Below are 55,527 nucleotides of genomic sequence, written 5' to 3' on the forward strand. Positions count from 1 at the left end.
AAGTCACTGGTTCAAATCCCACCTCTGCTACTGAATGACTTGCTGTGTGTGACCCTGAGCAAGTCACTTAAGCTCCTTGTGCTCCGTCCTGCAGATGAGATGTTCAAATCAACGTCCTATTGGAAGTGACTCTGCATATAATGTACAGTTCACAGCTTACCTCTGTAAAGCGCTTTGTGATGGTGGTCCACTATGAAAGGAGCTATATAAAAATTAGGATTGGAATGGCTGTAGTAGTTGATGTTGGTAATAGTTGTGGATTAGGTAGTAAAATATGAACCAGTGTGCCAAAAATATAACAACTGAGCATCTACATACATTGTAAATATCATGTCGTATTAAGATCTTTCATATAGTCATTGTAAGTCTCGAGTAGAAAGGAGCTCATAAAACTTTTTAGTTTTGAGGCAATCAAATAGAAATTTAATTAAATGATTAGGCTTCCTTTTATAATCATTTTATTAATTTTTCAAACAATGATATACGCCTTAATTAATATTTATTGAAATCTATGACCGGATCATATTTCCATGACTAGTAATAGGAAACAGGTCAGCTCAAGCAATTTTGGAGACCCCCTGTAAAAAAAACAGAAAGCTGTGCATCTGTAGGTGAGTGCCAGTGTAGAAAGCTGTGTGTCTGTAGGTGAGTGCCAGTGTAGAAAGCTGTGTGTCTGTAGGTAAGTGCCAGTGTAGAAAGCTGTGTGTCTGTAGGTAAGTGCCAGTGTAAAAAGCTGTGTGTCTGTAGGTAAGTGCCAGTGTAGAAAGCTGTGTGTCTGTAGGTAAGTGCCAGTGTAGAAAACTGTATGTCTGTAGGTAAGTGCCAGTGTAGAAAACTGTATGTCTGTAGGTAAGTGCCAGTGTAGAAAGCTGTGTGTCTGTAGGTAAGTGCCAGTAAGTGCTAGAACTGTACATAAATGTAAGCCATATTGCCTATCTTATCATAAGGGAACAGATTGTTTTCAATCTATATATAGCCCCACATGCACCACAGTAGTGAGAACATTCTTATGTACATAACAATTGTAATGTGTGTTTGTTGGTTAAGTTGTTATTAGAAATCAAGTGCTGAATCTGCTCTATACCACTGTGCTTATGACTGTAGTCTGCAAGGAAGCAGCCATGTTCACATCATCACTCACTCCCACAGCTCTTATTTACAATGCTGGACGTCAACCCTTTATTTTATGGGAAGACAGACAATGGTAAAATGCTTTAGTGTTAAGTACTTTTATGCAAAATATTTTCCATTACATCTTTTGAATGCACTTAGTGCAAAATAGAGGTAACATGGCTAAAAATACACCAGTCTCATAATTATGCTCATTTGATTTCTCCAAATTATCTGCACATGTATGTAATCTGTACCTAACCATGTGATTGTTATTAGCACAATAAATGTGTATTCCAGTTAAGAATGTGTAAATATATTGTGAGGCTCCTCACTGGCCCTTGCTGCTTTCTGCTTCACACAGGCTTGCTTCAGTGTGCTGCCTTTCTGATTGATTCTGACTTCCTCCTTCTCATTGTCTGTGGTACACACCTCAATATATTAAACTGAAAGAAAACATGTAAAATCAAATGAAATGTCTGAAATCCTCTTTGAACTTTGCTTATGGATTTTAGTGCGCAGGGACAGAGAACCCAGGCCTCTAGAGGAAGGTGAAAGCCAGGAATGAGAGGCTAGTGAATTAATGCTGTGTAGGTCTAGGAGCACTAACAGGAGCCATGATTGAGACAGATATGCAAGTATATTATGCATGAGATTTTCTGTGTGGCAAAAATAAACTCAAGTTTCAGATCAAGAGAGCTGGTAAAATGATGGTTAACTTTACATGTGCAATGCAGGCCCTTCAAGTTAAGTTTAATTATTACTGTGCAGTTTGTTTGGATTTATTTTAAAATCTACCATTTCCCAGAAATGTAAGTTTCATTTTTACTGTGCACTGGGCAGTTTTTCAGGAAGTGGGCGGGTTTTTACTGTGCACTGGGCAGTTTTTCAGGAAGTGGGCGGGTTTTTACTGTGCACTGGGCAGTTTTTCAGGAAGTGGGTGGGTTTTTTTGAAAAGTAGTTGGCAAAGATCAAGCTAACTACAAGAAAGTCACCTTTGCAGCTGTGAAGAATAGTTTTCTATATATCCTCAAAAAGAAAATAAGTTAGCAGTTAAGAATAATAATCTTAAATAACCAAGAGCTTTGCTGAACCTGAATCCTGTATTCAATTATTCAGACATCTGTTGAGTGATATTTTAATATACATGATTTTTATTTATTTTAATTTTTTTGTATATTACTGTATATACTAAAGTAAAAATACACTCAAACCAGCCAGAATTATTTATGGATTCATATTTGTAGTTTTTATGCTGAAAAGTAGAGTTTGAGCTATAAAATGAAGTAACACAGAGAATGTTATTGAAATTAAAACAAATCCTACTAGATACATTTTAAAACTATAGTTTATCATTTTATTATGTATATTTTGGTTAAATTGCCTTCTGCATTGACAGATTCATGCAAAAAAATAAGTTAAGAATTTTAGTAGGAAATATTTTGAAAGAAAGTAAAGTTGAAGACTTTAGCAAACATGACTGAAGACAGTAACATGAATCTGAGTCCAGTGTAATTATAATAGAACATGAAGCTGTTCAGAAATGTATTGTGCTATTGCAGTAACGTGAGTCCCAGTCCAGTATAAATATAACAGCACACGAAGCTGTTCAGAAATGTATTGTGCTATTGCAGTAACATGAATCTGAGTCCAGTATAATTATAAGAGCACATGAAGCTGTTCAGAAATGTATTTTCCTGTTGTTGTTTTATACTGAGGGGTTGTGCATTACTTTCAAATGTACGAGAGGAAGTGACAGTAACTGTGACTCGTCTATGATTACAGGGGGGTTGATTTCCCATGGCATCGTCACTGCTCCCTCGAGGAAGTTCTTCACTGCGGTTGCCCGTGTGTTCTGGTCTGTGTTCTATGATTATGGGGGGGGGGGTTTAGGGGGTTGATTTCCCCATGGCATCATCACTGCTCCCTCGAGGAAGTTCTTCACTGCGGTTGCCCATGTGTTCTGGTCTGTGTTCTATGATTATGGGGTGGGGGGTGGGGGGGTTGATTTCCCCCTGGCGTCGCCACTGCTCCCTCGAGGAAGTTCTTCACTGTGGTTGCCCGTGTGTGTGGTCTGGTCTGTGTTCTATGTGCATTGTCTAATTTGAAGAGCTGTGCTGCCCATAAAAGTGAATTTTAACAACAAGTCTTTGTAGAGAGGTTGCCAACAACTATAACAGCACACACTATTATTAGGCTTGCAAGATAACATATATTCACCTTTCTAACATCTGTTTTATAAAATAGCTTTTTCCACAATTAGAAGGCCCTGCCAACATTCACGAAAAAGGATGTTCAATTCTAATATCCATGATGCATTGTCTAATACCCATAGGGTAAAGATGTAAAGTTTTCTGTAAGCACCCTTTTATCATACACAACCTTGAATGTTTTTTTTTTAAAGGCCTTGTTTAAAGACCACTTCTTTTTAACTCGAACTATCCCTTGCTGCTGCAAGTTAATTTTTTTTCAAATTCCTCTCTGTTTCATCTGTGTTTTTAGCAAAGTCAAAAACCAAATCATTATCGCAGTTTTCAGCATTCAAAGTGATGCCTTTCACTTTTAAACAAGCAGTTCCCCCTGAGAGTTTATAACCGTATGATTTTTGTCGCTGCAAACTCTGTAATGGATTGCTCTGGTGGCAGTTCACTGCTCAATACACCCAGGTGATCACCCAACTTCGATTTCCATTGACCCTCCCTGCTCACAAAAATTACAGAATATGTGTCATGATACAAACACCACTCTTGTAAGCCGTTCAAAAGAGCATACAATTCTAGTCTTGCATAGGCTGTAGTAAAACTGGCAATGAAGATGTTGATGTTAAAATGCCTTGTATAATGGTCTGTAGTGTGTTTCCATGTTACACATGTTGATTCGTCATCTATAAAATCGCATGTTGAAACTTCATAGTATGGCGCAAAAACATATTAAAACAATTTGTCTGGGTTCCCTTTCAATTCGAAGACAACCACCAAAGACATTATGCATGGGATATGCCTGCCCATTGGGTAGGTATCGCTGAGCTCTCTATACCAGAGCTGCCGATAGGCCCCTTCCTGGGATGATGCACTCAGTCCTGCCCACCGAGGAGATAAAACTGCCATCCAAAGGAAGCCATTAATCTTTTTCCTTCTCAAGAAAGTACGGTAAGACCCCTGTGTTGGGCTAAGCATATTGATAGAAAAGAGCTTCTCGAGTTGAATTGAGTCAATTGTATTTCCTTTGCATTCGTGCTGAAAGCTGGCTTGCCACTTTGCTGGAATCTTTTATCTTTTTGTGTTTCAGCGGCCTCCCCGCTTGCGTGGTAGGCTGCTCTTTGTATTTGTCTGTTGTGTGTGAGCGACTGCCTGTGCAGTCATCCCCGAATGGTTATATATTCTTCCGCAGAGTACACAGTTCCTCCACAGGGCTAGGCCTTGCCGTTTGCCCACTGCTGAGTGACTCTTCCAGCCGCACTCTCCTCCACGGGCGGGGCTAGGCTTTGCCGCATCCCCACTGTCGAGTAGACCCTGCCGGCTGTGTAGGCCTGCCCACCTCGGCGAGTCAGGCCTTGTAAACAAATAGTGTGCTCTCCTCTATACTATCTTTCCACGTGTTTGCTGTCTACTTCAACTCGCCCACTGCGGCTTTGGCCTTGTGTCCACCTGGCTCTAGCTACGCACTGACCAGGTTGTTGACCACGCGGGTAGGGTAGGCACATTGCGGTGCACAAGTGCTCAGTGAGATACGGCACACAGTGCCCAGCACCTCAGCGTCAGTGCACACTCACAGCGCTGCATGGTACACGGTGCACATAGTGCTCTTGGTACTCAGTGCACGCAGTGCTTGGTACGCACAGTGCATGGTGCACAAGCTGCTTGGTACCCACTGCCACAACAATAGTGCACGGTACTCTGTGCGCATGGCTCTCGGGCCACATGGTGCACACAGTGCTTGGCCACTGCCTAGACCTAGCGCAACAGCTCACAGTGCTGCATGGTACTCAGTGCACATAGTGCCATGGTAGTCGGTACGCACTGGCTCAGCATGCACGGTGGACGCGGTGCTTGGTACTACACTACTGCACGGGCATAAGGTGCCCACGGTACTCAGTGACCGGTGTTAGGTACCCTCTGCTACAGCGTTAGTGGGTGAGCGCACGGCATTCGCACTTAGCCAGGGCTTGAGCGCAGTGCAAGTGGTGTTTAGTGCACGGCCCATGCAAAACACCAGGCCCATGTCAGGCAAGAGGACAAGGATACCCCCTGTGTGTGATGCTTGGGCATTCAACATGCCACCTTGGCCCTCGAGAAGGACTTGGCCTGTAACGTCTGTGAGGCCTTTCAGCCCCGGGTGAAAGAAGCTCGTTTGGGGAGGGCCACTAGGGTGAGCTCCGCATCCTCTATGGCAGCTCCTGGAGCCCTAGAGTCCCTCCTCCATGACCTGTCCCAGGACCCCCTGCTAGACATCCCCGATGCAGGCCGCCCGCAGTTGCTCCTAATCTCCACGAGGGAAAAGGGTGAAGTGTTCCAAACATGCAAGGGATATTATGGACCTTAAGGCCCAGATGGCCCAGGTCTTAGAGCTCTTGGCTAAACAGGCGCCAGTGGCCCAGGCCCAGGCCTCATTGCAGCCCCAATTGCCATACCCCCCTCCCCTAGGGGAATTTAGCTGGCGCAAAAGGACGCGCTCTCCATAGCGACCTCTGAGGAGGAGGCCTCCTTCTCCTCTGACATGCAGGTGGGCGAGACCCCTGCTGAGGAAGAACCTGGCTTCGAGGTGGCTGTGTCACAAGCCAAAAGTTCCTGATACGGATAAGGCCGCGTTGCTTGACACGTCTATATCCCATATATTGGGCAGGTAGAGCCGCTGGCGAGCTTCTAAGACACAGAATGTCACCAGAGCAGTTCCAGTTCCCACAGCTTCGCAGGTTGACCTAAGGGGTGTCCTAAGGCATCGCCTACAGGGCACATCAGCAACAAGCAGCCGGCGCAACTGGCAGGGAATGCAGGACGTGGCCAGTGCACACACCGACAACAGCCACCCCAAACTGCCCCGCCTCAGCCTTGGCAGTCCGAGCAGGGTCCCTGAAGGCTGGTGGCCTAAGACCCCCTTTTCGGCACAACAGCTGCAGTACTGGCACATTTGCACCTCAGACTCAAACGGTTACGCGCTTCAGTTCTGCTTTTGGAACTTCTTCCCTTTTGAGGCATCACAAATACTTTCATGACAGACCCTCTCCGGGCCTCGGTAATTCCGAAGGAAGTAACCGCCTTGCTGTGCAAGCAAGCCATTCATCTCTTAGACCCCACCTCCCATGGAGAGAGGTACTACTCGAGGTATTTTCTGGTACCCAAAAAGGATGGAGGCTTTCGCCCCATCCTAAACCTGAGGCTCCTCAATGGGCTCTTAAATGAAAAGAGGTTCCAAATGCTGCACCGTCACATTCACCAGTCCATCCGGCCGGGCGACTGGTTCACCATCGTGGACTTACGGGGCGCGTATTTTCATGTTCCCATTCGTCCAGAGCACAGGAAGTACCTCCGCTTTTCCTTTCAAGGAAGAGTTTACAAGTTTGCTGTGCTGCCATTCGGCCTCTCCCTAGCTCCTCGTACGTTTTCAAAGTGTGTGGACGCTATCCTGGCCCCCCTGCAGCTGCAGGGGATCAGAGTAATAAACTATCTCAAAGACTGGTTGATCTGTTCCTAGTCACGAGAGGGAGCAGTGGCCCACGCGGCGGTCGTGACAGAGCATCTGGAGAGGCTGTGCCTCACCATCAATGATGCAAAGAGTCAGCTTACACAAGTGCAGTGCATGACGTACTTGGGCCTCCGGCTAGACTCCAGTACGATGCACACATACTTGTCAGACCTATGAATTGCAGCTGTCCAGGGTTGTCTCTTCCTGCTCCAGATCACCCTCCTATTGTGCCAGAAACTATTGGGTCTGATGGCCGCAGCCATTCAGCTCGGTTTACTTTGCATGCGCCCTTTACAAGCGTGGCTCAATGCGTTTCACCTTCATGCCAAATGAGACAGACACGATCAGCTGACTGTGTCTACTGCCTGCTGAGCAACCCTACAACGGTGGAGGACGACCTCTCACCTGTGTGCAGGTGTGTGAATGGGAGTAGTGTTGAACCGCCAAGTGGTGATGACATACGCCTCCACCTTGGGTAGGGGAGCAGTCTGGCAAGGCAGAGGAGTATGCGGATCCTGGCCGGACCGCTGGACATCCCTGAGCATAAACATGCTGGAGCTGCAAGTGGTATCCCTTGCTCTCCACTACTTTTATCCCAGTGCTGAGAGGTACGCATGTGTTGATCCGGATGGACAGCACGACAGTGGTGGCGTATGTCAACCACCAGGGTGGGCTATGGTCCGCAGGATTGCATCGCATGGCTATTGAAATGGGCGCAGAGGAACTTGCTGTCCCTACGGGCGATGCACATTCCGGGAGTGGTGAACTTGGCAGCGGATCTCCTCTCCAGGAACGGTCCGCATCCGTCAGAGTGGCGACTCCACCCTCAGATAGTGGAGCACATTTGGGAATGGTTCGGAAAGGTGCAGGTCGATCTCTTTGCTTCGGCAAAGATGCACCCTGTGGTACTCCCTCCACTGCTTAGGCGGTCCACTTGAAGATGTATTTAGTGGCTATCTCTGCTTGCCAAGCCCCCGTAGACTCGGTGTCTCTGGGGTGCGCATTTTTTGGCTACCCGTTGTCTTAAAGGCGCTCGGCGATTACGCCCTCCTAGGAGGACTGTTCTCCCCGAACGGAGCCTTAATATTTTACTAGTGGCTCTCACGAAGGCCTCTTTTGAGCTCTTACACTCCATAGAGCTGAAGTTCCCCTGGGTTAGGCAGCGCTTGTGTGTCCCTCATATGCTGCTGTTCCTTCTCCCTCGTGACGGCTCTGGTATACATTATCCCATGTGTAATGTCGTTGGTGGTCATCTTTGAAATGAACAGGAATGTTAGGTTACTTCCGTACCCCTGGTTCCATGAAAGAAAAGACGACAACCAAACGCGAGGTCGCTTCAGTAGCGATGGAAAAAGAGAAATGCTCAGCAATATCTACCCAATGGGCAGGCATATCCCATACATAATGTCATTGGTGGTCGTCTTATCTTTCAGGGAACCAGGGTTATGGTAAGTAACCTAATGTTCCTGATCAGCTATTGTATTTGAAAAAAATGAAAGCATGTAACCATAGATATAGAAACACTTGATAGGACACGCCTATACAAGCTATCTAGGCTGTGTCCCAAGCAATTCTCTTCCACCCCACACCCTTCGACAAGTGTACACTTCGTGTGACGTTTTAGTTATGTCACAGAGTGTGCTCTTGGGTGAGCGAGGGAGTATGGTGTAGGGTGGAGCTAAAAGCTTTAAATGGGACGCACTTCAGCATCATCATTCAGCTCCTGTACCTTTGACTGAGCAAGAAGCTATGCAGTCTTTTGTTGTCAGATTGTAGTTTGAAGAATGGCTGTAGCATTTGCACTATTATTATTCCAAAGAACTGTGGCAAGTAGGAAACATTTTTGCTGTGCTACTGCCCTACTGAGCGAACAAGACGTATTTAGAACATTTTACATGTATGTGGTGATTTTTAAACTTGAGATAATTTGAAAAACTGATATTGGTTAATAAAATATGTACTTCATAATGTAGCCTAATATTTACGTTTTTCTTTTGTTTTAAATTATATTTTAAATAATAATATATCTATTTTATTTATTTTTTATTTATTTATTTCTTAGCAGACGCCCTTATCCAGGGCGACTTACAATCGTAAGCAAATACATTTCAAGTGTTACAATACAAGTAATACAATAAGAGCAAGAATACAATAACTTTTGTTCAAGCAAGGTACAAGTGTGACAAACCACAATTCAATAATACAGCAGATAATAGTGATAGTTACATCAGGATATGATTAAATAGTGATAGTTACAGCAGGATGTGATTAAATACAAAGTACTACAGGTTAAACACTTGGCAGATTACAGTATTCTGAAGTACAGGATTAAATGCAGTAAAATAGGGGGCAGATGAGAGCAAAATAAAGCACATTTACATGAAGGGTGATAGTGTCCCAGGATACAAACAGAGGAGTTCTACAGGTGCTCTTTGAAGAGGTGAGTCTTAAAGAGGCGCCGGAATGTGGTCAGGGACTGGGCAGTCCTGACATCTGTAGGAAGGTCATTCCACCACTAGAATAGGTAATATATTTTGCTTTATATTCAATATCACTACGAAATGACTAAAGGTTCTACACTAATTTATTAATCACTGCAAAAACATATAATGGATATAATGGGTCTCTTCCTCTGTCTGTGTATTTCGTAAATAATAATAATAATAATAATAATAATAATAATAATAATAATAATAATAATAATAATAATTTTGAAATATATTGCTCACTTCTATCATCTGCTAGTTTTGTAGCTACTTATCTAGTTCATTAATTAATAGATAGATAATTAATTCCAGCAATAGATACGTACTGAAAAGATTTTTCGCTGTACTTTCGAATTATATATTTAAATCGTGATCATAGATTTAAAAAGATTAATTTTATTACCTAAGCGACTCAATAAAACATACATTTCACAAATAATTTGTTTGTTAAATAACTTAACAATATTTACAATTTCCTAGCTAACTATAGTTACATTACATTCATGAGCAGCCGCGTCTGACATATTTTCAAATCGTTCCCACTTGTCTCTGCCTTTAACGCAAAGAGTTCTGGGACTTCAGCACAAAAACACTTCTGCAGAAGTCAACTGTTTTGTCCACTCAGTCGAAGGGTGCAGTGAAGGGCACATAAAGCTCCCTTCACTCATTCCCTAAGGAATTGGGACAACCCTTAAGACGGCTGTGGCAGGCTGGCTGAGCAGTGATGTCAGGTCAGAAACAGGAAGGAAACTGACACCAGAGAAGTACTGCAGTTTAAAATAAAGAGACGCAGTGGCACCATTTTATTTAAATAATACAAAAATAAATAAAAGGTTTTAAACACAAAAACACTTGCTCAAAGAGTGAATATAAAACAGGTAAACAAAACAAAATCACAAACACAAAGTATAAACAATACCGGTCAGGCTGGGCAGTAGCCTTCACTGATCCTGTATTTAATTTTTAGTTTTGTTTTTTCTCTCGCTCCTCGCTCGCTCTCTCCGCTCTAACACCCACACCGACTGCAGAGAGCTACAGCCTTTTATATCATGGCCGAGGGATTTAACTGGCTTGTAAGTATTCTATTACCCCTCGGTCACAATCTGCATAAGTTTTTTTTTTTTTTTTTAATTTTAATCCATTTTTAACCCCAGTTTTCTCCCCAATTTAGTATGTCCAATTATTATCTGTATCCTCGGCTCACCGCTCGCAACCCCCCCACCGACTCAGGAAACGGAGGCTGGAACACGCGTCCTCCGAAACGTGCTCCTGCCAAGCCGTCATTTTTCGCACTGCAGATCCACAGTGATGCCACCAGACCTATAGTGCCGGAGGACAACACAGATCTGGCAGCTCCACTGCAGAACCACAATAAATAATACATGTTACAACGGCGAACATAATTCTTCCGCCCCTCAAGGGAAGGTAACAAGTGAGTAAGTGTGCGGTTTGGGACGCAGACCTAGGTGAGGAGTCCGTGTCACGGTGTGACATATATATGCCTAGCAAAAGCAGGCTGCATAGAGTTTACATAGATTTACACCAAATATAAACATTTTTTTGCGGCAGATATGGCATATGATTATGTAGAAAGTCTTGTTGAATTCCCTGCTAACAAAACAGCCTATGTCCTCATCCTCTGTTGTGCTAACAGGAAATGTCCAGCTAACGCCACCTATGACTCAAATGAATCTAAAAGTCTCTCCTACTGGCCTGTGGCCCTCAAGAGGTCATCTGATGCTAGCTGCTTCTCCAGGCAGCTTTATCGAGTGTGAGTGTTGTGGTAGCAGTGTTGTTGAGATTAAATGCCCATACAATCACACTGATTACTTCTCCTCTTCTGCATGCTGCCTTACAAAGGATATTTCACTTAGAGGACCATGATTACATGCACCAGGTGCAGTTACAACTATTTTGCACTAGTACAACATATGGATTCTTTGTTGTGTGGACCCCAACTGACTGTGTGATTACTCATGTTCCTGAAAATGAATCCTTTGTCTCAGCAATGGTTGGCAAGCTTGTCTCTTTTTGGGACAGTGTTATATGCCCTGAATTGTTGACAAACATGCTTGAAATGGGTATGGATACAGAATGCACTAGGCAAAATGATGACACTGGGTTTTATTGTATTTGTCAGGTGTCAAGGGTGGCACAATGATAGGCTATGACAATAAGTGCAGGTTACAGTGGTTTAATCTCTCATGTGTAAAACTAAATAGGAAACCAAGCTCTAAAAAAGACATGGTTCTGTCCCAAATGCAGGAAAGACTTGAAACAGATGAAAGAAGCCTAACTGATGGGCATGCTGTCATGCATTATTGTATTATTTGTGTGGTTATGAGAAGACAATCTAACTAGAATGTAAGTTTTAATTTAATTTAGAATGGAAGCCAAATTTTAAGGTCTGGGTCTCGACACGTCTTTGACAACATCTCCAAAAGCAGTTATATTGTCAAACACCATTTAAATAAAATCCTAATCCTAAAATGTTAATTATAAACACATTAACAGCAGTAAATTGGGTTCAATCATTTTATATATTTTTTTACTACTGTATTGTACTATTTGAATTTATTTATCTGGATCTTGTTCTATTTTGTTTTTGTTTGCAATTGAGAATAATTGTTTATAATAATAATAATAATAATAATAATAATAATAATAATAATAATAATAATAATACTTAAAAAAGTGGTAAATTGGTTTGAAGATTCTTACATTTTTATTAACATGTTATTATCACTTATATAATTGTTTCATAGATAGAAGATCTTTAATGGTGTTTGTATTGTGTACACCATTTTTATTTTACAAACCGGCTCCATTGATATACAGTGAAATTAATAATATATTGCATATGTACAAACATTGAGTATTAAGAGAGCTTTATAGAGAGAAAACATGAAATTAAAATAATAATTAAGATAATTATTTTCAATCGTTAAATCATTTTACTACTAGTTCTTATAGCTTCTGAGACACTGGATCTGGCTATTGGGCCTGTGTCCTTAGTTATCTTGTGTCTTTTGTTGGCTGTCCTGATTCTTACAAAGAAATAAACATATACATTTGTACAAATTGTCAAACATGCATACAGACACAAGTTTTAAATGTAAAAGTTGTATATTAATGTTAATGTTATTTTCTTACCATTTCTTAAATTTATGAGTGCAGCACAAACTAAAACAATCTTGTCTATTGCTGCCACGTCTGCATTTTCAGCCTCATCACCTAAGCGTTTCACAAGTTGTATGGGAAGGAAACTCTTTAGAATCCTATTAGAAATGGAAAAACAAAAGGAAGGTATTACTTGAGATTTTACTACTTCTCATACCATACCAGTTTTTTCCACTCTTTCAAACACACACACACACACATAGTGCAGCACCAACTAAAACAATCTTGTCTGTATATATAGAGAGAGAGAAAGAGAAAGAGAGAGAAAGAGTGAGTGAGTGAGTGAATGTACTGCATTAAATCATAAAATAATCATATGTGTATCTGCTCCTAATCAATCCTGTTCAATCTCATTGCGTACAGATGACAATGATCTGGACATCTCCACCTCCTGGGCTGATAGCTGCTTTCGGCCTTTGGTGTCACACCAAAGAAAAAGGTGTGACATTGAAGAAAAGTCACACCAAGTACCCCAAAACACTCTCTCAGCTGAAAGCCACAATCTCCAAGTATTATGTTCCCTGGCTGATGAAAGTCTTGTGAGACGAAACCAGATGTACCTCAGATGTCCGTCCACCCCATGCCTTGGAAACATATGTGATTGCTCTCAATGGTCTGCATGCAATGAAAACTTTAACAGTTCTATGCTTCTTGTAACTGCTGTACACTCGTACCCGTGCCTTAAGATTATTTGGCTTCTCTATGAAAACTTCAAAACAGTCTACAATTCCTGCGAGTGTCCTGAACTTCTGCTTGAACACAGGAGGAATGTTTTGAAACACATGGTTTCTATCAGGCTATTTGACAAGAAAACCAAGTTCAGCACACATTATGTTCACCCATCTAGAGAAGAGGACTGTGGCTCGTGATATTGGTATTTTGCATAGGTAAGCTAGTGCCTCAATTTCTGTGTTTCTTCGCAGAGAGTCAAAATTAGTTGATCCCCATATGGGATGCTGTGCTTGCTCCTGGGACCCATGAAACTAGGCAAGTAGGTAAGCAGCTGCAACAATCTTATCCAGGTCAGGCTGGTGAAGCACATAGACTTGTTGTCATCACCAGGGATAAACTCTTCTCCAATTGTTGCTTTACAGAGCTGCTCTTCCAGCAACGCTGTCGGTAGTCAATTAGGGTCTTGGTAAACTGCATTCTCTCTGAATTGTCTAGTGGTGTTTGCATTCCTAAAAGAAAGGTGATGGCAATATAGTTGATAATAAATGTATCACTATATTTACATGACAATAATGCAACAAAGAACAACATTTATCATGCTGTGAACAATATCTAAAAAGAGTGATGAGATATTAATGAATTACATATTTATTTTATGCTATAACAATGTCATGCATACCATAGATATAAGTAGATACAATAGCCTTATATCTTATTTATAACACATAACATTTATAACACTAGTGACACTACATACCAGTGCAATGAAGTGGACACTTAAAAAGTATAGCACATGAAGGTGTCATCTCATGCAGCTCAGAATAAGACACTTCCTGAAGGAGCTCAGGCAGCTCAGAATAAGACACTTCCTGAAGGAGCTCAGGCAGCTCAGAATAAGACAGTTCCTGAAGGAGCTCAGGCAGCTCAGAAGCTGGAACAAGCAGGTCATCTTCAGGTTCTGCTTCTGCTTGTACTGCTGGTACACATAAATGAGCGATGTCTGCAAGTTCATCAGCATGATCAGTGATCCTCTTCCTTCTAGCAATAGATGTGCACCTTTATATATAGATGCACAGAAATGTATACAGAAATATATAGTGCTAGGAGTGTAGCTATTAAATGAATAAAATGTCATTCTTTTCCTCATAAATTAATTACTGCGGTAATAGGCCTATAGGATTGGCAAAATGTTAATGATTTAAATACAAGGATAAAGGGTCTAGGTGGTGCCTACATCTTACTGGATTCCTGACTAGGGTTTCCCACAGTGGCATTCCTTGCCAGGGCCCTCTCAAACCTCTTGATCTTGTTCTTATCAACCTTTCTGCTCTTTGCTACTTTGTGTGGGAACAATGATGGAGTATAATCTGTATGCTCTGGAAAACCAAAAGCAATCATAGTCATAATGGTAAGACTCTAGCCTAAATTTAATACAATGTAAGCATGATAAGGGGACCCACCATATTATAATGGTTATATTGTGGTAAATACTTCATATTACCTTGAGATATTAACATTTGGTTAACATCTGTAATTAAATATAATATACAAATTATTTATCTAGCTTGGTGCTGGTTATCAAAGAGTTGAGACACTAGTTCCGTGGTCCCATCCTCACCTCTGCCACCACTGCCGCTGCTATGTTCTACTTGCCTACTGTCAAATGAGCTGCCTACTGGCAAACTGTCAAATGAGCAGTTCTGCTTCACACATACATATCTGCACACACCTGCTTAAGCACAAAGAAATGCTCACTTTATAGTTTAAAAATAACTATACAAATAATCATACAACTACATATCAAAGATCATGTGGGTGCTGCAAATGCATATATATTCTGAGGCCGGCTGCCGTCACTGCACTGCACAATACAGCAAGATTTTGGCATATTTAAGAAACGCTGAAGTAATTTCACATAGGGACTCTATGGGGAATGGTTGATTTTTAACCCCTTTGCCACCGTTGCTAAGCATGTGACTGGGAAATTTCCCAGCTGTTCCTCATCTTCCATACAGGTGTAATATCAAATTCAGTTCCCCAAGAAATTCAGTGCCCCTGTTTGTTGTGTGCATGCGCTAAACAATATTTTGCTTGTCACATCTCTCAGTGTTTATAGGTGCTGTTTATTTAGAGTTTGTCAACAGTAAAGGGTTCATCAGAACCAGACTCGGGCTGGGTATAAACGCTGTGGTTAAACTGGTAACACAATGATTTAATGACCACATTAGAACTCTGTTTTGATGAATTAATTATTTAATTAATGAAACTACTGCAGACTGTTGTTGAAACGCCAGAAGTGAAATTGATCAAATCACTCTGAAACTGTAAACACTCTCACAGGGTATGTAGTGGGAATCTTATTCATGTAAAACCTGGACTGGCTTAAACCGCTCTGCAATAGGATCCATGCTGTCATCCTGTATATATTGAAGGTTCTTAGTAATCAAGGTCTTTCTTTTCTCTCTTTGTAAACCCTGTTCTTTTGAATCACTGATCCAGTGCAATATGTGCCCCGCAGGTAAGAGAGGAGTGTCATCCCATTGCACGCTGGTACCAGGTGAGAGCTGAATCAACACCAGCACCCTCCTCCTCCCTGTATCCCAGGTCAGTTCTGCAAATCACAACCTGCTCCCTGGGACTCCCACCTGCTTTAATGAAGGGGCTGATCACACACTGAACAACAACACAGAGAATAATTCACATTGAAACAGGCGTTTATTATCGAGAGCCCCTGAGATCACTACAAATCCTGCAAATGTACTGTAATAGAATATCCAAATTTAGAACAGACGCCTTCATACTTTACATTACTTGCAATGTTCTGGTAAAAAAAAATTGGCTAAAGCATATAACATAAAAATTGTCTAAGTTAACATTTCTGATTAAAAATAAAAATATTGAATTTCTGTATATTTTTCATACAGAACAACTCAGAGATCAAAATAACTCCCAAGGATACAAAGCACAGCTTGAGATCTGTTCTCTTCTACTTTACTGACGGCTCTCAGGTAAAGCAGTAATCAAGAGAGCAGACTATCATGCAGATTGATTATCACACTGGTGAGCAACACATTCAAATCAGGGTTCAGCTGTTTATATACATTGATCATCACAGTGGTGAGCAACACATTCAAATCAGGGTTCAGCTGTTTATATACATTGATCATCACAGATAATGACATTGGTTGGTACATCAGTGGCTCGGGCACCCTCTTCAGTAAAGAGTGGTGTGGTTTGGCCTTCTTGGGGATTTCGATAATTTAAACTGAGTTTCAAATATTCTGCAAATACACTGACTTAATAAGTCTGAAAAATATGTCAGAGACTGACAATACTGTTTATCCTTTTGTTTTATAAAAGCACCTGTGGCAGCAAACGGACAATGTGTCTTAGTCACTCATTGCTCAAGAGTGCCCCCCACCAAGAAAAAAACACCTGAGTGTTTGTGCTCACTGAAGTGTTCCAAGTGTAGCTCCTACTGGCCATATTCACTGAAGTGAGCACTAACCATCAAGTGTTGTTTCTCAATATGGATGTTAGATCATGCTCGGATATTCTTCAATAACACCACCCCCATTTCCAATAACACCACCCCCTGTCCAATAATACCACCCCGTCTTACTGTTCTTGACTGGTTTCCTGTGGTGCTGCCTCTATTGCTTCTGCTACTGTATGCAATACTGCCCCGATCGCAACCCCTTCTCTCAGTGCTCCTGCTACTTCTCTGATCACTGCCCTTTGAGCTGGTCCTCCTCTTATTGCTTCTCTTACAGCATGCATTACTGCCCCTAGTCCTGTCTCTTCTCTTATTGCTCTGGTTAATGTGTATAATACTGTCCCTACCTCAGCCCCTTCTCTCATTACTCCTGCTACTGCACTCATCACTGCCTCTAGTGCTGCCCTTTCTCCTCTCGCTTCAGCTGGTTTTTCATATGTGCTTATAAACTCATTGGCTCTCTCTGCTTCTGGTCTAATGATTTCCTCATAGCGTTGCCTGACTGCCTCTATCTCTCTCCTCTGTTTCTCCTCGTACTCTTCCCTCTCTCTCTCCCCCTTCTCCATGCAATCCTCCTTCTCTCGCTCTGCCCTTTCTCTCTCCTCTCTCTTTCTCCTCAGCTCTTCCTCCAGTTTGATCCTGTGATTCTCTCCCTGTTTTTTCCTCAGCTCTTCCTCCAGCTCTCCAATCCTCTCCTCCAGCTCTTTGATCTTCTCATCTTGTTTCTGCATTTCCAAGCTCATCTTCCTTTTCGTGTTCTCCAGTTCTTTCAGGTTCTTTGCCCTCAGTTCCTCTTCCTCCCTCAATATTGTCTCTTCCTCCTCCTTCAGTATCTCCTCTTGTCTTTGTCTGATCTTTGCCTCTGCTTGCTGGTACATCTCACTGGTATAGTAGCTGTTGTTGTTTCCCTTCACCATGTTGTCTATCTTGTCCAGGAGCTGTGTGACCTGAGTGCGATCGCTCCTGTCCTCATTGTTGAGAACATGATACCTGTTTCCACATTTCTCAACAAGCTGCTGGAGCTCCTTGCTCCCTGTCTGAATATAATCCTCAATGGTCTTGCCTTTAAGTTTGTCACTGTGTGTGAAAAGGAGCATCATGTACCTCCTCACAGCCTCCTCACTGAATATCTCCTGGACTGTCTCCACTGCTCTCCTCTCTTCCTCTGTGAATCGGCCCACCGGTATCACCAGGAGGAAAGCGTGGGGTCCCGGGGCAGACAGAGAAACACAGCTCCTAATCTGGTGTTTGTCCTGAGAGAGCTCTGGAGTGTCGATCACAGCAACACGCCTCCCAGCCACTTGTCCTTTTCTCTTCTCACACTCCCTCGTTACTGCAGAGGAGCAGGCTTCAGATCTAAACTCCTCCCTGCCCAGGATGGTGTTTCCTGCTGCACTCTTCCCAGCCCCAGTCTTCCCAAGCAGCACCATCCTCATCTCAGGGGGACTGGGAGGCGCTTGGTTATCTGCAAGGGGAGCTTCTCCTTCACCTCCAGACACTGAAAAAAAGAAACATATATATATATCAAAATCAAAGTGATAAACAAAGTTATTTACCACCAGAAAAAGTGTCAGCTGAAACCTTACAAAAGAACAAGACAGGTCCATTTCCACCTCATGCAGCATATAATTAGGGTTCTACCTAAATCGCGATTTCACGGATTTCACGGAAATAGTGAAATTGAGGGGTCACCGTGAAATTCACCTCTAAAGGGCCAATGCATACAAACAAGTACGGAGATGAAAGAAAAATACACCTTGTTTAAATGAACTACTGCACAACGCAAGCGATGCAAACTACGTATCTTCTTTAGATAGCCCTTTTTAATTCCTTCGCCGTCCCGTGTGCATTGCACGTAAGCAAAAATCAAACAAACAAAAAACGTCCACAAGTAACATTTACAAAAGGAATTCTCCAAAGCAGTTACCGTTCTTGTTTACTATTCAAATGACTAAGTTTTAATCAGACTATCAGTGCATCTGTACTGCATTTATGTGATCTGTACTGTGCAGTAGGGGGCGGGACAAAGTTGGTGCTGCATTGTTTTGATTTAGGTTGCTAAAATCTAGTTTTCAGCATTGGAGGTAAAATAGTAGAAATGGACGACAAAAAAGCAAAGTATATTTCGGATTGTTTCAAGATATTTCCCAAAGAAACTGTACATGCAGACTGCGGCAATTGTTTTGCATATCTTAATGTTTCTTTTGGAGAAAATACAATCGATCGCTATTTAGCTTCAGAATCACATATTAAACAAAAGGCTACTACAGAGGCTGCTGAACAGAACATAAAATAAACAGCTTTCAGAAACCAAACTGGAAAGTCAGCCCAAGTTAAATCAGTATTAAAATGATCCAGCACAGCCACCTCGCTTCAACCTGCTACTTACTTTTTTGCAGTTGGAATTTTAGACCCGAATAGCCACGTTTTCTTTGTTTTGACTCGGTACTAATAAAATAAATTATTGGATGGGACAAATAACATGACAACGAACGTGCTGCATACATTGACCTTATTAAAGTATGCCAGATGCCCTTGTGTAACCGAGTCTTTGGGTTGTTTCTAATCGATGTCCACTTCTGTATAACTTGGCAAAGCTTTGCCTTAACTTCCAACCAATTCAAACATACCTGTGGAAAATACGTAAATTTACTGCGATTTAAGTAGACCCCTACATATAAGAATTTTAGGAGAAATCTTTTGTAGCAAAAGTTTTGCTTTTGTGGATGAGGAAAAAAAGTTACAAGAAATAGATGTCTACAATTATTTATTTCAGCATTTTTATTTTTGCAAAAGTCCAAAATTTGCTCAGCCAAGATTTCACGCCCCAAAGTAGAAGCTCAACTCAAATGTTTAGAAGAGGCAGGCATTTTGCTTAAGGTGGACTGATGTGAATGGTGTGGCAATGTGCCCTGACCCTTAGTGCATTTGTGTGTTATATGTTGCATGTAGTGTGTAAATGTTGGTGTATTGTAGTTGGTACATGGGATATAATGTGGGTAATGAGCACGAGTATTTAAAATGTATAATTGTATTTAGGCACGGGGATTGCACTGCACGGGGATTCAAGTGAATAATTAATTAGTAATTGAATCCCAGCACAACAGTATATATAGATGCATGTTTTACTCACTCGGGGTTGTGTGTTCAGGGCGAAGGAACGGGAAAGAGTGAGGAGATAAATTATTAAAAAAAAACAATTGCTACGTGGTACGTGTTTGTTTAGTATTCGTCCCTGTTTGTTAGTGTCTGTTCGTTCTGTTTGTCTGTTTATTTTGGCTAAAGTGCAGTTTTCTGTTTCAACATTTTATTTTTGTTTGTTTATTAAAACACTGAGCACAAAAGCGTCTCAGTTTCAACCCGAGTACTGCCTGTCTGTGTGTGAATCTTTCTGGCCTGACGTCATTCCTGCAGTTAGCCTGTCACAATGGGCAATGCCAATAGTGCCTGTAATTAAGAGAAGTGGAGAGGTGCGTATTTGTGGTGATTTCAAGGTCACAGTGAACCCTGTGCTTTGTGCTGATCAATACCCTCTACGCCGCATTGAGGACATCTTCGCCTCACTGGCAGAAGGCGCACGGTTCTCAAAGATTGATTTGGCTCAAGCCTACTTACAAATGGAAGTGGAAGAAACATCCAGGAAGTTTCTTACAATTAACACTCACAAGGGCCTTTTTCAGTACAACCGTCTAGTGTTCTGCATTTCATCAGCAGCAGCGATCTGGCAAAAGGCCATGAATCGAGTGCTACAAGGAATACCACATACACAGTGTTACCTGGATGATATCATTGTGACAGGAGCTGTCGATATCAAACACTTAGAAAACTTACAGAAAGTACTAACTAGACTGGGTGAGTATGGATGGAGAACTAACAGAGACAAATGTGAATTTTTCAAAGTAACCATTGACTACTGTGGCCATACCATTGATAAACTTTGGCTACACACAAGTCACAAGTCAAGATCAATGCTGTCCTCAGAGCACCACCGCCACAAGATGTTACACAGCGTCGATCCTTTCTTGGACTAATTAACTACTACCAAGTTTTTGCCAAATCTGTCCACAGTGTTGTACCCCTTGAATGTTTTGTTGCAGAGTGGAAGCAAATGACAGTGGTCCAAACAGTGTAAATATGCGTTCAAGGAGGCTAAACCACTAATAACTTCGAAGAAGGTACTCACCCACTACGATCCCTCTTTACCCATTAAGCTAACGTGTGATGCTTCTCCTTATGGCATTGGTGTGGTGCTTTCGCACAAGATGGAAGACGGCTCAGAACTGCCAATAGTATTCGCGTAGAGATCCCTTTTGGTCGTAGAGCACAATTATGCCCAGATTGATAGAGAGCACTTCAGTCTAGTGTTGGGAGTGAAACAGTTTAACCAGTATTTGTGGGGCAAGAAGTTCACGTTGGTTACAGACCACCAACCCCTACTCTCTACTTTTAATCCCAGGAAGGGTGTTCCGGAGATGGCAGCAGCACGGCTACAAAAATGGCCTTGGTTTTTAGGCGCACACACTTATGACATTGAGTTCAAGGGAAGGAAGCACCATGCTAATGCTGATGGTTTAGATTGTATGCCGCTAGAAACAATACACAAAAAGATTGAATCAGATCCTGTTGACATGTTTTACATACACAGATGGACCAGTTACCAGTAACAAATGCCCTTATTCAAAGAGAGACTAAATCTGATCCTATACTGTCTAAAGTGTACGACATAACCATAAAAGGCTGGCCGACCCGTGGATACCCCCAGTTGTCTGCTTTTCACACCTGTTGAGATCAGCTTTCAGTGTACCACGGATGTGTTATGTGTGGCACCAGAGCTGTCATACCTTCCAAACTACGAGACTTTGCACGATGGCCACTTAGGAGTGGTTAAGATTGAATGACTTGCCCGAAACTACGTCTGGTGGCCTGGAATAGACCAGCAAATTGAAGACTTAGCCAAAGAATGTTTTGGGTGACAAATTCTTTTTGCCAGGACTGGGCTGCCAGAACAGATTGTGAGTGATAATGGAACACAGTTCACTTCAGAGGAGTTCCAAGCTTTTGTCAAAGGAAACGGCATTAAACATATAACATTTGCCTGCTACATCTGGAAATCCAGAGACTGGCAGTTCTGCAGAACCTAGACGTTACCCAGAGCAAGTCCAGAATCCACCACAAAGGCTCGATTTATAGTTAAGATTAAAAGCATTTGAATCAGTATTGCTCTACAAGTAATTGACTTCATTTATTTAATTTCAGGCAATTTTAGAACTAAGTGGGGAGGAATTGTAATGTATGTACCCTGTGCCATCAATATTACCCAAATCCATTTTCAGGATACAATTCCTCTTCATACCTTTACTGGTATGCGACAAGCTTGCCACTGGTATGCGCTGACAGTTCTTTATGATGACATGATTCCTCAAAACACAATGCTCTGTCAATCGCACCCTCCTTTATCAATCTGTTTGTACCACTGAAGCACCGAGAAATTATAATGCAGAGCTCCAGACTGCGATTAAATTGGATAGAAATTCAAAAATAACAATAAAAAAAGCATTTTAACAACTTTTTCAGGGGTTAGGCACAAAGATGCTGCATCTCCCTTTAAAAGAGAGTGTCAATGTTTACGAATGCGAGATGATGTCAGTCTAATAATAATAATAATAATAATAATAATAATAATAATAATAATAATAATAATATAGAAATGCGTGTGGTCAGCTGGCTTGCGTTCCCTTCCCTGCTCCAGCCATGACGTACAACGACCTTCAAACTTGATTATTTCGACCTACAGCCACGAACATGCATGCATTAGTTTGTAGTGCTTTAGGGGCAAAAACGGTGTAATTAACCCTTTCCAGGAATATAAAACCAAAAGAAAGTCTTTGGGCTTACACTTACTTCTTAAATCGATCCACCAACCTTGCTCCAGTAAAAAAAAAAAAAAAAAAAAAAACTGTATAAATGGGTAATTGTATGTAAATATAATGTGTAAAAAATAATGTGATATCTTGTAACAATTGTAAGAAATAAATTGATATATATATATATATATATATCAAAGAGCCAGCTGCCCAACGTTTCGATATATTGTACATATGTTTCTCAAGGGAGCATATAACAGTATAATATATAGTATATAACAGTCATTATTAGCTACTGGAGGAGAGGTCCATTTCCACCTCACACAGCTGTAGATCATATAGACTTTGTCATCACAAATCTATTGCAAATGTCATGGATATTATATATTTTACCAGAAATCTAAATCGAATTACATCTAATCTAATATGTCTAGCTTTGCCTGGTGATAATGATCTAGCTACCAATTTGAATACACAGGCACTCATGAAACAAAAGGTTTAATCAAACTCGCCTCTGAGATTTAAATACAGTGGAACCACCACATCTAAGGGGGTCTGAGCACAGCCAAGAAAGAAAGAAAAAAAAGATCAGCTCAAAGAAAATAATAGATTTGAAACAATTTGTCATATTGATGCAAGTGTTTTTATGAAAAAAATTGCTTTACAAGAGCAGAATAACCAGGGAATAAACAACTAAGAAAATAGTAAACTGTTTGCGATATCTAGCTCACAGAGTAAAAACAAGTACTGTGCTGGTCTTCCTTGCATGCGTAGTTATATTTTTTGTTTTACGTTTGTTTTCCCTTCCACTCTCTCTCACATACCTCCTCTCTGTACACCCTCAAACAAAGGAATTTCTCCCCTTATATCCCACCTGGCTGGATTAATCATCAATTATTCATTAAAGTCTCCAGCCACATTCTCACATATTTTTGGCAGGGATAGGAATTAACCCCATTCCTAACAACCACCACCAAAACACAAACCAAACAATACATTTATTTTTTAATCATAATAATACAGCAATAAACCATTATTTAAAATAATAATACACTACATTTATCAGCAGGGCTTTTCCACCTCACACAACATGCATACATGTAACTTAATAACCCAGTTAAGGTTTTCAAACTGTTATTAAACTGTTAGACTCATTCAGTTCAATGGTGACATTGTGAGAGCCTGAGAAAGTATTCTGAATGTTGTATCTGTAGAACAATTTTAAACAAACTTACTGGTAGGGCGGACTGCTACAATGCTGTTCCTTCTCCTGACAGGCATCTTGGATTTCTCTGGGTCTTTCTCCAGCTCATCCTCCTTCGTTTCCTTCTTCAACTTTTCCATCAGCTCCTCTTCTCTCCTCTTCTGTTCCTCCTCATATTTCTGTTTCATCTCCTCTTCTTTCCTACACTGTTCCTCCTCATATTTCTGTTTCATCTCCACTTCTTTCCTGCTCATTTCCTCTTCTTTTGTGCACAGTTCATGTCTGTGTTTCTCATTCAGCTCCTGTTCCTTTAGTCTAATCATTTTTTCTACCTGCTGGTATATCTCATTTGGGATGTAGCAGCCTCCACTTCCCTTCACCATGTTGTCTATCTTGTCCAGGAGCTGTGTGACCTGAGTGTGATAACTCATGTTCCTATTGTTGAGGACATGATACCTGTTCCCACATTTCTCAACAAGTTGCTGCAGCTCCTCACCAACTTCTTCAATGTACTGCTCAATTGTCCTGCTTCTCAGATAATCCCCACAGGTGAAAAGGATCATCATGTTCCTCACAGCTCTCTCACCAAACAGCTCCCGCACTTTATAAAAGGGTTTGCAATCCTGTTTTATTAGGTACTCACGACGAGCATCAATCATTTCTTTTGGATACACCGGTATCACCAGGAGGAAAGTGTGGGGTCCCGGGGCAGAGAGAGAAACACATCTCTCAATCTCGACCTGGACTGTGTCTAAAATTTCTGGAGTGTTGATCACAGTGATCCGTCTCCCAGCCACTTCTCCTGTTTTCTTCTCACACTCCCTCATTTCTGCAGAGCCGCTGAATCGAGCGCTACCCTCCTCTCCGCCCAGGATGGTGTTTCCTGCTTCACTCGTCCCAGTGCACTCTCTCCCAAGCAGCACGATCCTCAGCTCAGAGGGGCTGTGCAGCTCTTGAGAAACAGTTTCTTCAGCCTCTTGTTCTGCAGCCATGATTCCCCGCTCTGTGAAAGAGAAAGAACAGTTTGTTCCTTTTAGAAATGAAAGCTTTACATGTGAAGCCCTGGATTGTGGTGTTCTTAAAGAACACTCCCTGTCATATTCCTTATACAAGTTTACCATGGTATTTTGCACTTTTGTCATGCTTTTCCCATGGTAATACCATGTATTAACCATAATTTACCCTAGTTTACCATGTTTATTAATATGCTTTACCATACCTCACTGTTCTTTACATTGCTTTGCTATGCTTTGCAATGCTTTTATGCTTTGCTATGCTTTTACTATGGTAAACTGTTATAAGGGCACACATAGCACTGGCATGTTCTTGTATGTGTGGAGTTGCTGTACATGGATACAACTAGCAAGCTCTTCAAACAAATAGTACACATTAATCAGGAGAATCAGTGAAGTGTCTGAATGTTTGTCAGCATGTTTGTATCATTAGCAGTTTGATTTCTTGTTTGTTCTTCCATGTGCAGGTGTAACAGTGTCCTAATCATTTGTCCAGAGAAGCTCAGAACACTCAGAACTAGATTTCATCACACCATTTATTTATTCAGTTTTAGACCCCCAAGAAATCTGAGGTTTCAGAACTATTTCCAGTACTTTTCAAATATGCTGAAAAATATCAATGTTTAAAGAAACTCATTAATAGCCACAAATAGACCTCTTAGCTTATCTCTTTAATAAGTGAAAATTAACTTAAAATGAAATTACAGATTTGTTTAAATCAACTTATAAACTTTAAAAACATTTCAAAAATACACTGTCCAAAAATTCATCGTACATCTTGTTTAATACAAAACTATTTCGATGAGACTTAAAACAGGTATTTAGAAACAAAGAGAGGAGGCATACTATGGAGATTTTCATTATGTAATGTTGCAAGGCAATGAAGTGTTTGGGTTATGTGTTTTGGTGGTGGTTGGCAAGGGTGGGGTTAATTCCTATCCCTGCCAAATAAATGTCAGAATGTGGCTGTTGCCAAATTATTTAACTGGTGCTAAGTGGGAACAGCCATGTGATATAAAAAGGGAGCAGAGAGTGTGGTGGAGTTTTATATTCACAGATGAATGCCATTTTGCCCTTGACAGACCTGACGGAAGACAACGTGTTTGGAGACGTCGTGGTGAGCGTTATGCTGACTGTTGCATTGTTCAAGCCAACCGTTTGGGCAGTGGAAGTGCGATGATGTAAGGAGGGATCCCACAGTAGTCTATCCAGAGGCTGATCAGGTCTATGCGTCAGCGCTGCCAGGATTGTGTTAATGCTTAGGGAGGTCATACCCAATACCAACTTTGTAATGTTTTCCTTTTGACAGTGTGTCACATTTCATATTGAAACCTAATCATGATTATTTGATCTGTATTTTTTGTTCACATTTTCTGTGGTTTTGTTTGATATCTGTGTTAAAATATTTGATTAAATCCATTAGACCTCAGTGTTGCGTTTTTTGACCGGTAAACAGCTTAGCTGTCCAGTTTATTTAAAGAAAGCCATTGAAGGCTTTGCCCAGATGGTAAATTAAAGGAGTGGTTTTGTTGAGAAAATGGCTTAGCCATTTTGTGTGAATAATAAGTGTGTGCAGGAAAGCACTAGAGCACAGTTTCTGTGTCTCACCTATTTAAAGGGTACCAACCCAGCTTTGTAAGAAATGATAAACCAATTCTCACTGTTTTCAGTACTGTTAATACAGACATTTATAGCACAAGCGTTGGCAATGCTATACTTAATATTGCACTGCACCCCCTTTAACCATATAGCCTGTATTAGTAACACTGTAGGGGAATTTCATAATGCTGCTAATATATCTATAGTGTACAATGTGATGCTTTTATTACCAACATTATATAACATCTTGTTCAGATATCTTCCAGTCAAGATAGTTCTGACACATAAATTAAAGTGATTTTTTTAAAATAAATATAATAATTTATTCAGCATAATGCAATTGACATATCAAAATTCGATCATGATTTCATATTATTTCATCAACAGTATACCACAAATACATACAATAATAGAAGCTATCAACAATATATATGCACGTTAAGGTTATGTGTGCAAAAGTATGTATGTTCAATGAAAGTGTCATTCACATCAACTACATTTTTTCACATTAAAAATGTGTTTGTCAGACATAAATAGAATAAATTTAAATTTCTTAAAGTTTGCAATATAAACCCTGTGTGGGAATCGAACCCAAGACATGCTTCTAATGCAGGCGGTAGCTTTCACACCACGAAGTTACAGTTTATACTACATGTCTTATTTTACTGAACTAATATGAAGTCACGGAAACATCATTTATAACATATTTAAAAGTACAATAATTGTGATGAGAGAGAGAGAGAGAGATCTGTTTGCCAGAACCTTTCAATTAAAATATAATATGGTATTTTGCTGTACTAATATAACAAACTATGTGTGACTATTACTTTATTTCAATTGTCATGTTATGCATGAATGTAAGAATTGGCTTTCTGTGGTGGTTTACTTTAATTATTTATTTTAATTGCAAATATATATAGATTGATTGATTGATCATCCTTATCCTGAGATTTTGAGCTGGAACTCCAGGTGTGCAATTGGTCCGGTTCTAGGGATGGAACCGCATAACAGTCTCGCGTTTTGATTGGACCATGTCTGTAACATGAATATGTCCTTACACGAGTGGGAAAGCTTGCAGGATTTTAACAGAGAGAGATAGAGAGATCTGCTTTCGTCAGACTTTCAATTAAAATGCAATGTGGTATTTTGCTGTACTAATATAACAAACTATGGGTTATTACTTTATATGAATTATTATGTTATCCACAAATGTATGAATTGGCTTTCTGTGGTGGTGTACATTTTTCTTTCAAATCGCATTTATCTATAATCGTTTGCGTGATATATTTTAATAGCAAATATATCTTCCACACTATTTCAGTTTTGTTACAGGATTCATTAGTTTATCTTTAATGTAATCACAGTTTTACATAGAGACTGTTCATTCTCAGGTTTTGGAGCTGCTTTGCTTTTTGTCCCAAATTCCGGGCCAATTTGGTGTTTAGATAAAGTCCCAAATTCTGGGCAGATTTGGTGTTTAGATAAAGTCCCAAATTCTGGACCTCTTTGCTTTTCTGAATTCAGCCCAGTTTTTGGGATATTCTGCTGAGCTGACAGCCGAGTTTCTAAGTCATGCATGCTCAGTTTACCATAAAAAGTACATGAGAACTGGATCGTGAATTCATTTAAGAGTAACCCTTAGTACACAAATCAAAGTTAATGTCTTTTTTACTCTCCCCAGAAAACATTATTTTTTATTTTTTTTATGAAGAAACAGAAATAAAATGTAAATGTTAAAAAAACGTATTTCTTTATTACAAAGAAGAAACTACATTGCACTGAAATAGATACATGAAAATTCATTAAAGCAGTCGTTTTACTTTATAAAGGCTAACATTAAAACACATTTTTGAGAAGGAACATGGTATTCCAAAGAAAAAGGACATCTCATGTTCTTATGTAATGTCCGTCAATAGATTGTAGCATTTCAGGTTCTTTTTGGGACAGAAATGAGACTGCAGCCGTGAGTAGATGGAGGCCATTTATTTTTTACAATAATTCAATAATCACAAAATAAAATCATAAAGTGAGGGAAAGGGAGCTGGAAGTCGAAAATGAACCATGCAACCCCTGCACGCACACACCACCGTGCAACCCCTGCATGCACACACCACCGTGCAACCCCTGCACGCACACACCAGGTGAAACCCCTGCACGCATACACCACCATGCAACCCCTGCACGCACACACCACCGTGCAACCCCTACACGCACACACCACCGTGCAACCCCTGCACGCACTCACCACGTGAAACCCCTGCACGCACACACCACTGTGCAACCCCTGCACGCACACACCACCGTGCAACCCCTACACGCACACACCACCGTGCAACCCCTGCATGCACTCACCACGTGAAACCCCTGCACGCACACACCACCGTGCAACCCCTGCACGCACACACCACCGTGCAACCCCTGCACGCACACACCACCGTGCAACCCCTGCATGCACACACCACCGTGCAACCCCTGCACGCACACACCAGGTGAAACCCCTGCACGCATACACGACCATGCAACCCCTGCACGCACACACCACCGTGCAACCCCTACACGCACACACCACCGTGCAACCCCTGCACGCACTCACCACGTGAAACCCCTGCACGCACACACCACTGTGCAACCCCTGCACGCACACACCACCGTGCAACCCCTACACGCACACACCACCGTGCAACCCCTGCATGCACTCACCACGTGAAACCCCTGCACGCACACACCACCGTGCAACCCCTGCACGCACACACCACCGTGCAACCCCTGCACGCACACACCACCGTGCAACCCCTGCACGCACACACCACCGTGCAACCCCTGCACGCACTCACCACGTAAAACCCCTGCACGCACACACCACCGTGCAACCCCTGCACGCACACACCACCGTGCAACCCCTGCACGCATACACCACCATGCAACCCCTGCACGCACACACCACGTGAAACCCCTGCACGCACACACCACCGTGTAACCCCTGCAAGCACACACCACGTGCAACCCCTGCACGCACTCACCACGTGAAACCCCTGCACGCACACACCACCGTGCAACCCCTGCACGCACACACCACCGTGCAACCCCTGCACGCACACACCACCGTGCAACCCCTGCACGCACACACCACGTGAAACCCCTGCACGCACACACCACCGTGCAACCCCTGCACGCACACACCACTTGCAAACCCTGCACGCACACACCACGTGAAACCCCTGCACGCATACACCACCATGCAACCCCTGCACGCACACACCACCGTGAAACCCCTGCACGCACACACCACGTGAAACCCCTGCACGCATACACCACCGTGCAACCCCTGCACGCACACACCACCGTGCAACCCCTGCACGCACACACCACCGTGCAACCCCTGCACGCACTCACCACGTAAAACCCCTGCACGCACACACCACCGTGCAACCCCTGCACGCACACACCACCGTGCAACCCCTGCACGCATACACCACCATGCAACCCCTGCACGCACACACCACGTGAAACCCCTGCACGCACACACCACCGTGTAACCCCTGCAAGCACACACCACGTGCAACCCCTGCACGCACTCACCACGTGAAACCCCTGCACGCACACACCACCGTGCAACCCCTGCACGCACACACCACCGTGCAACCCCTGCACGCACACACCACTGTGCAACCCCTACATGCACACACCACCGTGCAACCCCTGCACGCACTCACCACGTGAAACCCCTGCACGCACACACCACCGTGCAACCCCTGCACACACACACCACCGTGAAACCCCTGCACGCACACACCACCATGCAACCCCTGCACGCACACACCACGTGAAACCCCTGCACGCACACACCACGTGAAACCCCTGCACGCACACACCACCGTGCAACCCCTGCATGCACACACCACCGTGCAACCCCTGCACGCACACACCACCGTGCAACCCCTGCATGCACACACCACCGTGAAACCCCTGCACGCACACACCACGTGAAACCCCTGCACGCACACACCACATGAAACCCCTGCACGCACACACCACCGTGCAACCCCTGAACGCATGAACGCATACACCCTCCATGCAACCTGTGCACACACACACACCGCCGTGCAACCCGTAAACGCATACACCCACCATGCAACCCCTGCAGTTTCACACACCCTCTACACTTTCCTGATTCTCTCCCCTCCCCTGCAGGATCGCTACAATATAGTCATGCATAGAGGTTTATCAGACCTCAAAATGAATAGAATGGTGGAATTCAATATATTTTATTCATCTATCACTCGCAAAACCAAAAATACAATAAAGGACTCTATCTGGTCTTCCACTTATGGGTTTTAAGAGACCAGTGCCCTTCAACAACTTAACATAAATAGTATTGTATTGTATTGGTAAAATATTCCTGATAGTTTAAACTGTGGACTATGCAAATATAATGGCTAAATATAATGGCTAAATTCCAATTCAGGCACTTACAATCTGGCCTACCTAAATGTCCTCCTGTAATTCAATTGGCTAAGCAACAGCTGCCACGTGTAAAGAGCTTTGGGCTCCTGTGGGATGAAAGGTGCTATATAAATCCAAAATATGATCTTTAATTTAAATAAAGAGCTTTTTAAAACTAGGGGTACGGTAATTTTGGGAGTTCAAAGTGTTTCAATCACCATCAAAAGGGTGAGAAAGGGCAATATGTCTGGTATGGGTCTTGAAATGTAGTATGCTGGCAGCATAAGAAGTTTCTAATTGCTCCTGGTGTTTATTTCTTTTATTTTTATTTAGCACTTTCTTATCTCATACTCAGCTGTGGGTAATCACAAAATGCAAGACAGATTGTTTATAATTAGGCTTGCTACTTTCTACCTGCCTTTAAAGCTGTAATTAACATTGTTAAACCATCTCCATTTCTTAATTATGTCACGGATATCTGACGATGATGAAACATGTTTCTAGCCATACATTGCTTGAACAAAACTGATCCCTTTACACTCACTGTAAGGATGATGTATAATACACACCGCTTGTTTCATAAAATGCATACATTCAGCCTGAAGAAGCACATAAAACATGCAGTATTAGCAAGAAACAATAGGGGGATTCATTATGTGTTTGAATTCAAAAGGGTGCAATATAAATCTGGTGATATGGAGCAATGAATCTGCTATCAGAGGTCTCCAATCCTGGTCGTGGAGGGCCGCTGTCCTTCCTAGTTTTTGTTCCAACTGTACCCTAAATTACTTAATTGGATCAATTAAGTGCTTACTGGAAGCTTAATTGGTCAAATTAAGTAATTTAGGGTACAGTTGGAACAAAAACCAGGAGGGACAGCAGCCCTCCATGACCAGAACTGGAGACCCCTGATCTAGACAGTTATTAGATGGCACAGGTTGATACATTTAACCTGTGGCATTCTATCAATATCAGGAATGCCTATAGATTGTTAGAAGTATCAACTATAACAATGTATGGACCTAGGCATTAAGAAGGTCACAGGGATTGATACAATTAACTTGTATCATTCTATCACTCTTGCAGTTAACCCTTTTATGACATATTTTAGAATTTTCACATCCTAACCTTGTATTTAATGTATTATTTTGCATTGTTTTTCGCTGTACTTAATCTATTATGCATTGTTTTTTACTGTATCTTGTAAAGTGCTTTGTAATGGTGGTCCACTATGAAAGGCGCTGTATAAAATAAAGATTGATTGATTGATTGATTTTATGGCCAGTGTAAATGTTTCCTAGTGAGTTTACAGTAAATGGTTGAGGTCACATTTTTTAAGAATGTATGTAATCTCTCACTAGATGTAATCATTACTATTGTACAATGTATTTAATTTTCTTTCTATTATATTTGCATAGTCCAACTTTTTTTTCTTTTTTATAAATTTATTTTTTTATAAATTGATTTTTTATAAAATTATTTTTATCATTTTCTCCCAATTTAGAATGGCCAATTATTTTTTAAGCTCAGCTCACCGCTACCACCCCAGCGCTGAATCTGGAGAGCAAAGACGAACACAGATTGTCCTTCGAAGACTGTGCAGTTAGCGGACCGCTTTTTTTCACACTGCAGACTCACCATGCAGCCACCCAAGAGCTACAGAGTCGGAGGACAATGCAGCTCTTGGACAGCTTACAGGCAAGCCCGCAGGCGCCCGGCCAGACTACAGGGGTCGCTGGTGCGCGGTGAGCCAGGACACCCTGGCCGACCTAACACTTCCTCCCGCAGCGCCGCCCCCTGGAAGCTCCCGTCCTCAGTCGGCAAAGGTATAGCTTGGACTCAATGAATGAAACTTAGTATTCAGAATCACTAGTAACAGAGTAATAAAAAATGCAAGTCTTATATATATATATATATATACACTACCGGTCAAAAGTTTTAGAACACCTCCATTTTTCCAGTTTTTATTGAAATTTACGCAGTTTAATGTCTCAATATACTCTGAAATTAAAGCACAGAACAAATAAACAATTGGAGATAAAAAAGAAATCATGGAATTGTTTTGTTTAACAAAATTTAATCTAAATTTTTGACTCATCGAAGTAGCCACCTTTTACAGATATAACAGCCGAACACACTCGTGGCATTCTTTCTACAATGGAAATCAAATATTGTTTGGAAAGTTCTTCCCAACACTATTGCAGAAGTTCCCACAAATGTGTTGCACTTGTAGGTTGCTTTGCTTTCACCCTTCTGTCCAGTTCATCCCAAACCAGCTCGATGGGGTTTAAGTCTGGAGACTGGCCATTCCCTGATTTGAAGCCTACCGTCTTGTTCTTTTCTTCTAAGGTAGTTCTGACATAGCCTGGAGGTATGTTTTGGGTCATTATCTTGCTGTAGGATGAACCCCTGACCAACTAGGCGTATACCAGAGGGTATTGCATGGCGCTGCAAAATGCTGTGGTAGCAGTTTTGGTTCAGGGTGCCACTCACTCTGTGCAAGTCACCGACTCTGGATCCAGCAAAAGAGCCCCAGACCATCACGCTTCCTCCTCCATGTTTGACAGTTGGTGTCACACACCGAGGAACCATCCTTTCGCCTACTCGATGGCATACAAAAACCCTGCGTGATGAACCAAAGATTTCAAATTTTGATTCATCGGTCCATAAGATCTTCTTCCAGTCTTCAGCAGTCCACTGGCGGTGCTTCAAGCCTCTTTTTCTTATTTTGCCATCTTAGGAATGGCTTTCTTACTGCCACTCGACCTGTCAAACCTTCAGCTCGAAGTCTTTTCTTCACAGTTGAAACTGAGACTTGCTTACTTCGACCAGTGTTAAGCTGTGCTTGAAGCTGTTGTCCTGTGAGCCGCCTATCACGCAAGCTGTTGGCTCTCAGAAACTTGTCTTCTGATTCTGTTATGGCTTTGGGTCTGCCAGACCTCTTCCTGTCAGAGTTTCCTCCAGTTTCCAAGTGCCTTTTGATGGTGTAGGAAACTGTACTCACTGACACCTTGGCTTTCTTTGCAATTTCTCTAAAGGAAAGACCTACACTTTTAAGGGTTATAATGGTCTGTCTGTCTTCCTTTGTTAATTGCCTTTTTCTCGCCATTATGAGAGCAATATACTACTTCCTGCAGTACAATACTGTCCAAATAATGCTTAAGAGGGTGTGGTAACACAGTCTGTTCCAACACTGCTTTCATACAGACAGAGGGTTTGTAAGTAATCAACAAAAGTTAGGACACCTGTAGGAATTGTTAGCATCAACTTTCAAGGCTTAATTTACTTCCATTGCTGCAGAACAGCTGTAAGTTGTTAACCCATTACTTGTTCCCTGAAAAAGGCCTTTTTGTATAACACTGAAATGTACATTATTTTTCAGTTTTTGGTAACCTAAACTTTTTTTTTTAACCTCTGGCAGTTTACCGCTTACCTTTGTACCATTTCAGGTTATTCACTGGACTTGAACTGCTTAAATTTCAATAAAAACTGGAAAAATGGGGGTGTTCTAAAACTTTTGACCGGTAGTGTGTGTATATATATATATATATATATATATATATATATATATATATATATATATATATATATATATATATATATATATATAATTGTGTGTGTATCTTACTGTACATCGTTGGGTTCAATAAATGGAAATAAATAATAAAATAATAAACAATAAAGGGAAAGTGTGGAATAGCCTCCCCAAACGGAAGACTCACGCGCCGCCTATCTGAAAAGAAAAAACCAAAGCGGACCAGAATTTGGGACGTAAATGAAAACAGGGGCAGTCTATATGTAAAACTGTGATTACATTAGAGATAAACTAATGTATCCTCTAACAAAACTTTAATAGTGTGGAAGATATATTTGCTATTAAAATATATCACGCAAACGATTATAGATAAATGCGATTTGAAAGAAAAATGTACACCACCACAGAAAGCCAATTCTTACATTTGTGGATAACATAATAATTCATATAAAGTAATAACCCATAGTTTGTTATATTAGTACAGCAAAATACCACATTGCATTTTAATTGAAAGGCTGACGAAAGCAGATCTCTCTATCTCTCTCTGTTAAAATCCTGCAAGCTTTCCCACTCGTGTAAGGACATATTCATGTGACAGACATGGTCCAATCAAAACGCGAGACTGTTATGCGGTTCCATCCCTAGAACCGGACCAATTGCACACCTGGAGTTCCAGCTCAAAATCTCAGGATAAGGATGATCAATCAATCAATCTATATATATATATATATATATATATATATATATATATATATATATATATACATCAAAAAACAAATAAGGACAAAATAATGAATAAAATAAACAAATATTAACAAAATTCTAAAACTGGCCATCCCAATCTACAAAAAGGCCTCTGCGTAAAGATGTGTTTTAAGCTTTCATTTAAATGCATTTATTATTATTATTATTATTATTATTATTATTATTATTATTATTATTATTATTATTTATTTATTTATTTATTTATTTATTTATTTATTTATTTCTTAGCAGACGCCCTTATCCAGGGCGACTTACAATCGTAAGCAAATACATTTCAAGTGTTACAATACAAGTAATACAATAAGAGCAAGATAAATACAATGACTTTTGTTCAAGCAAAGTACAAGTGTGACAAAATACAATTCAATAATACAGCAGATAGCAGTGATAGTTACATCAGTATATGATTAAATACAAAATACTACAGATTAAACACTTGGCAGATTACAGTATAATGCTGACTCATTTATTGAGTCAGCTTTACCGATTTCAATGGGAAGATTGTTCCACAATACAGGTGCATAATGACACCACAAGAGCTACGTTTTATCATTGTAGTCACCGGAAGCCCAGATGATGGCTCAAAAAATCTAATTGTCCAGAAAATTCTCAGCTGGCTGACTTCATCTTTCAGAATAAGACTTTTCTCAACTAATCGTGTAGCATTGACAGTAACACAACATGCTTGCAAACGGAAGGTTGGAGGTTCAAATCCATGTACACTAGACGTTTTTTTTAAATTTATATAAAGCTTTTTTTGCAGGCAGATGTTCCATTTTAAAACAGAAATAAATAATTTAATATAAATGATATAGACATCACAATAAGTGCGTTCCCCAGTATATTTCCATGTTGTCAAAACAAGTTAATTGCCAGATGTACTGTAATATACATATGAGTGGATAAAAGTGCCTGGGGTATGCGTGCCACTAGTCAATTTTAAAATATCAATACATTTTAAACTTGTTTTCTACATTTCACATCAGAGTGTTTGGAACTACAAATTACAAGTGAAATTGTGCTTTTGGCTGATTTACTTTTGCTGCGCCATTAACCTGAAAACACGTAAACTATCCGTGCTGTAAACCGTTCCTCTCGATTACAACTCACAATAATGCGCGCACATTACTTCCTCACCACCACCCCTATCCCCCCTCAGAAACGTGTTCTGCTTTTTAATTGTTTATATTTCGACAAATTATACCGCCCTCGCATTTTATTAAAAACACAATCAAAATACACAACTCACTGGTGTCCGGGTGTAAACCTGCAGTAGCTATCTCTTCAAAATAACGGTCATGTATGTGTCCTTCTCCAGTTAAGATATTGCAACAGGCTTTACAGGAAGACTATAGAAATCATTTAGTGACAGGAAGTTTGTGGGTTCTTTAAAAATATATAGTTTAACTCGAAGGAGGCTTATATAAATATTTCTGACACAAATTGTACCAAACTATCTAAACATGCCAGTGCATATTTAATTTTCTACAGCCTAGAGATAAATAAATAAGCAAGTAAGAACGCAACTGTTAGGTGTGCTCTCAAGAACTCAGAATAATAAGTGAATGTAACATTAATAACATATATAATTAATAAATATTATTATTATTATTATTATTATTATTATTATTATTATTATTATTATTATTATTATTATTATCAACAAACTCACTTCAGATTATATTATACAATTTGAAAGTCTTCATTTTTAGAAATGCTTTTGACACGATCCAACCCATATATAGATAATTTAATTCCTTTACGATGATGTCGAAACGCGTTGTGTTTGTTTCTCGTTTTGTTTCAATAAATAATAACACGTTTTTAAAACAAAATAATAAGAGATTTCTGAGTGTGCGATCAACCTCGTCTCTAGTACACTCGTCGAGCAAAGTATACGGGGTTTAATGTCATTGCTGTGAACCATTTAAAAAAAAAACTCTGCAGAGACATGAATAAAGTGCCTGCATGGAAAAAGCTTTGCTGTGCATGAATGCCTTCAAGATTGCAGTCAACTAATCACAAGAACAAATATCGGTCTTCAGCTATAACTGCTAGCTGACAATATGAGAAGAATTAGACAAGTTTTCTGTATAGATGAGTCTATTGTTATTACCAACACTGGGGGGTCTATGTGAAGCTGCAGAGTCAGCATATCTTTGCTTGGGAGGTAATTAAATAAGTGAATTCAATAAAAAAACACGGAGCACATGAATACATAAACACATAAGTGCTACAAATCCCCAGAATATGGCGTTACATAAAGAATCCCTTTTCATTTAGTTTATGGTTTGTCTCTTCAGCAAGAACATGCTCTCAACCCCAAACCCTCAACCAACCTTTTAATGCCTGTCTCTCCTAATCTATTTGCAAATAGAAGGTTTAGAGTATCGTCCTGAAACATCGTACCGATCACAAATGAAGTGAATTTAAACTCAAGGGGAATGCTACCAAAAATGAGCCATTCAGAAAGCAGAGCGGGGTTTGAGAAGGGAGAGGTTTAGGGTAATGATGACATTCAGAAAGCAGAGCGGGGTTTGAGAAGGGAGAGGTTGAGGGTAATGCAGAAAGCAGAGCGGGGTTTGAGAAGGGAGAGGTTGAGGGTAATGCAGAAAGCAGAGCGGGGTTTGAGAAGGGAGAGGTTGAGGGTAATGCAGAAAGCAGAGCGGGGTTTGAGAAGGGAGAGGTTGAGGGTAATGATGGCCCGTCTACTGAAAACGAAAGCAAACTTTTAACTTCCCCTCAGAATCGTGTTCTGCTTTTTAATTGTTAATATTTTGACATATTCTACAGCCTCGTATTTTATTAAAAACACAATAAAAATACACAACTCACCGGTGTCCGGGTCGAAACCTGCAGTTGCCATTTCTTTACAATAACAGCAATGTGTTGTTCTACAGTTAAGATGAAACACGCTTTACTGGAAGACTAGCAATCATTCAGCGACAGGAAGTTTGTGGGTTTGAAATGGTAAATCAGAGCGTTTCTCTAAAAGCCAATTGAACACGAACGAGGCTTATAACATTTCAAATTCTTCTGACACAACATTGGACCAAACTCTCTGAGCTTTCCGGTATTATATTTCTTAAAGCCTAGAGATAAATAAATAAGCAAGCAAGTACGCTCTCAAGAACTCAGAATAATAAATAAATGTAATAATAATAATGATGATGATGATGATGATGATGATGATGATGATGATGATAAACTTACCTCATAATATATTGTTAGGCCATTTGAGTGTCTTTATTTCTGGAAATGTCTTTGACACGATCCAACCCATATAAGATATGATGTAGACGCATACCTGTGAATCAGTCCACATCAAGTGGACTTAAAAGAGGTCTAGCAAGTCCTGAAGCTCTGTACTAAGTTAGTCATGATTGCAGCGTATCAAACAGCAAGTGGTTTAGCTAGTCTGAACAAGTGGAACAACTTACAGTAGCCAGACAAGGAGGACTAACCCATAAGCCTTTGTAAGTGCGGATGGAAATTCACAATTTAAGTTGTAAAGACAAACTCAGACATCTTGTACATCGTCAATACAAACATTTGCTTAGAAACATTGAGGATATTGAAAGCACCGTCAAAAAAGTCAGAGATATGAAAAAGCAAATACAGTAAGACATATAGGCCTGTTAATGATAAAAGCGTTTTTATAAGGATACATTAGGTGTGATTCGGGCAGACACATTTAAAATACAAAATAATAATCTATATCGATAGGCCTAATTGTACTTGTCTTTTTCCACACTAGCGGATCATGCTTGAATTTTAACTCGCCGGTACCCTAGTGCTGAACGTTAAGCTCTAAATTGTTGTTATGTATTTATTATTTGTTATTTTTTAGCAGACGCTCTTATCCAGGTCGACTTAAATGTGTTGTTTTTATAATACGAATTATACATGTGAAGTTTCAGTCTGTTAAATTGAATACATCAAACGTGCATTTTTTTTTAATTATTGCTATTTATATATAGGAGTATTGTGTGTATTCTATTACAGTTTTTGCAATAGTTTTATGAATAAAACAAAAGCAGTCTCTTCAGAATATATTGTTCCTCAACCATAATAAATGAGAAAAAAAGGAAAAAGGTGCCGCATATTTAAATTACAGGCTACATTGTCAGTCTACCTAGAAAATGTATAATTGCGACGATACAAGGTAATGATATAATGTACACAGTGCAAGTGTCAATTTTATATAATAACTTTAAATATTGTATATAGTTCTGTATTCTGTTACATGTTAGCGATGCCTTTCACTTGAGACACTGGGTTATGAGGTCTACAGTACCTTGCATGAAGCGCTTCATGCGACTCGGCATCTGCGAGCGAACCTTACTGAACAAAATGCTTCAAAAGGCCTCACTTTAATTTTAATAATTCAGACGTCATTTCAGAAAATAACAGAGCTGTCTTTGTTTTAAACTGTGCTGTGTAAACTCAGGACGCCCAAGCGTACTACGTTAGTCTTATACTTCATAGTACTAAGTCAGTCCACCTGAACAGGATCATCTCAGGTCCGATTTGGATCTGGTTTAGTCTGATTTAGCGGATGATCCACCTGTGGTGATTGTCTTCTGGTACGCTGCAATTGGGATTAACAAGTATACTAACTTTAGTCCAAGCAAGTGGACTAAACCTGCTTAATCCACTAGTTAGACGCATCAAGTGGACTAACTTTGCTACGCTGCAATCGACCCTATGCGTCGAAATGCGATGTTTTTGTTTCTTGTTTTGATTCAATAAATAGTAACACGTTTTGCTTTGCTGTGCATTAATGCCTTCAAGATTATAGTGGCTGTTACAGCGCAGCCTCGTCACTGGAATTACCGGGGGACTCTGACTGCTCCTCCGGGTTTGAACCCTGGACAGCGTGCGGCTCCAGTGTTTGATAGTCAGAGTGATACTTGCCAGCTTTCTGGGATGAGCTCCTGAGCCGGAGTGGAGCTGAGCCGGGGATGCTGGAGCTGGGTCACATGGAGCTGGAGCTGAGGTTAAGGAGCAGTTCCACTAAATCCTTCCTGTATTATTCAGTTTATAATGAACACAATATATAAGTATATCAATTACCTAAATGCAAATTCAGAAGTACTTTAATTAATATTTCTATTGATATAAGTGGCTGTCAACAATGATCAAATATAATCATGTATTCCTGTATCTGCAGTCATTACCTCTCATGAAAACTAGTGCAGGCAGAGAGGGTCCTCATAATCACACAGTAAGAGGACAGGAAGTGAAAGATAATAGTGCTTATAGAGAGGGTCCTCATAATCACACAGTAAGAGGGCAGGAAGTGAAGGATTATAGTTCTTATAGAGAGGGTCCTCATAATTACACAGTAAGAGGACAGGGAGTGATAGATTATAGTGCTTATAGAGAGGGTCCTCATAATCACACAGTAAGAGGACAGGAATTTAAAGATTATAGTGCTTATAGAGAGAGAGGGTCCTCATAATCACACAACCTGAGGTTGGGATTGAATAAGAAAATAAACTTTGTGATATTTGGTAAAAATCAAGGCAGTTATCAGGTTCACATTGTAGTGTGTGACAGTTAAATGAAATGTATATTACAGTAACACTTAACAAGAGACATACTATATACTGTACTTTACAGAATACTGATTCTATCCATGTAGCATATATGTATTATACTGCTGGAACAAACTTGCTGTTTACATGTTCAGATACTATTAGTTACATTGCAGTTACTGTGGACTGCGATATTCAGAAAATAATAACATGGCGAGCGGGCTCCCGAGTGGCGGATACAGTAAAGGCGTGTGGAATACTGGATGTGCCCTATAGTCTAGACGTCGCGAGTTCGAGTCCAAGCTATTCCTTTGCCGACCGAGGACGGGAGCTCCCAGGTGGCGGCGCTCAATTGGCCGAGCGCCTCCCTGGGGGAGGGAGTGTTAGGTCGGCCAGGGTGTCCTCGGCTCACTGCGCACCAGCGACCCCTGTAGCCTGGCCGGGTGCCTGCGGGTTTGCCTGTAAGCTACCCAGAGCTGGGTTGTCCTCCGACGCTGTAGCTCTTGGGTGGCTGCACGGTGAGTCTGCAGAGTGAAAAAAAGCGGTCAGCTGATGGCACACGCTTCGGAGGACAATGTGTGCTCGTCTTCGCCGTCCCGGGTCAGCGCAGGGGTGGTAGCGGTGAGCTGAACCTAAAAATAATTGGCCATTCCAAATTGATAGAAAATAATTGGCAACGACTAAATTAAAAAAAATAAATAACATGGCAGTGACCGCATTGGAGAACAAGCTTAATGATAAACAACATGTGGGTTATTTTTGCAAGTATATTTATTAAATATACTTGAGGTAGATATATGAAAATGACAGCACCGTAAAACCGTAAAGAAATATAATGCTGTAAACCAAGCTCACAATCCACTAACCCCCAGACATAACATAGGTTTTAAAATCCACACACAAAACACAATTAATACCGGAAGCTGCTACCTGCACCAAGCCTCATTTTGAGTCTGCCGTGAATAAAGTCTGTACCGTTCAGCCAGAACTATGCATGTGCACAATCTGTCCTGAAGAGGGCAGCCGAGTCAAGCATTGTACAGCAACACCGAACAACACACAGGGCTCTATGTAATAAATGCAATACTGAAACCAAAGAGTTTGAGGTGTTACATACGGGCAGACCCCTAATGGGTAAATGTATGAGCCTAACCCTTTAGTTTCACAGCTAACCTCAACAAAATAAGGGTTCAAAAGAAAACACACGGAATGCCTTTACTGGCCCCGAACTAAGAATGTGACTTTTATTGCAGCAAGTATGGGGTGCCATGTTTAAAAAAAGTGTTTTTTTTCCAGATTTAACTTAAATCTTGTATTTTCCCCCGAGATTTATAAATGTTGTGAATTATATATATATATATATATATATATATATATATATATATATATATATATATATATATATATATATAGGGCAGCAGTGTGTGTACATTCAGATATATTTTATAAATCTTAAAATATTTAGCAAGTTTTCAACATTTAAATGTTAAATCTTTGTTTTTTAAAAAATATATATTTTCTTATTAAATATTTATTTTGAGAATCAAGATTTAGCTGTTCGCAAATAAATCTGGATATTGTGAACTTAACTAAATCTTAAATCTCTAAAAAAAATTAACATTTAGCTAAATATGTAACTAAATCTTAAGTCTCTAAACAAGATCTAACATTTTGCTCAATAATTAACACTAGAACCGCCGGGTTTATGCTACTACCTAGAAACAGCATTTTGACAGATACGTTTTAAAGAGCTTCGATATGAAAATGATACAACTCAAAATATTTATGAACATCATATCTAACATTTGCAGAGCATTTAAATGAAAAAAATATATACATAAAAAGCTTTATTTTCAAAATTAGCACATATAATGTTCAGTTAGTTGATTCCTTTACAATAACCGGGATACTAAATTGTTTCAATAAACAGACAGACATTTCCCACCCACTGTTACACGGCTGTATTTTCTGCGATGCATTTTTATAACAAATATTTAACTCATGAGATTTTTTTAAGTATTTATTTTAATTTTTAGTATTTTTTATTTTTAAAAAAGAACTAGTTTTTTCTGAATTAAATAAAGTCTGATATTCATAGCTCGTGGCTGGCTGATTTAACAGGAGTTTTTGAAGGCTGCTTTGTATTTAATCCATCAACATAGACTTACAAAAAGGCTTCAATATTTTACAGATGTAAGCTTTGTATCGCTAGTGCTGATAAAACACATCAATTATCATGATCTCATTAGCAGCTATTACACCTGCTGACGGCAACAACATTTTCCACCAGAATATGCACTCAGAGAAATGAAAAATAAAAACGGGACGAGGTTTTAAAAGTGTGATATTATTGTGTATTATTATTCATGAGTTTATTATCTCCTAAGTAGACATCTCTTTTACAACCCTGTGTCAGGAATCAGAGCACAGACAACACACACGCACGCACACACACACACACACACACACACACACACACACACACACACACTCAATATACAAGAGTGCTACACACACACAATGGCATGGCTAAGAATTTTTGGTTGAAACACTCAGGACCTTGGCAGAGCACATTCTATTGACAGAGACATTCACAGCTGTTCATCTGTAACTGTGAGTCTGTAGAGAGATTTTCCATTCATCAGCTTGCAGTGGTTTCTAGACATTGATTCAAATCCATTGATAAAGTGTGCATTTCCCAGCGAGTTACAGCTTCGCAGGAGGCTCACAGTGCTCTATTCAAACCTGACACTGTTCTGTAGAAAGCAAGGCTCTGGATAAGCAACCACTGAGACAAACAGAATCATATTTAACAACATGTTATTATAATTAGCTGGTTGATGAAGCTTTTCTTAATCACATAAAAAAAGGTAAGGATTACAAGAACACTTGCATGTCTCTTTAGTCAAGAAAGCCAGATGGCTTTTAATGTCACCCAACAGGTTGTGTCGTGTCATCATGTGACTCAGGGGTCCTCCCACACATTTATTTCTGTAACCCCCGACGCAGCTGTGAGCCCTGGAGTGGCACAGGTGGTGAGGTTAGGAGTTTATTTGAGCTTTCTGCTTCTGTGTGTGTCTGAGCTCTCTGCTGCTCTTGCCCTGGCTTCTCCTCCTATCACAGATCCTACTTGTGCTCCTGCTATACATCCAATAGCAGCTCCTGCTGCAGCTCCCAATGGACCTCTCATAGCTCCTGCTGCTGCTCCTATCAGTGCCCCTGCCACTGCTCCCAGTGATACAGCTGGTGGCTTCACACAGTGCTTCACAAGCTGAATGGATCTCTCTGCTTCTTCCCTCGCCTCTTCCTCATAGCGCTGCCAGACTGCCTCCATCTCTGTTCGTGTTTCTCCTCGTACTCTCTCCTCTCTCTCTCCCCCTTCTCCATGCAATCCTTCTTCTCTTGCTCTGCCCTTTCTCTCTCCTCTCTCTTTCTTCTCAGCTCTTCCTCCAGTTTGATCCTGTGATTCTCTCCCTGTTCTTTCCTCAGCTCTTCCTCCAGCTCTCCTATTCTCTCCTCCAGCTCTCTGATCTTCTGGTCTCGTTTCTGGATTTCCAATCTCATCTTCCTTTTCGTGTTCTCCACTTCTTTCAGGTGCTTTGCCCTCAGTTCCTCTTCCTCCCTCAATACTGTCTCTTCCTCCTCCTTCAGTATCTCCTCTTGTCTTTGTCTGATCTTTGCCTCTGCTTGCTGGTACACCTCACTGGTGTAGTAGCTGTTGTTGTTTCCCTTCACCATGTTGTCTATCTTGTCCAGGAGCTGTGTGACCTGAGTGCGATCGCTCCTGTCCTCATTGTTGAGAACATGATACCTGTTCCCACATTTCTCAACAAGCTGCTGGAGCTCCTTGCTCCCTGTCTGAATATAATCCTCAATGGTCTTGCCTTTAAGTTTGTCACTGTGTGTGAAAAGGAGCATCATGTACCTCCTCACAGCCTCCTCACTGAATATCTCCTGGACTGTCTCCACTGCTCTCCTCTCTTCCTCTGTGAATTGGCCCACCGGTATCACCAGGAGGAAAACGTGGGGTCCCGGGGCAGACAGAGAAACACAGCTCCTAATCTGGAGTTTGTCCTGAGAGAGCTCTGGAGTGTCGATCACAGCAACACGTCTCCCAGCCACTTGTCCTTTTCTCTTCTCACACTCCCTTGTTAATGCAGAGGAGCTGGCTTCAGATCTGAACTCCTCTCTGCCCAGGATGGTGTTTCCTGCTGCACTCTTCCCAGCCCCAGTCTTCCCAAGCAGCACCATCCTCAGCTCAGGGGGGCTGGGAGGCACTTGGGTATCTGCAAGGGGAGCCTCTCCTTGCTTTGTCTCTTTCGGAACACCTTCACTTTCAGACACTGAAAAAAACAAAACAATATATAATCACAATCAAAGTGAAAAACAAGCATACTTCCACCAGAATAAGCATCAGCTGAAACCTTATAATTAGGTTTGAGTTCAGCATGATTTCACCTGGATGGAGCAAACTCATTTGTTTCCTGGAACAACAATTTCAATCTCACTCACTGTCAGGGATGACAAGATCCTTGCTGCTCCTTCTCCTCACAGGCAGCTTGGATTCTTTAATTTGCTTCTCCATCATCTCCTCTTCTTTCCTACACTGTTCCTCCTCATATTTCTGTTTCATCTCCTCTTCTTTCCTGCTCAGTTTCTCCTCATATTTCTGTTTCATCTCTTCCTCTTTCCTCCTCAGTTCCTCTTTGTATTTCTCATTCAGCGCCTGTTCCTTTAGTCTAATCCTTTCTTCTACCTGCTGGTAAATCTCATTTGGAAGGTAGCAGCCTCCACTTCCCTTCACCATGTTGTCTATCTTGTCCAGGAGCTGTGTGACCTGAGTGTGATCGCTCCTGTCCTCATTGTTGAGAACATGATACCTGTTCCCACATTTCCCAACAAGCTGTTGGAACACCTCACCAGATTCCTCAATACGCTGCTCAATTGACCTGCCTTCCAGATAATCCCCGTGGGTGAAAAGGATCATCGTGTTCCTAACAGCTCTCTCACCAAACAGCTGCTGCACTTTATCAAATGATTCACAATACTGTTCTACTATAGACTCAAGGAAAGTGTCAATCCTTTCTTTTTCATACACCCGTATTACCAGGAGGAAAGCGTGGGGTCCCGGGGCAGACAGAGAAACACATCTCTCAATCTCGACCCGGTCTGTGTCTAACAAGCCTGGAGTGTCGACCACGGTGACCCGTCTCCCAGCCACTTCTCCTGTTCTCTGCTCACACTCCTTCATTACAGCAGAGGAGCTGAATCCAGATCTAAACTCCTCTCTACCCAGTATGGTGTTTCCTGCTGCACTCTTCCCAGTCCAGCGTCCCCCAAACAGCACGATCCTCAGATCAGAGGGGCTGTGAAGCTCTTGTTCTGCAGCCACGATACCCCGTCCTGTTAAAGAGAAAGAACAGTTTGTTCCTCTTAGAAATGAAAGCTTTCCATGTGAAGCCCTGGATTAGTTTTCTCCTCTTGTTGTCGTGCTGTGCTGAAAGAACACTCCCTGTCACACACAGCATTGGCATGTTCCTGTATGTGTGGAGCTGCTGTACAGGAACACAACTAGCAAGCTCTTCAATACATTGTAGGGGCATTTCATACTGTTGCTAATATATATGTGATGATTTTAGTACCAGCATTATATAACATCTTTTTCAGGTATTTTCCAGTCCGTTACAATGACAGTTCAACACTAATATTCATTATCAGTGCTAGTAGTGCTGTATTCTTATTGTTAACAAAACATACAAGTAATGTGGAGGCTGGCATGTGCCTCTCTGCCCTATGGGTTAGGCGCCTGTGTATGCAGCAATACTGCAGGCAAGTTACTGCCCCTCGGATGAAGGCTATTGAGTTCTGTGGAAACCACACTGAATGCACACAGTATTCTGCTGAGGCGTTAACAAACAGTGATTTTTCATTTATGTGCAAAAAATGTGTTCTCAATAGGTAAAAGAATGGCTTTGCTGTGTTATTTTTCTTGTGTTTGTAATGAAGGTGTGCAGGTACAGACGTGCACACATTTGTTGGTACCCCTCCACAAAAAACGAAGAATGCACAATTTTCTCTGAAATAACTTGAAACTGACAAAAGTAATTGGCATCCACCATTGTTTATTCCATATTTAATAGAAATCAGACTTTGCTTTTGATTTTTTATTCAACATAATATTGTAAATAATAAAACAAATGAAAATGGCATGGACAAAAATGATGGGACCGCTTACCTAATATTTTGTTGCACAACCTTTAGAGGCAATCACTGCAATCAAACGTTTTCTGTAGCTCTCAATGAGACTTCTACACCTGTTAACAGGTAGTTTGGCCCACTCTTCCTGAGCAAACTGCTCCAGCTGTCTCAGGTTTGATGGGAGCCTTCTCCAGACTGCAAGTTTCAGCTCTTTCCATAGATGTTCGATAAGATTCAGATCAGGACTCATAGAAGGCCACTTCAGAATAGTCCAATGTTTTGTTCTTATCCATTCTTGGGTGCTTTTAGCTGTGTGTTTTGGGTCATTATCCTGTTGGAGGACCCATGACCTGCGACTGAGACAGAGCTTTCTGACACTGGGCAGTACGTTTCGCTCCAGAATGCCTTGATAGTCTTGAGATTTCATTGTGCCCTGCACAGATTCAAGGCACCCTGTGCCAGGTGCAGCAAAGCAGCCCCAAAACATAACCGAGCCTCCTCCATGTTTCACTGTAGGTATGGTGTTCTTTTCTTTGAAAGCTTCATTTTTCGTCTGTGATCATAGAGCTGATGTGACTTGCCAAAAAGCTCCAGTTTTGAATCATCTGTCCAAAGGACATTCTCCCAGAAGGATTGTGGCTTGTCAATATGCATTTTAGCAAATTCCAGTCTGGCTTTTTTATGTTTTTCTTTCAAAAGTGGAGTCCTCCTGGGTCTTCTTCCATGGAGCCCACTTTCGCTCAAAAAGCGACGGATGGTGCGATCAGAAACTGACGTACCTTCACCTTGGAGTTCAGCTTGTATCTCTCTGGCAGTTATCCTTGGTTCTTTTTCTACCATTCGCACAATCCTTCTGTTCAATCTGGGGTCGATTTTCCTCTTGCAGCCACGCCCAGGGAGGTTGGCTACAGTTCCATGGACCTTAAACTTCTTCATAATATTTGAAACTGTTATCACAGGAATATCAAGCTGCTTGGAGATGGTCTTGTAGCCTTTACCTTTACCATGCTTGTCTATTATTTTCTTTCTGATCTCCTCAGACAACTCTCTCCTTTGCTTTCTCTGGTCCATGTTCAGTGTGGTGCACACAATGATACCAAACAGCACAGTGACTACTTTTCTCCATTTAAATAGGCTGAATTACTGATTACAAGATTGGAGACATGTGTGATACTATTTAAAGAAACTAATTAGTTTGAAATATCACTATAATCCAATAATTTATTATCTTTTCTAAGGGGTACCAACAAATGTGTCCAGGCCATTTTAGAATATCTTTGTATAATAAGCAATAATTCATCTCTTTTCACAGCTTCTTTGCTTTATTCTATGACATACCAAAGGCATGCAAGTATACATGATAAAATAGCTTTGAATTTCATCACTTTTCAGGAGGAATGAAGCATTATTTCAATGAGCTGTAAGGGTACCAACAAATTTGAGCACATCTGTATGCTCAGGTAATCACACTCTAGTATTTTTCTTGTGTTTGTAATGAAGGTGTGCAGGTATGCTCAGGTAATCACACTCTAGTATTTTTTATTTACTGCACTTATAATTGCTGTGTCCTGTAATTTGTTTAATTGTTATTGTGCCTGTCATGTATTTGCTCTGTATTTGTAACTGCGCCTGTTTCGTATCTAATATGTTGTTATCAGTGTAAGTCTGCTAAATAAATAATAACTTCCGTAAGATGTTGGCTGTGATCTATCTACCCTGCAATCTAAAACTGCGCACAAAGCCTTGTTTTCTGTCTTAGAAGCATCTGCATTCCATTTCAAAATACATTTCACCGTCATCATGTTCATTTTTCATTCGGAGAGGACGCGCTATTTATCAGACTAGTCTGAGAATCTGTGCTACGGGAGGACCGTTCGGAGAGGAGGCTCAGATTTTCAGAACCCCGGCACCTCTCTCTCTACAAATGAACCACTGCCGCTGTTTCAATCCACGGCGCTTGAGATGTTTGCGAGCAGTGAGAGAGTAGAAACAATCCTGTAAAGAGACCGAGTTCACTGACCGCCGAATCTCAAACAGTTCCACTGTCTCCGGGAAGCACAGGCTGCTGCTGACACTGTAAGTGACTTTTTTTTTTAAACTTTCACTTTGTAATGACAGACATGTGTGTTAATGTATTACACAGTCTTGGCAAATGTAAATCAACCGCGAAGATTTTTATACTGCAGACTAGCAACGTATCATAAAGAAAATAGCGTTTATTTTATCATATGTAATAAGATTGTAGAAAAAAACAAAACAATGAATTGTAACAAATGAGTTTGTGCAGCTCGTTTGCACCTGAAACCGAAAGTAAACGTTTTCTTCTTCCTTTCTGACAACCTAATAAAACTCTTGTTTTTTTGTATTGGTTCAATAAAGTCTGGTAATCATTACATCGTCCTCGACTTTAATAAGACAGTCGTCTTTTTAACTCACCGGGACCGGGATGAAAACCTGCACTGTCCATCTCTTCTACAGTGGCGCTTAACGACACTTTTCAAACGAGGATATGTGGGTACAGGCAAGGAAGCAGGGGGCGTGTCGCTGGGACGTGACGTGGAGATAAACCACAGCCGGATGTTACAGTACAGATGTTACGCAGATTTCTCTATCCCCATAGAATTATGTATTATTATTATTTGTTTATTTAGCAGACGCCTTTATCCAAGGCGACTTACAGAGACTAAATAGCTATTTCACTCTTACTTGAAGAGACCTTTGAGGTCCTTAACGGTTGTAATTAACCTCTATACTTAGTCCAGTTTTGTGTTCTTTCTGTATAACAGCACACGTTCAGCTCGATTTTACTATCTGATTCTTTGCTCTGCTACCAATTATTCTTTTTCTAAAGGAACAGACTTTGAATTTGGAATCAGGTCTATGGGTATATAAAGCTCGATTAAGGGGTTCTTTGAGCTGATATGAATGCATGTCTGTAGCATGGCTTCTTGCTCTTTCAATGCGTTTTCTGTAAGCATGCAGCTTTATAATTTTTATTTTACTGCTGGCCATGCTATACTGTCCAAATGCTAGTTGGTGTGCACGTTTTACTACAGCATTCAACTCTGGAGATTCCTTATAATCACTGCTGTCACACCACTCCTTTAAGTCTGAAATCATCTTCTTTACACACAACTGTTTATTGTGTGATTGACAATTTGCTGTAGTATTCGCAAAGCAGTCAGTTACCTCTTGGTTAGGGTTCTGTGTACCAATTAACTCAGAAAGTCTTAGACAGACACATATTTCTCCAAGACTATTGGCAAGACAGGTACACTGTTGGTTTTGCACATGTACTACTCCAAAACTACCAGCACAATGTACAATTAAATGTTTTCCATCCCACTCATAGCAATGCTGTTCAGTTAGTGAACTGGCTAATTCTTTTCGAATTCCATCAATATCAATCCCCTGTTCTTTGCACATCATTTTTGCAAACTCAATATGCTTGCACAAATTACCCCTTTCAGAAACGGTGCATTCACATTTCATGCTAATTAAATCCACAGCATAACATTTAGGGGCAGCAGTGTGGAGTAGTGGTTCGGGCTCTGGACTCTTGGCCGGAGGGTCATGGGTTCAATCCCCGGTCGGGGACACTGCTGCTGTACCCTTGAGCAAGGTACTTTACCTAGATTGCTCCAGTAAAAACCCAACTGTATAAATGGGTAACTGTATGTAAAAATAATGTGTAAAATAATAATAATGTAATTGTATGTAAAAAAAAAAAAAAAAAAAAAAAGTGATATCTTGTAACAATTGTAAGTCGCCCTGGATAAGGGTGTCTACTAAGAAATAAATAATAATAATAATATCTACTCACTCAGCACTTGAGAGATAAAATGTATTGACAGCTGTGGATGAAAAGCTGCAGTCTTTTATTTTATCTTAATATATATATATATATATATATATATATATATATATATATATATATATATATATATATATATATATATATATATATTAATTAACCTGCCTGGAGGTTAATTAGAAGAATGACAAAGAAAATACATGAATATTTCCACCTGTATTGAACTCGCTGTGTCTCAGATACCCAGTACAGTAGTGTTAGTTCAAACTGGAGTAGCTTGAAGTATCGCCTGTATCCACTGGGGAGAGACAAAGATACATGAAAATATCTCTAGTGCTGTAGATCTGATCCCCAAAATGTATTTCCCATGTTTGTGTTATGTATATTTTGTATAAATGGGGGACACCCCCCCCCACACACTCTTCCCCCATCAGCCTCACGTGCCACGATGAGATTGGTGCCCCCAGCTACCTTGTAAGTGCCACATACCTTAAAACGAATTGAATACCCTGTGTATATACAGCTGTGGGTGACGTCATTTCAATGGTCATTAAAACTATGCAAATCACTCTGCCCCAAAAACCTTTAACCATTTCCCTCTAAGAGATATTAGTCCCTAATATATTATACTATATTTAGGGCTTCTGTTTTTCAGGTTTTATTAATTGTATTTTTTGGTGGTTATTTTTTAGCTGTTTTCGAGTTTTATGTAAATTGTTTTTTTTTCAAAGGCTTTCGTTTTTGATCTACTGTATGAAATTAGTGTTTTTGGTTACTTTCCAAAATGCTTGAGCGTTTCTTTTTCTGTCAATATGTATAGTAGTAACTGGACAGGACTTCCACTCTTAAGATGTCCCTTCTTTCCTTTGCTGTCTTCCGCAGTGAAATCCCTCCAGTCTCGGCACATCTTCTGGGGTTTTTGTGTGGAGGCATTTTTATACATTTCGCCACAATTCTGTTTTAAATCCTCCGTAACTGGAATAGAGCTTGAAATCCCGTTAACAAGCCTCCATCCTGATTGTAATCTCGTTTTAAATCTCGCAAGCGGAGTCTCTAACAGAAATGTAGTAATGTGCTGTCACTCAGTAGTTGGGGCGGGTTTAAAGTATTCAGAACGAATCAATGACAGATGCAAGTCAGGAAGGCGGGACATTGCCCAGCAGCACTGGGAAATATATTCATTATTATTGTTGAAGTAGGTTTTATTTTTTTAAATGGGAAAAGGGTAAAGTCAACGTGAATAGATTAACCATTTCCACAGTTTTTCCGGTGTTTTCATTTTTTTTTTCTATCAGGGGTGTTTTATCGGTGCTGCAACTCCCCTGCAACAACCTCTCCAGACAGCACCTGTAGAACTCCTCTTTTCCCTCTGGACACTTTATCACTCTTCCTTAATGCGCTTGACTTGCTCTTATCTGCCCCCTATTTTACTGCATTTAATCCTGTACTTTAGAGTACTGTAATCTGTCACAAGTGTTATTTAATCTGTAGTATTTTGTATTTAATTATATCCTGATGTAACTATCACTGACACTGTTATCTGCTCCGTTATTGAATGGTATTTTGTCACACTTGAACTTGCTAGAACCGAAGTCATTGTATTTATCTTGCTCTTAATTGTATTAATACTTGTACTGTGATTCTTGAAATGTATTTTTGTTTACGACTGTAAGTTGCCCTGGATAAGGGCGTCTGCTAAGAAATAAGTAATAATAATAATAATAAAAACATACTTTTTTGACGTTATATATCTGTATAAATACTTTATTATTATTATTTGTTCAATTAGCAGATGTCTTTATCCAAGGCGATACTATGCATCAGCTGCAGAGTCACTTACAATTACGTCTCACCCGAAAGACGGAGCACAAGGAGGTTCAGTGACTTGCTCAGGGTCACACAATGAGAAAGTGAGTGAGCCGGGATTTGAACCGGGGACCTCCTGGTTACAAACCCTTTTCTTTAACCACATAGCCTCCTATGTACACACTATGAAGAAAAAAATGCATCAAAGAAATTAGAAATGGATCTAAAATATCACAGTTATAACTAAAGTCATCTTTTTGTTTAGATTCACTTCATATATCAAAGTTTGTGCTGCTATTAAAGCACCCACTGCCTCAATAGAGCTCTCACAGTGCTGTCTAACCTCCAAGTACATCAGGGAAACAAGAGTGTAACCCTAACCCTGCCCCCTCACGAAATCCAGAGCATGCTGTGAACAGACATCATAAAAAAGCCTGCAGACAGCAAACTGACCAAAACTGAAACAGAACTTTCCACCTTATCCCAGTCCTGTATCCTATATCTACATCATTTATTATACAGCTGCCATAAAACAGTGTGATCAAAGAAACATACAGACCTAACCTTGGGGATATACATTGCATTGATAAGACTGAATGGCTTGTTACTAGAAGCTGTGTATGTGTGTGTGTGTGTGTCAGCAACATGTGCTAGTGTGCACGTGTGTATGTGAAAAGGCATGCAAGTCTAATGAAATAACTTGTTTTTAATGGTTTAAGCAAATGAAATAATTCCATGAAAAAATGACCTGCCATGCACTTCAATACGCTGTGTAGATCTCACATATAATATGCAGTTGTTAAAGAAGTGCAGGATATCGTACACTATATCTAGATGAAATGAGCTGGGAAGTGCAAGTGTAGAGCTTTCTTTAACCCAGGATGTTTTCAGATAGAAGGGGCTGTGACAGAAAGAATGATTCTTAGTGGTAAATCTCCCTCCAGACCGGTGAGGGCGCTAAGTAACGGGAACAGAGAACCCTGGACTGTTTGGCCTCACACTTCATTCCCAGGGTAAAAAGGAAGTCGGCCATTAGAAAGGAGGCGGAGCTTCGGGGCACTAACTCATCGACCCGGAAGGGAAATGATGTGGCAGCTGCGGATTGGAGGAGTGGCCGCAACCGTTTACCAAGGGGTCATGAGTGACGGTATAAATAGGGGACAGAGCGACGTAATATGTTCCTTTGTTTTCGTTAGAGAACAACCTGGAAGGACCTGTGATTTGTATAAACATATCGTGAGTGTTTGTTTGTCTGTAATTGTTGCTTGTTATTAGTAGACAGCTAAACACAAACCCGGAACAGCTCTGCACTTGTATCACAAATAAACTGTACTTGCACCACGAGCACTAATTCACTCACTAACGGACTTGTGTATGTGTTTTGTGTTTTATGTGGGTGTATAAAGAATGGGACTATTATTTCGGGACAAACCCGGGGATTACAATTTAAGTAACACACGCCGCTGTGTTAACTGGCACTATCATTTATTGCACTGGATATACAAACTCATTAAACAACCTTTGCACCTGGATTATAATTGTCTGTCTGTTTATTGATCACCTGCACACTGTTAACCACTTTGCCACACCCACATTTACTCCTTTCTAAAACATCAAACAGAAAGTTTATATTCCAAACCTTCAAACACAGTGAATAACTCAGGAGTGTTTTACTAGTTCTGAAACATAAACGTAGACAGCAGATTATTTGTCCTTATTCATAAAGTATGAAAACACATCCCTGATATCACTGCTAGTGAATGGAGGTGCACAGCAAGTAAGATTTAAGCTGAACTCCCTTTAAAATGGGTCTGTTTAATAAAAGGCAGATCTCAGCTATCTGTATGTAGGCTTTACGTGTTAGAAATGGTTGACTGCTTTGTTCAGGTGGACACTAATACAGACTTTACTGTATAATCCTAACCCTGTAAGGTCTGATATTATTGTATTGAAGAGCTGTCCACATGTCTGCTTCCAGGTCACAGGTGGCTGGCAGTTCAAATCCTGCCCTATGTCCGGCACTGCTCCCAGATAGCCACAGTTACCTGCAGTTTTCAGGACTATAAAAGGGCTACATTTAGAAATACTCAAATGTGTTGTTTTATTAGATTTCTGTGTAGCTTGTGTTTTGTAATGTTGATAGGTGTTTGTGTAGCAGGGTTTCTGACAGGCAGTGACAAGGCAAGGTAACCTGATAGACAGACACTGAGAGCAAACCCAGCACATCACGCTCTTCAGAACCACAGCACTTTACAAAAGAGACAGCCTCTCTCTTGCAAGAGCTGCGACACACTTGGGATATTTGGAGTGCATTACCTCATGCACATCTCAGGGGACAGTCTTGTGCCTCATTCTTTTTAAAATTGCAAATGTTGCATTGCTTTAAAGCAAATAAAAATCAAATGCAAAAACAGATATTAAATAATAATAAAACAAATGTGGGCAGCAGACTCTGACCTGCAGTTTATCAGACTGGAACAGACTCTTCTTTGTTCCAGTTCTGTAACATCTTTCTATTCCATTTATTATACAGCTGTCATAAAACAACAGAACCACTGTAAAAAAAAAAAAACCTCAACCGTAGAATCTATGAATTGCATTGATAAGATTGAATTGCTAGTTACTGGGAACTTTGTGTGTCAGACAGCATGTGAAAAGGCATGAAATGCTAAGTTTTTTTTTTTTTAATTTTTTATATTTCTAACAAATTAAATAATTCCATAAAAAAATGACCTATGCTGTGAAGATCTCACATATAATACACAGTTTTGAAAGAACTGCAAGATATAGTAAACAATGTTTTGTTATTTAAAAACTATATATACAGGGTGATTTATAATTTTGGCATTGAAAAGGTGGGGACAGTTTCACTATCCAGATGAAATGACCTAGCAAGAGCTTTTTTTACATCAATTAAAGAGAGCTCTGTTGTGTAAAACACTAGAAGCCAGGATGATATTGCTAACCTTCTGTGGAGTGTACTGTAGTGTTCCCCCAGAGACATCCAAACATCGGAATCACATTGAGGATTCCAAATGCTCGCTCAATTACACTGCGAGTGCATTTAAAGGTACGGTTATACCTCTGTTCAGCAGGGGTCGTGGGGTCGCTACATTTGTA

The 55,527-nt window shown here is 40.6% G+C and overlaps 3 protein-coding genes across 3 annotated transcripts; all 3 read right to left on the reverse strand.

The window, feature by feature from the left end:
- Positions 1-15,867: 15,867 nt before the first annotated feature.
- Positions 15,868-37,983, reverse strand: LOC117432923 (golgin subfamily A member 6-like protein 22). Its single transcript, XM_034054913.3, has 3 exons — positions 37,885-37,983; positions 23,726-24,697; positions 15,868-18,124 (listed from the first exon to the last, which is right to left on the reverse strand). Exons 1-3 carry the CDS (start codon positions 37,913-37,915, stop codon positions 16,749-16,751), a joined length of 2,379 nt encoding a protein of 792 aa, XP_033910804.2. The 5' UTR covers positions 37,916-37,983; the 3' UTR covers positions 15,868-16,748.
- Positions 37,984-43,513: 5,530 nt separating this feature from the next.
- Positions 43,514-44,926, reverse strand: LOC131723190 (GTPase IMAP family member 9-like). Its single transcript, XM_059016710.1, has one exon. It carries the CDS (start codon positions 44,838-44,840, stop codon positions 43,854-43,856), a length of 987 nt encoding a protein of 328 aa, XP_058872693.1. The 5' UTR covers positions 44,841-44,926; the 3' UTR covers positions 43,514-43,853.
- On the reverse strand, positions 44,843-49,254 carry LOC131696646 (GTPase IMAP family member 9-like). Its single transcript, XM_059016425.1, has 3 exons — positions 49,224-49,254; positions 45,142-45,992; positions 44,843-44,932 (listed from the first exon to the last, which is right to left on the reverse strand). The coding sequence occupies exons 1-3, from the start codon at positions 49,252-49,254 to the stop codon at positions 44,843-44,845; spliced, it is 972 nt and encodes a 323-aa protein (XP_058872408.1).
- Between the last annotated feature and the right edge of the window lie 6,273 nt (positions 49,255-55,527).

This window comes from Acipenser ruthenus, chromosome 53, assembly GCF_902713425.1.
Source record: "Acipenser ruthenus chromosome 53, fAciRut3.2 maternal haplotype, whole genome shotgun sequence".
NCBI lineage: Eukaryota > Metazoa > Chordata > Actinopteri > Acipenseriformes > Acipenseridae > Acipenser > Acipenser ruthenus.

Excerpts from the sequence above, each read along its gene's own strand:
- LOC131723190 (XM_059016710.1), bottom strand. The coding sequence starts at position 44,840 with ATGGTGCTGCTTGGGAAGACTGGGGCTGGGAAGAGTGCAGCAGGAAAC.
- LOC117432923 (XM_034054913.3), bottom strand. The coding sequence starts at position 37,915 with ATGGCAACTGCAGGTTTCGACCCGGACACCG. Across the intron at positions 24,698-37,884 it reads AGGTTTCGACCCGGACACCG|AGCGGGGAATCATGGCTGCA; the intron begins GTGAGTTGTGTA and ends TCTCTTTCACAG. Across the intron at positions 18,125-23,725 it reads TGTAGCAGTCCGCCCTACCA|TGTCTGGAGGTGAAGGAGAA; the intron begins GTAAGTTTGTTT and ends TCTTTTTTTCAG.
- LOC131696646 (XM_059016425.1), bottom strand. The coding sequence starts at position 49,254 with ATGGACAGTGCAGGTTTTCATCCCGGTCCCG. Across the intron at positions 45,993-49,223 it reads AGGTTTTCATCCCGGTCCCG|GACGGGGTATCGTGGCTGCA; the intron begins GTGAGTTAAAAA and ends TCTCTTTAACAG. Across the intron at positions 44,933-45,141 it reads TTAAAGAATCCAAGCTGCCT|TGTCTGAAAGTGAAGGTGTT; the intron begins GTGAGGAGAAGG and ends TGTTTTTTTCAG.